General features: G+C 41.6%; 1 long non-coding RNA gene across 2 annotated transcripts; it reads right to left on the minus strand.

The window, feature by feature from the left end:
* Nucleotides 1-14,108: 14,108 nt before the first annotated feature.
* On the minus strand, nucleotides 14,109-48,625 carry LOC140737245 (uncharacterized). 2 transcript variants are annotated; one of them, XR_012101087.1, is made up of 3 exons: nucleotides 48,477-48,625; nucleotides 22,928-23,178; nucleotides 14,109-14,211 (listed from the first exon to the last, which is right to left on the minus strand). It is a non-coding gene; the product is annotated as an uncharacterized lncRNA (long non-coding RNA). The 2 variants fall into 2 exon arrangements; XR_012101086.1 differs by lacking the exon at nucleotides 22,928-23,178.
* Nucleotides 48,626-72,089: the final 23,464 nt, after the last annotated feature.

Genomic DNA, 72,089 nt, shown 5'->3' on the forward strand with positions numbered 1-72,089 from the left:
CTATCATGCAGGACATTCCCTCTTATTGTTATTGTCAGGAAAGAGGTACAGGAGCACTCAGAAACTCAGGAGCAGCTTCTTCCCCTCTGCCATCCAATTCCTAAATGGACATTGAGTCCATGAACACTACCTCTCTCTTTTTTAATATATTACCTCTGTTTTGCAATATTTTTATCTGCCTATTTAATTTGCAAATTTTACTTAATGTAATTGATTCACTTATTTATTTTTTTCTTTCTGTGTTATCATGTATTGCATTGAACTGCTGCTGCTGACTTAACTCATTTCATGACACATGCCAGTGTTAATGAAGCTGATTCTGATTCTGAAATGTCCTTCAGGGATGAAAATCTGCCATCCTTACTTAGTCTCGCCTATGTGCTGCCATAGACCCATTGCAATAAGGTTTACTCAACTGTCTGCTAAGTTACTTGATTGGGAGGAAGCAGGGCATAGACTGTAAATACTGGCCAACATCCACATCCCACTGACAAGAAAAACAAAAGCCATTCCTTACAGAATTTTGAAAATGAATGCAATTATTGAAAGCACCAGAACCTTTATTCAGTTGTTGGAACAGCAGAGCAAATAAATGAACAACAAAACTGGAAATTATTGATAATCCCTTTAAATAACACATGGTGTGTCTTTCATTCTGCTTAAGGTGCACATATTGGTATCTCATCTGTGACTATTTCCTTACGTTGCACTCCGCTCATCTGCTCGTGCAGTTCTACTCCTCTCTGTATCTTCACACTGTACAAAGCTTCCTCCCCGTTCACTTACATATCCTCTTTAATGTATTAATGGGACAGTCTTTGGCCCTCCGTTCACCAGCAGACATACTCAACCAGCTGCCTTTCTTTACCCTCAACACAACTAAAATTATTACGCAAACGCGAGAAAATCTGCAGATACTGGAAATCGAAAGCAACATGCATGAAATGCTGGGGGAGCTCAGCAGGTCAGGCAGCCTCTGTGGAAAAGAGTAAACAATTGACGTTTCGGGATGAGACCCTTCTCCAGGACTGAGAGGGAAAGGGTGAGATGCCTGAATTGGGGGGGAGGGGAATGAAGGTAGTTGGAAGGTGTTAGGTGAAGCCAGTTGGGTGGGAAATTTAAGGGCTTGAGAAGAAAGGATCTGATAGGAGGGAAGTGTGAACCATAGGAGAAAGGAAAGGGGAAGGATAGACAGGTGAGAAAAAATAAAAGGTCAGAGTGGGGAATGGGGTGGGGGGCCTATTTTTGTTCATCGGAAGGAGAAATTAATATTCATCCAATCAGGTTGGAGGGTACCCAGCCAAATATAAGGTGTTACTCTTCCACACTGAGGCACAAGAGGAAGCCATGGATTGACACGTCCGAATGGGAATGGTATTAAATGTTTGGCCACCGGGAAGTCCCACTTGTGGCGGGTGGTGAGGAGGTGCTTGATGAAGCAGTCCCTCAGTTTATTACGGGTCTCACCAATGTAGAGGAGGCTGCATTGGGAGTTCCGGACACAATAGATGTCCCCAGCTGGTTTGCAGGTGAAGCGCTGCCTCACCTGGAAGGACTATTTGGGGCCCTGAATGGAGGTGAGGGGGTAGGTGTATGGGGCAGATGTAGCACTTAGGCTGCTTGCAGGGATAAGTGCTTGGAGGGAGATTAGTGGGGAGGGACGATGGACAAGGGATTGCCAAGGGGTGGGGTGGTCCCTGTGGAAAGTGGAGGGTGGGAGGTAAAGATATGATTAGTGGGTCTTTTGGTAATGGTGAAAGATGCAGAGGATAATGTGTTGGATGCAGAGGCTGAAGGGGTGGTAGGTAAGGACAAGAAAGACTCTATCACTATTATGATGGTGGGAAGATAGGGTGAGCACAAATATACAATCTCTTACAATCTCATCTCATACAATCTCTTCTCCCTCCTGCCGTCTGGGAAAAGGCTCCGAAGCATTCGGGATCTCACGAACAGACTATGTAACAGTTTCTTCCCCCAAGCTATCAGACTCCTCAATACCCAGAGCCTGGACTGACACCTTGCCCTATTGTCCTGTTTATTATTTATTGTAATGCCTGCACTGTTTTTGTGCACTTTATGCAGTCCTGTGTAGGTCTGTAGTCTAGTGTAGCTTTCTCTGTGTTTTTTTTTACGTAGTCCAGTTTAGTTTTTGTACTGTGTCATGTAACACCATGGTCCTGAAAAACATTGTCTCATTTTTACTATGTACTGTACCAGCAGTTATGGTTGAAATGACAATAAAAGTGACTTGACTTACTAGAGGAAATGGAGGAGATGTGCACGAGGGCAGCATCAATAGTAGAGGGAAGGAAACCCAGTCCTTTAAACAAGGAGGACATTCCAGATGTCTTGGAATGGATTCACCTATCACCTTCCAGCGAGCCTCTTTCCCCTCACCCCACTTCTAATTCAGCAATCTCGCCCCTTCCCTTCCCATCCTAAAGAAGGGTCTCAACCCAAAACATTGACTGTTTGCTCTTTTCCATAGATGCTGCCTGACCTGCTGAGTTCCTCCAGCATTTTGTGCGTGTTGCTTAAAATTATTATGCCTTTTTATTATGGCTGACTATTGATAATGATAGATTCCTACATGAATTATGATGCAGTTGATCCATCCCTCCTTGTTCCCCTTGGCAATCTGTAGCCTTTAGTATCTCCCTTTTCCAACCCTTGCCCACCACGATCTCCTCCAGGATGGACCATGTCACCCTGGTTCCTTTGTTAACCAAACAGTTGCTACCTGACATTCATCAGCAGTTGTGTCTCTTCGCACAATCTCCAAGTCTCTGGTGTTCCCCAAAGGATTTATTCTCAGCCTCAGTAATGTTATCCAGTGCCAGCTACTTCATGCTTGCTAGAGTCATCATCCAAATTTATTTCACCATAACTTATATGTTGTCATACTGTCAACAAGTTTCACGTCACATTCCGGTGATAAAAACCTGCTTCTGATTCTGACTCACATCAACAACTAGATGAGCATAATTTTATTTTTAATGCCAATCTCTTGGTCTTCTTCGCAGCTCCCTTCTCTATCTATAAAATCCTTTTGTCACTCAAGTAACTGTATGAAACGGAACTAGCTGTTCACACTCTTATGTTATGTTTGATGCCAAGCTGAGCCTTGGATCGTGGGTTTATGCCATCAACAAATGTGCCTATTTCCACTTCCATAACATCTTCACTGCCTCATTTTATCTGCTGCTGAAAATCCACCTATGCTTAGATTTGACTTGAATAGATCAGGGGTTCCCGACCTGGGGTAGGTCTGTGGTAGTAGGACCTGGTTAGTGGTAGGGGTCCATGGCATAAAAAAGATTGGGAATCCCTGTTCTATATGATTTCCCTTATTCTACATCCAAGGTGATATGTATGGGGTGTCCAAAAAGGGGTAGCACCTCTTGTGAAGGGGCTTGTCATGTCCATTCTGGGGCAGTTCACTCACCTTTGGTCCCCACCGCACACTCAGCTCTCACCTGTGCTGTCTGCATGTGATAACGGCCACTCTCTGGTGCACCACTTTGATAGATGTACCACCTTGACCATGTGAAGATAGTTGGTAGGTCTCATACCCTGGTGAAATAGGGACAAGCCTGTCCCAGCAGGTGAAGTCAGCTCTGGCAGACTGGGCAGACCAGATCAGATAGATAGATAGATAGATAGATACTTTATTCATCCCCATGGGGAAATTCAACATTTTTTCCAATGTCCCATACACTTATTGTAGTAAAACTAATTACATACAATACTTAACTCAGTAAAAATATGATATGCATCTAAAATCACCCTCTCAAAAAGCATTAATAATAGCTTTTAAAAAGTTCTTAAGTAGTTTACTTAAATACATTAAGTCCTAACCCCGGCACTTTAACATATCTTACTCCTGGCGGTTGAATTGTAAAGCCGAATGGCATTGGGGAGTATTGATCTCTTCATCCTGTCTGAGGAGCATTGCATCGATAGCAACCTGTCGCTGAAACTGCTTCTCTGTCTCTGGATGGTGCTATGTAGAGGATGTTCAGGGTTTTCCATAATTGACCGTAGCCTACTCAGTGCCCTTCGCTCTGCTACCAATGTTATACTCTCCAGTACTTTGCCCACAACAGAGCCCGCCTTCCTTACCAGCTTATTAAGATGTGAGGCGTCCCTCTTCTTAATGCTGCCTCCCCAACACGCCACCACAAAGAAGAGGGCGCTCTCCACAACTGACCTATAGAACATCTTCAGCATCTCACTACAAACATTGAATGACGCCAACCTTCTAAGGAAGTACAGTCGACTCTGTGCCTTCCAGCACAAGGCATCTGTGTTGGCAGTCCAGTCTAGCTTCTCGTCTAACTCTACTCCCAGATACTTGTAGGTCTTAACCTGCTCCACACATTCTCCATCAATGATCACTGGCTCCATATGAGGCCTAGATCTCCTAAAGTCCACCACCATCTCCTTGGTCTTGGTGATATTGAGACGCAGGTAGTTTGAGTTGCACCATATCACAAAGTCCTGTATCAGTTTCCTATACTCTTCCTCCTGTCCATTCCTGACACACCCCACTATGGCCGTGTCATCAGCGAACTTCTGCACATGGCAGGACTCCGAGTTATATTGGAAGTCTGATGTGTACAGGGTGAACAGGACCGGAGAGAGCACAGTCCCCTGCGGCGCTCCTGTGCTGCTGACCACCGTGTCAGACCTACAGTCTCCCAGCCGCACATACTGATGTCTATCTGTCAAGTAGTCCACTATCCAATCCACCATGTGAGAGTCTACTCCCATCTCCGTTAGTTTGTGCCTTAAGATCTTGGGCTGGATGGTGTTAAAGGCACTAGAGAAGTCCAGGAATGTAATCCTCACAGCATCACTGACCCCATCCAGGTGAGAGAGGGATTTGAGATCAACAGTGAGATTCAATGGCCGGAAAAGCGGTTGTGCAAAGCTTTGTGGAGAGCAAAGGGCACAGCAAGGCACGGAAGTCATGGTCATCTACCACAAGCAAAGAGAACACCAGTTTGTGATGTTTGCTCGTATCACTGGAACTGGATTTCTGAGGTTGAGAGATTAGAACTGCCCCAGTGCAAGGACTTTTCCACTTTAAAACCTCTTTCACACAGATCTCCTGTCACTGTTAGATATGTCGGCCAACCAACATTCTGAAGTAATCCAAATCTCCAGTTCTTGTCTGTGTTCAAAACTCATATCAAGTCTGGGCATCAATGATTGGCGTATAACCATATCTATATCTTTGTCCCTATGATTGGTAATCTATATTGCTCCTGGAGAAGTACATCATAGATTTTTAAAGAGGGCACAGCCTCAGTATAGAAGGACTTTCCTTTAGAACAGAGATGAGGATGAATTTATTTAGCCAGAGAGTGGTGAATTTATGGAATTCATTGCCATAGATGACTGTGGAGGCCAAGTCACTGGGTATATTTAAAGCAGAACATAAAAATACAACTGCAGATGCTGTGGATCAAAGAAAACCTACACAACGCTGAAAGAACTCGGCAGGTCAGGCAGCATCCGTGAGAAAAGAGTAGCCAACGTTTCGGGCCAAGACCCTTCATCAGGAATGAAGACCCTTCCTGATGAAGGGTCTCGGCCTGAAACGTTGGCTATTCTTTTCTCACGGATGCTGCCTGACCTGCTGAGTTCTTTCAGCGTTGTGTACGTATAGTTAAAGTGGAGTTTGATAGGATTAGTAAGGATATCAAAAAGGTTATGGAGAAGGCAGGAGAATGGGGTTGAGAAGGAAAATAAATCAACCATGATGGAATAACGAAACAGACTTGATGGGCCAATTGATCTAATTCCACTTCTATCTCTTATGGTCTTTTATTCTTGTTTCCAAGCCCCAAGCTCCTTATCCCTCTGATATAACTAAGCATCTCTTTCAGCCTCCTACCCATTCACAATTTAAATCACCCCAGAATTGGAATATCTTACCAAGGTCTCAAATATCTGGAATTCCTGAACTAAATCTGTCCATCTTCCTTCCCCTCTTTGGTGTTCCCTAAAATCTACATCTTTTGATCATTTGCTTAATGTTTCTTTATCTGGCTTTAAAACTTTTAAAAATTATCTGATAACTTCCCGTGAAGTGCCTTATTGTTATGTAAGGTTCAGCAAGTATGTAGGGAATCTTCATAAAGATGTCCAGTAAAAGTATTGAGTTGATTAGTATTAAGATATATCTGCTCTGCATATTAATGCCAAGTGTTCACTGCACATCATCTAACCTTTTTCTCATAAGGCACATTCCTCTTCATCTCTGTTCTGAAAGGACATCCTATTCTGAGGCTGTGCCCTTATTAATGTGCCTGGCACATTTTGCTTCAGTAATGTGTGAGTAGAATAGACTTACTTTTGGGACCAATCAAAGTTAAAAGTAAATTTATTATCAAAGTATGGATATGTTGTCATAAACTACTTGAGATTCATTCTCTTGCAAATATTTACAGGGAAAAAAGAAATACAATGGAAGTTTATGAAAATCTACATATAAACAGAGATTGACAAACAACCAATGTGCAAAATAGGACAAATAGTTTAAATAAAATCAATTCTGTAAACTTAATTTGTAAAGAGTTTTTGTAACATCCAAAACAGATAATTTCAAAAAAGTTCTATTTCACTTCCCCACAATTTTCTTAAAACTTGTATAAGATATTCTGTTTATATGCGCAGCTACCTGGTGTATTTCATGGATCTGATGGAAATGAACAAGTACTGGGTGTTCGATGGGTTTTAGACAGGTACATGTCAACAGGTTTTAGACAGGTACACGTCAACGGGTTTTGGACAGATACATGTCAATGGAGTTTAGACACGTACAGGCTAGTATTATGTCATTGCTCATTTCATTTGACAGTTACTGTTGAAGGACATTTAGCTAAAGATCTGTCAGTCAACTACAAACGTACAATACACATGTGCTTGTGATATACAGTACTTTGACATATTATAACATCTGAAAATTTTATTCAAAAGGAGAACTAGGTGGCCTCCTTATCCAAAGTTTCAGAACCAGGTTTATTATCACTGTGTTATATGACATGAAATTTGTTGTTTTGCAGCAGCAGTGCAGTACAAAGACATACAGTAGTATGCATAAATCTTAGGCACATATACAGTATATTACTAGGGTGCCTAAGACTTCTTTACAGTACTGTAGTACATTTATATATTACACTGTACAGCTGCTGCAAAAACAGCTAATTTCATGTCATACTTGAGTGATTATAAACCTGATTCTGATCTGGGTCTCTCAAGTGGATTGAGAATGGGAAGAGGCCAGGGAGAGGGGAATCATGGTTGGGAAAAGGGGAAGGGATAGTGAAGGGAATGGGAAGCAGCAGGAAGACATTCTATAATGATCAATAAACCAATTGGAATCAAATGGCCTTGCCTGTTGTCTCAGGGCTGGGTGTGTCTGCACCTGTGCAAACTCCCATCCTGGCACTCTGTCTCTGCCACTTTCCACAAACCCCTCCCACCGTGCTCCACCCTCACCATTCCCACCATCCTTTGCTCTCACCAGATTTACAAACTCACTTTCCAGTCCACTTTGACAACTACAGTACCATGCAAATGTTTTAGGTATCCTAGCTAGATATATATATATCAAGTCAAGCCACTTTTATTGTCATTTCGACTATAACTGCTGGTACAGTACATAGTAAAAATGAGACGTTTTCAGGACCATGGTGTTACATGACACAGTACAAAAACTAGACAGAACTACGTAAAAAAAACAACCCAGAGAAAATATATATATATGCCTAAAACTTTTGCATTGTACTGTAAAATTACTAGAGAACATAGATCATTACAGCACAGTACAAGTACTATGGCCCATGTTGTTATGCTGGTATTTTAGCCTACTCTAAGATTAATCTATCCCTTCCCTTCTACACAGCCCTTCATTTTACTATAAATGTTCTACGAGTTAGATAATAAATAAATAAATAGTACAAAAGAAAAGGATGATGAGGGTTTATAGGTCATGGACAGTTCAGAAACCTGATGACATTTAAGTGACATTTAAGGTTTTTAATTCTGTTGTGGTAAAAGGTTAGAACCCTGAAGTTACAGTTGTTTTTTTTTAAGTGCTGTGCAATTTAAAAGCTATTTTACCTGGAGTAAATCACACTGAAATTGATTGTAAGTGATTGATCCAAATGACCATTTCAAGGTGGACAGAAGAGCAGAAGTAATAAAGTTTCAGTGATAGAAGCATTGCATTTCACTCATCTTAAAGCAATTGGATCTGTTCAACGTGATGAGACGTTTTAGTGCACAAGACAGCTCTTTTCACTAATGCTCTCACAAATTCCATTGCTTTCAGTCTGTGACATAGAAGGAACAACACAATGCAGTTTATCTACTCATGCAAAGAACCCAGGCCAGTGTTCTTCCTTGACATAGTCATTTTGATCAATAATTTGTAAGGAACCAGTTGAGATCTCCAGGAGGGATTTCCTATTGTAGGATGATTGTGGACCAATGGTTTGAAATGGTAGTTTCTCCAATGCACTTCCCACCAACTGAATGCAGAATTGCCAAATGTTATAATGTGGTTTACTCCTGTAGAGTCTGGTTGACTGTACAGTGAGATGCTGAATACTACGGGCCGACAGAGATTGCCCATGAAGGCTTTTCAATAACATTGACAAGAACAATTGGCAAGGTATCTAAAGATGCAACGCACACAGAATACTGGAGAAACTTAGTAGCGTCTATGGAAAAGAATAAACAGTCGACGTTTTAGACCAGGTTCCTTCATCTGGACTGGAAAACAAGGGAGAAGGTGTCAGATTAAGAAGGTTGGGGAGGTGAGGAAGAAGTACTATACAAGATGGCAGGATATAGGTGAAACAAGGAGAGGAGGAAGTTAAAGAGCTGGGAAATTAATCGGTGAAAGAGATAAAGAGCTGGAGAAGGGGGAATTTGATAGGAGAGGACAGAAGACCGTGGAAGAAAGGAAAGGGGGAGGAGCAGCGGGGGGAGGTGATGGACAGGTAAGGGTATAAGGTGAGAGAGGAAAACAGGAATGGGAAATAGTAAAGCGGGGTGTAATTTCCAGAAATTCAAGAAATCAATGTTCATGCCATCAGGTTGGAGGCTTCTCAGATGGAAAGAAGGTGTTGCTCCTCCAACCTGAGGGCAGTAGAGGGGGCCATGGACTGATAGGATGGAATGGGAATGGGAAGAAGAATTGAAATTGGTGGCCGCCGGGAGCTCCTGCTTTTTGTGACTTTTTTTCCAAGCTCGATGAAGTGGTCTCAAAAGGTGCTCAATGATGTGGTCTCCCAATCGATGTTGTGTCTCACTGATATACAGGGGGCCACACCAGGAGCACCATTTACAGCAGATGACCCTAACAGGCTCGCAGGTGAAGTGTTGCCTAAAGAGGCAGCAGTCTTAACACAACAGGAGTGAACAGCAAATTTGAAGACATGGCAGAGATCTTCTGCTGGCCAGTCGTATGTTCTTAAGGCAAAGAAGTTAAATTTCTATGAGACTTTATCCGCATGTAGAGAGCAGTCAAGGTATAAGACCGTAAGGAATAGGAGTGTGCTCATTTATCCCCTGTAACTTCCTCCACCATTCAGCAAAATTGCAGTTGATCCTCTACAATAGGGGTTCCTAGCTTTTTTATGCAATGGACCTCTACCAAGGGTCCATGGACCCCAGGATATGAATGTCTTCTCTACCTCAAAGGCAATTTTATTGCCTTTCCCCATAGCCCTTCCCTCTTTTATTATCTAACAATCTTCAATCTTTGTTTGACTGATGTCCCTCCAGTGTGGAGAATTCCAGAGGTTCACCCAATCCTTAGTGAAAAAAAATTAAAGGTGTAAAGATTTATCGCATGTCCATCGAAACATTAAACATTCAGTGAAAAGTGTCATTTGGACCAACACAGGAAACAACCACAGCAACAAACCAAAGCAACCAGAGCAAAATAAGCCCCTTTCCCATCCTTGTTGCACACACACACACACACACACACACACACACACACACACACACACACACACACACACACACACACACACACACACACACACACACACACACACACACACACACACACACACACACACACACACACACACACACACATCCATGGCCCCAGATGCCCTGAGAAGGCTCAGTAACTGATGCCGGCTCTTCAGAAAGCACAGGGAGAGACAGCACCAAGTCATTCTGCTATTATACAGGGTCCACCACAAGAACATGAAATAGAAGCAGGACCAGGCCCTTTGTGTAGTGAGGAGAGGCTGTTGATGGGGAAAAATTGCAGTCAACAGGATGAGTCGCAATGTAAAAGATGGACAAAATTGAGAAGAGTGAATGCAGGACTGAAGGTATATTTGAATACGCGCAGTATACGGTATGAGGTAGATGAACTTGCAGCACCGTTGCAGATTGGCAGGTATGATGTTGTAAGCATCACTAAACCATGGCTGAAAGAAGATTATAGCTGGGAGCTTAATGTCCATGAGACACATAATGTACATATAATGTTTTGATACAAATTATATCAAAAGGACAGGCAAGAAGGCAGAGAAGGCGGCATTGTACTGTTGGTAAAAAATTAAATCAAATCATTAGAAAGAGGTGACATAGGGTTGGAAGTTGTTGAATAATTGTGGATAGAGTTAATGAACTACAAGGGTTAAAAGACCCTGATGGGAGCTGAATACAGTCCCCCAAATGGTTGTAAGGATATGGTCTACAAATTACAGTGGGAGATAGAAAATGCATACCAAAAAGGCAATATTACAATAGTCAAGGGGGATTTCAATATGCAGGTATATTGGGGAAATCAGGTTGGTACTGGATTCCAGGAGGTGGAATTTTAAGAGTGCCGACAAGATGTTTTTTTGGAGCAGCTAGTGGTTGAGCCCACTTGGATCAGCTACTCTGGATTGTGTGTTGTGCAATGAACCAGAACTGGTTAGAAAGCTTAAAGTAGAAGTACACTTAGGGGCAAGGGATCAGAATATGGATGAATTCACTCTGAAATCTTGTGAAGGAGAAGCTGAAATCAGATGAATCATTATTACAGTGGAGTAAAGGAAATTACAGAGGTATGAGAGAAGAGTTGACCAGAATTGATTGGAGAAGAATGCTGGCATGGGATGACGACAGAACAGCAATGGCTGGAGTTTCTGGAAGCAATTTGGAAGGCACAGGATATAAACATTCCAAAAATGCAGAAGTATTCTAAAGGCAAGATGACACGACCGTGGCTAATAAGAATAGTCAAAACCAACTTCAAAGCCAAAGGGAAGGCAGAGCAAAAATTAGCTTCTCATTGGCAAATTCTGAAAATACAATGACTACTTGTTACAGGGAGAATAAACTGAGGATTCCTGGAATGGCAAGTCTATCATGTAAAGAAAATTGACTAAGATAGGCCTTCGTTCCCCATGATTTAGAAGAAGATGAAATGTTCTTATTGAAATATACAAAATTCAAATAGGCCTCTGTAATTCTTGGAGGAGCACCATAAGTTACTTCTTCCTGATCACTGGAAGCTTAACTTTACTGTGGGAGTAAATGGCAGGGAGAGGGTGGGAGATGGGGTAGGAGATATCTGGGGTGTATAGATGTGGATGAATGTTGTGTGTGTGTGGGGGGGGGAGGGTGGGGAGAGACAGAGGCCAACATAATGTCAGATCATTAAATTTCTTTTGATGTTTCATTTGGGGTTCCTGGAGAAGACAACTAGTCATCTCTTGTACTAACTCTTGTAAAAGTCCATCACAGAGGAATTTGATCCTAGCATGCATTTCATGAATAACATTTCTATTAGTCATTTCATAAACACTTTGAAGATCTCTTGCCCTGTTCCAAACCTTGCAAATATAATGTTGTTTCTCTCTGACGGCATTGAGGAATGTACCTTTATGAGCTGGTGCCTTCCTGTGATTGCTGCACAGCTGCTTTAGGAATATAAACCAGCTCAATATTGCTTTCAACATTTTGATCAAGTTTGCACTTTATTGACAGGAGATAAGTTGTCGGTGCTATAAAAACAACAATACTTTAGCAGACTAAACAAAGGTGAAATCCAATTTCTAGGCGTGGAACCTTAATATCAGACGATATTCTATTTGTCCTCAATAAGACTAATTCTATTTGTTCTCAATTCAGCACCCTACAGCATCCCTGAGAGAAATGAAAGCAACTGTGAGGATGCCTGCTGGCTCTGTAGAATCAGAATCAGGTTCAGTATCACTGGCATATGTTGTGAAATTTGTTGTTTTGTGTCAGCAGTACAATGCAATACATAATAATAAAAGAAAAACTATAAATTACAATAAGAACTATATATATGTATATAAAAGTAGTGTACTTGGGTTCATTGTCCATTCAGAAATCCGATGCTGGCGGCCAGAGGGAAGAAGCTGTTCCTAAAGAGTGTGTCTTCTGGCTCATGTCCCTCCTCCTTGATGGTAGCAATGTGAAGAGAGCATGCCCTGGGTGATACGGGTCTTTAATGACAGATGCCCATGATGAAATATTTTTGTTGATAGTTTAAATTACCAACTATTTCCAGTTTCTTAGAGAGTGAATAGTGGGGATACTGAGATAATCACGTTCAAAACTGTAGTGACATTCCTGGCACCGACTTGTAGATATACAGATGTTATGTGTAGTGTGTCAGATCTAACTTTTGACCTCACATAGGACCTTGACAAAATGGCACCGGAAGCTACAGTGGATTCCCATATTTATTTCTAAGTAGTTGTATTTGCACGACATGACAGAAAGAAGGCCGAAGGTCAAAGTTCAGAGCTTGGCCAGTCCTGAGGTTGGAAGTCTGTAGGTCGAAGACCAAAGTTGATAATTGCCGAGGTGGAGACCTAAAGGTCGAGCCTGAGAATTCAGGTCAGGTCAGGGACTGGAGATTCTATGTCTGTGAGTCTGAGAGTCTGGGACCTAGGAGTGAAGGCCTGGAGGTGACCTGTCGTGGGGTTAGAGGGTGGATGGATGGGAGGATGAAGAAGGGGTTTGTTTGGTTGTTGTTGGCTTGCTTTGATCAGTTATTGCTACTGCTGCTGATAGTGTTGTTCTGCTGAACATTGTGAGCATGCTAAGTTGGTGCTGGAATGTGTGGTGACACTTGCTGGCTGCCCCCAGCATATCCTTGGGTGTGTTGGATATTAAGGTAAACAATACATTTCTCTGTATATTTTGATGTACATGTGAAAAATAAATCTGAATCTGAAACTTGCCAAGGTGGTACTTCCCTGCGGAGTTACAATATTGTCTGTGTTAATTTTGTCTAACATTCTGCAAAAAATTTCAGCCTCCGGCTTTGAAAACTTACTTTTTGTTTTTCCCGTTGTTTGTTTGATGACTGACAGAGTGCTTTGTTGCTGTGAAGAACTGCTGGCAGTGTTCACCACAAATAGCTGAAACCATTCCATCTGTGTGGTTTCTCACTCAGTGTCAGACAAACAACTTCAAAAGCAGATCTAACTCTGCATTTCATTTAAAAGCTGTGCAAAGACTGTAAATCGGCATTGCAGTCCAAAGGCACCCAACTTCACTGCAGAGAACCTTTCAATGGAAGTGCCACTCAAATGTTTATTCATTCTATGTGAAATCCATGCACGTTTCACACTCTTTATTCTAGTGATCCAGGTTTGAAACTGGCCTGGAATGAAATCTCTAAGCACCTTCTCGGTTAACTATGCTTGGAACGAGCTTGACCAGTTGATATAAATATTCTCACTTTGAAAGACAATGGAAATAAATAAATTATACATCGTAAGTGACTATTGCATGACTGGACACAGGAGAAGCATTGTTGGAACAATGAGCAATGCTGTTGGCTTCTGTCAGTGCTTGGTATTATGATGATATGAACAAACACTACATCTCCATCACTGATTCAGATTCAGACCCACATTTACTTATCACTTGTACTCTACATCAAACCATACAGTGAAAGCATTGTTTGCACTCACAGAATATGAGGCTTTCTATACACCAAGAGCACACGATAATGGATATATTTTGGATCAATATTTTAATTTCAATCTGCATTTGATTGTGAGAGATTTAATAAACAATGACAATATCTATTTTTATTTTTATTTTGAATAATCTCCACGGTCATTAAGGATCAAACCGAAACTTCAGTGATGTATTTCGGGGCAGTCCGATGTGGCCTGGAGGTGCTCCGTTCTAGGATAAAAGGAAAGACATCAAGTTTAAATTCAAGTTCAGCTTTATTACTATTCAGCCATATACATGTACACCGACAAGCGAAACAATGTTCCTCCGGACCAAGGCACATATAACTCACACACAAGACATAAAGTAATATTACCACAAATAGTGAAATATATTCTGTAAGATTAACATTTAGTATGTTCATTTATGAAGCAAGTTAAAAAGTAATTAGTATATCACTACTGGCACTTCATAAGTGAGGAGACCTGGGTGGTGGTGGGGAGTTCAGTAGTCTCATGGCTTGGGGGAAGAAGCTGTTTCCCAACTTATTGTTATAGTATGCCCTGACTAATGGCAGGGTATCAAGATGTTTGGGTTGGATAGGAGGAATACTTGACAATGCTAATGGCCCTGATAAATATCTCAGATGGGTGAAAGAGAGACCCCAATGATCCTCTAAGCAGTCCTTGCAATCCTTTGTAGGGCCTTGCAGTCAGATGCCTTGCAATTTCCATACCAGACAGTGATCAAGTCAAGTCAAGTCACTTTTTATTGCCATTTCGACCATAACTGCTGGTACAGTACACAGTAAAAATGAGACAATGTTTTCAGGACCATGGTGTTACATGAAACAGTACAAGAACTACACTGAACTATGGAAAAACAACACAGAAAAAAAACTACACTAGACTACAGACCTACCCAGGACAGCATAAAGTGCACAAAACAGTGCAGGCATTACAATAAATAATAAACAAGGCAATAGGCACAGTAGAGGGCAATAAGTTGCTGTCAGTCCAGGCTCTGGGTATTGAGGAGTCTGATGGCTTGAGGGAAGAAACTGTTACATAGTCTGGTCGTGAGAGCTCCAATGCTTCGGTGCCTTTTCCCAGATGGCAGGAGGGTGATGCAGCTGGTCAGGGCTTTCTCAAAGGTGCTCCTGTAAAAATTGGTTAGAATTGGGGGTGTCCTTGCTCACCTCTGTCCCCTCAGAAAGAGGAGACACTGCTGTGCCTTCTTGACTAAAAAGGTGGTATTGAGGGACCAGGTGAGATCATCCATTATGTGCACTCCCAAAAACTTGGTTCCCCTAACTCACTCCATGGAGGAGCCATTTATTTGTTTTATTTATTGTGATTCAGCAAAGAATAAGCCCTTCTGGTCCTTCAAGCTGTGCTGCCCAGAAACCCCTGATTTAACCTTAGCCTAATCACGGGATTGTTTACAATGACCAATTGACTTATCAACTATTATGGCTTTGGACTGGGGAAAGAAACCAGAGCACCTGGAGGAAACGCATGCTGTCACAAGGGAGAACGTACTAAAGTCCACGATCATCTCTTTAGTCTTGTTCACGTTGAGAGTCAAGTTGTGCTTGCACCATTCTACAAGTCTTTCTACCTCCTCTCTGAAAGTTGCCTCATCATCGTTGTTGTTGAGGCCAACCCCTACCTATTATGTCATCAATTACCTTAATGCACGAGGCCTGATCCTTTATAGTTCTTCAGGAATTTCAAGCTCTTCCTATATACATGAACTGTGGAGTAATTGTATGTTATGTGCAAAATGAACAACTACACATAGGGGCACCAACAAAGCTTGAGTCTGACTTTGTGCTTGACATACTGCGATCTCAGGATGTAGAAAATGAAGCCAGTGAGGCCAGCAGGGACAAAAAGTAGGGCCAGTAGGGAGTTTGGGAGAAATCTTGTCATCCAGATACAAAAGTAGAAAAATACTGGGAAAACTCAGCTGGTCAGTCAGCATCTGTGGAAAAGGAAAATGCTAACTCTCAGGTCCAAAACTTTAATGAAGAGCACTGGATCTCTAGGAAGAATGTGGTAGCATTCGAGAATGTGCAGGAGAAATTGAATAGATAGATAGATAGATAGATAGATACTTTATTCATCCCCATGGGGAAATTCAACTTTTTTCCAATGTCCCATACACTTGTTGTAGCAAAACTAATTACATACAATACTTAACTCAGTAAAAAATATGATATGCATCTAAATCACTATCTCAAAAAGCATTAATAATAGCTTTTAAAAAGTTCTTAAGTCCTGGCAGTAGAATTGTAAAGCCTAATGGCATTGGGGAGTATTGACCTCTTCATCCTGTCTGAGGCTAGTTTATTCTCATTGGTAGGATGCTGAAGGTAATCTTAATGATATTTATAAAATTATGAGATGGATTATAGATTATCAGAATCTTTTTCCCAGAGCAGCAGGGTCTAGAACTGAAGGACACAGTTTGAAGGTGAGAGGCAGAATCTTAAAAGAGATCCGAGAGTAAAATATTTTCACAAGCTACTAGAAGACCACAGACATTGGAATAGAATTAGACCACTCAGCCCATTGAGTCTGCTGCATCATTTAGCCATAGTTGATTTATTATACCTCTTCTCCTCCCTCTCTCTGTAACCTTAGATGCTCTCACTGATTAAGAACCTACCAACCTCCACTTTAACTGTACCCAATTACTTGGCCTTGACAGACATCTGTGGCAATGAATTTCAGAGATTCACCACTGCCAGATCATGCTTTCTTCTCACTGTTGCCATGAGAAAGAAGGTATGGGAGCCTCAGGACTCACACCACTAGGTTCAGGAACAGTTATTACCCCTCAACCATCAGGCCCTTGAATCAAAGGGGATAACTTCACTCAAATTTACTTAGCCCATAAATAAAGTGTTTCTATAATCTATAGATTCACTTTCAAGGAATCTCATGTTCTCGATATTTATTGTTTATTTATTATTATATCTCTGTTTTTGTATTAGCACAGGTTTTTGTATTTTGAACACTGGCTGAACACCCAAGTTAGTGCAGTCTTTCATTTATTTTATTATGGATTTATTGAGTATTCCCACAAGAAAATGAATCTCAGGGTTATATATGGCGAAATATTTGTACTTGGATAATAAATTTACTTAAACTTTGAGTCTGGCTAAAGAATTCCTGTTCACCTCTGTTTTGAAGGGATGTCCTGCTCTTCTGAGGCTGTGCCCTCTGATGCTCTACTCCCCCACTATAGGAAACATCCTCTCCACGTCCAACCTATTTAGGCCCTTCAACATTTGGCAGGTTTCAACGAGATCCCAGTGACCAGAGGACAGAGGAGCTGGCAGAGGCAGATGCCACTACAATGTTTTAAAGGGATTTGGGCAGGTATTTTGGAAAAGAGTAGAGGAAAACAAGGCCAATGCAGTGAAATGGGATTGGCATCGTCAGGCATCAGAATTGGCTTGGAGCAGGCGAACAGAAAGGGACTGGTTTTGTGTTACAGTATACTGTTCTATGAATCTATGAATAAAAGTGGAGAAACTCCCTGGGTTACAGAAAGTACTAATGGAAATCCAACTTCGTGTAAATGCTCTTTGACATTTTTAAAGCTAGCAGTAGTAACAATAAAATGTTTCATAATATTCTTGAATGATTGGTTGCAGTATATATTCTATTAGTTTAATTATATGTAGGGTTAGGGTGATTATTCAAAGAAGTGAAAGATTTGTAGCCAGTGTATTTACAACTAGTATGACATGGGTAGAGCTAATGGCATCATATAGTTAAAAAATGGGCATTTCCCACTTGCAAATCAATTGGCTAATGGACAGTTCTCAGGAACAGAACCCTAATATAACCTGGCTGGTTAATGGTAGGTGGAAAGAGGCTCGTGCATATCATAAGCACGGACATGGGCCTATGGAGAAAAAGGGCTCTTTTTTTCAAGGTTAATAAGGATCAAGTAATTCTTCTTAGCAGCCTCGGGGGGCATTTGGTTCTTCGGACCTACTGGCTATTGTGGCAGATACCTATCAGAAACTTTACAGCCACTAGTGTTTCTTTCTATTGGAGCTCCCTGGAGTTAACACTTCTATTTCTGGATGCAAGGGTTTGCAAAGTGGGTAAGTCTAGAAATAAAAATAACCTGGGATGCTATAGAGACATACGGCACTGAAACAGGTCCTTCGTCCCAACAGGTCTATGCTGATCAAGATCACCCATCTAAGCCGGTCTCTTTGTCCACATTTGGCCCACATCCCTCTAAACCAGGGGTTTCCAAATTTCAATGCCATGAACCAATAGCATTAAGCAAGGGGTCCATGGACCCGAGGTTGGGAACCTCTGCTCAAAGCCTTTCTTATTCACGTACCCATTCAAATACCTTTTAAATATTGTTAATGTACCTGCACCAACCACTTCCTTTGGCAGCTCATTCCATATACTGACCACCTTCTGGGTGAAATAATTGCCTCTCAGGTTCCTATTAAATTCCTCCCCTCTCAACTTAAAGCTTGCCCTCTCATTCTAAACACCAACCTCTGGGAAACACCAATAGGCACAGGTCAGATATACAGGCAGATTAAGGAAAGCTGTAACAATAGGGGTGTTGTCATATGGGACTTCAACTTCCTTAATATAAACTAGAACCTTCTTAGTGCAAGAGGTTTAGATGGGGCAGAATTTGTTAGGTGCAAGGGTTTCTTAAATCAATATGTGGATAGTCCAACAAGTGGAAGCACCTGGTGTTGAGTTATCAAACTGGCCAGGTGACTATTGTTCAAGTCGGTGAGCAGTTAGGGAACAGTAACCGCAGCTCCTGAACTTAGAAGGCAGCTACAGATAAACATAAGTATGGACCTTGTGGATGAATATTAAATTGGAACACAGAAAATTGCGAGAGTATTGGGCAGGAACAAAGAGAGTTAATTGAGAGTTTTTGGGCAAGTCCACCTCTGACATGTGGAGGGTGTTTGAAGACCAGCTGCACAGAGTGCAGGACAGAAGGTAGGTTCCAGTCAGAAGGAAGGACAGGGATGGCAAGATAAGAGAATCTTGGATGTCAAAAAGAAAAAGGGAAAGTATGTAAAGCTTAGGAAGCTAGAATCAAACGGAGCTCTTGACGATTATAAAGAAGCCAGAAAATAACTCAAGAAGGGATTTAGGAAAGCTAAAAGGAGCCATGAAATGTTCACGGCAAGTAGGGTTAAAGGGATTCTGTACATACATCAAGAGTGAGGATAATGAGAAAGAGGGTAGGACCACTGAAAGACAAAAGGAGGAACATTTGCTTGGATCGGGGATGTGGGTGAGGTCTTTAATGAGCACTTTCCATCAGTATTTGCCAATGAGAAGGACGTGGAGAATATGGAAATCAGTGCTGAGCATAATGATATGCTGAGGCATTTTGAGGTAAGGGAGGAGGTAATGTTGGGTCTCTTAAAGCACATTAAGGTGGATAAGTCCTCTGGGCCTGATGGGATACACCCCAGGTTTTTCAGAGAGGCAAGTGAAGAGATTGCTGGGCCTTGACCGATACTTTCATGTCCCCTGTAGCCAGAGGCGAGGTCCTGGAAGACTGGCGAGTAGCTAATGTTGTGCCATTATTCAAGAAGGGAACCAGGGATAATCCTGGCAGTCTCAGTCAGTGGTAAATGACTGGCAAAGCATACAGCAAGGTCAGTTGCAGATGTGGGCAGAATATTCTTGGATAATGAGCAGATTTTAAAATATAGATGGGTTGCAATCTTGAAATGAGAGATTTTCATTGTCCTCTTAGCAAAAGAGGAAGAAAAAGTGAAGATAGTAAAGAATAATGGAAGAGAAAATGCTACTTGATACTATTCAGCCTTGGTTACTCTAGAGGCATTTTCTCTGTTTTTCCCAGTTGATCTTCTTTTCTACCCCTTAGGCTAAGCATTGCTACACTCCCTCCTTGTTTAGTTGTTGATCAGAATATTAGAACAATAGATTCTATACTCAGAAAGTACAAACACAAGAGATTGGGTGTATGCTGTACAGGGATATTAAGAAGGGAGTAGCATCTTCCACCCATTGAGTTAGATTAAAAAATCAACTTGGGTTTCAGAGGTACCGTAAATGGATAATGTGGCGATTTCAGATGTGTAAGTAAATGCATAGGTCACCAAGGCTATTAGCATAGAAGTGGCCATGTTACTCTAATTTTGCCTAGACCATTTATACTTCAAAATTGTATCAAGTGCAAGGTTATTACAAGTACAAGGTTATTTGACTTCTGAGCATTATTTGTTCGGAAGTCCTCTGAAAAAGTATTTGAATTATTGAACCAATTAGGTATTTAACTTCTTCACCAGCAGTCTTATCAGAAAGTTAGCTATTTATTGTCATTTTAATTAATTTACTGACAATGTCAGGAGAGATCAACCTATTAGTCAACTTCCAGGCCTTCTCCAGCTCCCTTCTGAGTCGGAAGTGGATAAAAGCTGGCCTTCAACATTCACCCTCACTATAGAGAAGCACTTGAGTTCTGCTTGGCAATTTCCCACGTCACTATGGTTCCGACAAGACCTCAGCAAAACAGGTGATGGAGCTGAATCCCACTGTTTTATGGCACCTTGCCCTCGTTACTTTTCAGCAGTTTTAACTGACTCTTTGACAGATATTGAATAAAATTATTTTCACGCTTGTGGTCTATAGCAGTGTTATCTGCCAGCCATCTGTTCTTGTGCTCAAAATGATTTTTATTTATTTGTGCATTCAGAAAATTAAGTTGTGAGAAAGTTTTTAGGAAGTATTAAAGCATTGCAATTTTTATAAAGGTCTTTCTTTTAAATTTTAACAAAATGTAATCAATCGCAGTCAGTGTCTTAAATAACATTGCCATCAAACTACAGCTTCAAGTGACTTAAGGTTCCAACTTTCTGCTTAAACTTTCAAAAGTGGATTAGCCAAAGGTAATGATACCAAGCTTTAGAAAGCCATTTCCCAAGGGTAAAGCAGTGTGATGTTTGTTTTACTGCTCTAACAGGCAGCGTAATACCATAGCAGTCGCACATTGCTTTATGGTGCCACTGATCACTGATCTGAGTTCAATTCCTGCCTCTGCCTATAAGGAGTTGGTGCGTTCTCCCCATGACTGTATGGGATTTCTCCAGGTGTTCCAATTTCCTCCCATATTCCAAAGATGTACAGCTAGAGTTAGTGAGTTGTGGGGACACTATGGAAGCATGAAAGCACTTGCAGGCTGCCAGCACAATCCGTGCTGATTTGATTTGATGCCAATGATGCAGTTTCGATGTTTCGATGTACAGTACACATGACAAATGAAGCTAATCTTTAGTTCTGGAGCATTTTCACACAGAGGTGGGGATATGGAATGAGCTGCCAGAAGGAGGTAGAGTTGGTATAATTACAATGTTTAAAAGCCATTTGGACAGTACATGGATAGATGGATTTTTAGATGGACATGTGCCAAACACAGGCAAATGAAAATAGTTCAGTTAGACCACCTTGGTCAGCATGGATGAGTTGGGCCAAAGGGCCTGTTTCTGTGCTGTATAACTCTGACTCAGAAACATGACTTTCACTCGCACTGTGATAGCTGAGGAATAGGAATAATAAAATTAAAATCTGGAATTTAATGAGGAGCTATTCTTGGTAATGATAATTGTGAAACTAAGAAATTGCTATAAAAATCCATTCATTTCTTAAACATACTTCAGGTGGGGGGAGGAGAATCTTTCCATCTTTATCCAGTTTGTTTCTACGTGCCCCCAGATTCACCAGTGTGGTTAACACACAACTGTATCTCACCTTAGGGCCAAGTAGTAATGCTCACCTCCATTCCAATTCATTTTAGTCAAACTCAGTCCTGATCTCTTGCATTGAATTGTGAAAACCGCAATTTCTCCCTATGAATGCATGTTTCCCCTTGATGTTCTGGTTTCAACAATGTGTTGAGCAGTAGGTTGATTAGCTACTTTGAGTTACGTTCAGTGTAGTTTGATGGGCATGTGAATGAGAATAGGCTACAGGAATATAAATTGGGGAGGGTTTGCTCTGGATACTGATATAGTACTGGTATTGGTTTATGATCATTTATACCAAGATGCAGAGTCGTGCATCCTGCTTATACAGATCAAGTGATTACACAGAGCAGTGAGCTAGAACAAGGTAAAACAATAACAATGCGGAATAAAGTATAAAACCTACCAAAAAAGTGCAGTGCAGTTAAACAATAAAGTGCAAGATCATAATGATGTAGATTGTGAGGCTAAGAGTCCATTTTAAAATTCAAAAGTTCAAAGTATATTTACTATCATAGTACATATAGATCACCTGAGATTCATTTTCTTGGGGGTATACACAGTAAGTCCAAGAAACTCAATAGAATCAACGAAAGACCATACCCAGTAAGACAAACAAACAACTAATGGTCTTGGTGACATTAAGAGGTTGTTGCTGTGGCACCAGTCAGCCAGATTTTCATGCTGATGTATCACCACCTTTGATACGGCCATTGACAGTGATATCATCACCATTGGAGCTGTGCTTAGTCTCACAGTCATAAGTATAAAGTGAGTAGAGCAGGGGGCTAAGCACACAGCCCTGTGGTGCACCTGTGCTGATGGAGATTGTGGAGGAGGTGTTTTTGCCCATTTGAACTGGATTTGAAATCAAGGATTTCCTCACATGCACAAGGAATTGAGGCCAAGGTCTTAAAGCCTATAGATTTTTTTTTCATGGGATGATAGTATTGAATGCCCAAAGTATCCTGATGTATGCATTTTCATTGTCCAGGTGTTCTAGGGCTAAATAAAGAACCAATGCTGTGGACCTTTTGTGACAGTAGGCAACTGGAGTCGATCCAAGCTGATTCTCAGATAGGAGTTGGTATATTTCATCACCAACCTCACAAAGTACTTTATCAGAGCTACTGGATGATAGTTATTGAGGCAGCTTACCACGTTCTTCTTAGGCACCGGTTTGAAGCCTGCTCGAAGCAGGTAGGTACCTCAATCTGCTGAAGCGAGAGTTTAGAGAAATCAGTGAACACTCCAGCCAGTTGGTCAGCACAGGTCTTCAGAACTCAACGAGGTACCCATTTGCACCTGGTATTTATCATACCATTGCAATAGCACCTTCATGCATTCTTCTGAGTGAGTAAGTTGAAAGAAGATTTGAATTCCATGCTAGAGCTGGGTTTAGGTGCTATCTGAAATCAATGTAATGGCACAAAATTAACAGGCTCAAAGATAGATCTAAAATATATTAAATATACATTTCATTTGCACAAAAAACATACAACTTTATTGACTTCCCATTTTTCAGGCATCAACAAGATCTGTTAAAGCTATTGATATTCTGATGCTGGAGTTCACTGCTTATTTTTTGTAGCACATCTCATTTCAAAAATAACCTCATGCTGAAAACAAGATTGATTTTATTTCCTTGCACCCTGACTTTGCTCACCAACTGCTCTGGAATAGTTTGTAAAGACTTTTTTTAAAAAAAGGTCCAAGACAAAACATTTTAATCATATACTGACAGTTTATTGATATGATTTACTGCGATATTTATTATGTATTTACTTTATTTATTGAGACACAGTGTGGAATAGGCTTTTCCGGCCCATCACGCCATGCTGCCCAGAAATCCTCTGATTTAATCCTAAACTAATCATGGGTCAATTTACAATGACCAATTAACCTATCAACCCCTTTGGACTTTGGGAGGAAACCAGAGCACCCGGAGGAAACCCATGTAGTCACAGAGAGAACGTACGAACTCCTTACAACCAGCAGCAGGAATTAAAGCATTGTGCTAAACACTGAAATACCGTGTCACCCATCAGTCAAGGTCCTTGTCAGGCTGACACATACATATTGTACATTGACTCAATGCAAGTTATCCAGTCAATTATAACTCTCAACCACCTGCAGACAACTTGCATGAGGAGTCAGATAACTTTCTTTGTTTGGTACTATTATTATGTAAGAAACTTTTACAAACTTTCACGTCAATAAATTGGCAAGTTATTAGATATAATTTTCAATTTGTCTTGTAGGATCATTTGAGCTTTGATTTTGACATTGCAGCATCTGTTTTTTCCCCCCATCATTGTCAATTAAAATTTTAAGTCTGCAGTCATTTTATAGATTTGTTTAAGTATAAAGCCAAGATAATCCCAACTGAGTAAATCATTTATCCATGCAAAATAATCATGAACAAGCAAGGAAGATTTATTCTCATTAAAATTTAAACATGTATCTCTTTTCTCACCGAATTCAACAAATGAAGAAGCCTTAAAGTAAGCTGTTACCAAACTCAGCTGCAAGGTCAGTGACCTGAAACCTTAACTCTGTTCCACTATCCACAAATGCTGTCTAACTTGCTCATTAATTGCACTATTTTGTTTTATCTATGTGCCTTTTGATAGCATGTGTAAGTTACCATACAAATGCAAGTGTTTCCTTATCATTCAGAATGATCTTCTTGCGTTTTCACCCTACTATCTAGGGTAAGGTGTTCTGCAATCTAACCAAGTACATATTCATTTGCTGATAAGATTTAAGATCATTATTTTCCATCCAATCTATAATAAGGAGCAATTAAATTATGTGATATGCGTTCCTATAAACTCAAGTGTGTGAAAGTAACATTGGCCAAATGTTTCTGAATAAGTTACAGGTTGACAGTTTAGAAAATAAAAAGTTAAATGTTAAACCAGCCACGGATAAACATTGTGCCATGGAAATATAAATAGGAAAGGAATCCCTCAGAAATTAAAGATTAGCCTTATTTGTCACATGTACATTGAAACACAGTGGACCGTGTTGTTTTGTGTCAGAGGATCCTATCCTATTGCCACAAAAATACAAAACTTCAAGCTAGTGTAGAACTTTTAGAAATTAAAAGAAGTGATATATGATAGCTGAAGACTTGAGATTTAATTTCTACTGGGCTTATCCCACCCCCTGAGAATGTTGATTTTATAGCACAGGATTTACTAGGCTTATCAGCACAATGTTTATGAGGCCCATAAATAACTTTGAGTATGACTTGTAAATGTTGAAAGGCTTGCCGACAGTGATGACTGCCAACAAAAACAATAATGCTTGCCTTTTGCCTAAGAAGGGAAGGTAGCAAGCACCTGGTGTGTACTTCCAGGGACCCAATTGATACCATTATGAATAGATATGAGTCATATTGGATTATCACATTCCTGTGCAGCTATCTACACTCAGAGGCTACTTTAAAAGGTACACCTGTACACCTGCTTGCTAATGCAAATACCTAATCAGCAAATCATGTGGCAACAACTCAATGCATAAAAAAAAGATGCTCACATGGTCAAGAGGTTCAGTTGCTGTTCAGACTGAACATCAGAATGGGGAAGAAATGTGATCTGCTGGAAGTGACAGAACATGGAATGATTGTTGGTGCAAGACAAGATAGTTTGAGTATCCCAGAAACTGCAGATCTCCTGGGATGGAACAAAAAACAAATGCAAAACATGCAATGAGTGGCAGTTCTGTGGGCGAAAACACCTAGTTAATGCGTGAGGTCAGAGGAGAATTGCCAGACTCGCTCAAGCTGACAGAGTTGTAACAGTAACTCAAGGTACCACACTTATTGACAATGGTGTCCAGAGAGCAGCTCAATAGTAAGGAAGGCAAATGCAATGTTTTCACTAAATTCGAGAGGGCTAGAATATAAAAGCAAATGTGTAGTGCTGAGACTTTATAAGGATTTGGTCAGGCAACTTTTGCAATATTGAGTGAGCAGTTCTAGGCTTCATATCTAAGAAGAGATATGCTGGTATTGGAGAGGGTGCAGAGGAAGTTTATGCCAATGATCCTGGGAATGTTAGTGCAGTGTTTGCTGGCTCTGGGCCTGTACGAACTGGGGATTAGAAGAATAAGGTGGGATCTATTTGAAACCTATCAAATACTGAAAGACCTAGACAGAGTGGAATTGGAGAGCAAGTTTCCAATAGCGGGTGAATCTAGGATTAGGGAGAACAGACTCAGAATATAAGAACATCCCTTTAAAACAGAGATGAGGTGGAATTTCTTTATCCAGAGGGTGGTGAATGTACAGAATTATTTGCCACAGACAGCAGTGGTGGTCATATCTGAATATAGTATATCTGAAACAGAGGTTGTTGATTAGTAAGGGTGTCAAAGGTTACAGGAAGAAATTAATGTAGCTCATTCTGGTCCCCTTCAGCCTTGTCTGTACCAAGGTGAGCAAACACTGCTGTACAGTATCTCCTCATAACTGAAATGTTCCATCCCAGACAACATCCTGCTGAATCTTCTCCGCTCCTTCTCCCATTTGGTCATATCCTTCCTAGTGTAGCAAACATTAATGCACATGTTGTCCCAGCTGCAGCCTAACCAATGTTGCATAGAATCTGTACCAAGATCTCCCTGCAGTTATATCCTCAAGCCTAGGTAATGAATGAAGTACTCCATTTTCCCTCTCGGCCAGAGTGCTTCTACCTTCAGGGATTTTTGGACTTGTACATCTAGGTCCCTTAATTCCTTAATTATCTCTCAGGCTCTGCTATTCATGTTATGTGTCCTGCCCTTGTAATACTCCAAGAAAATGTATTACCTTACATTTTTCATGTGTGCACCATGGTGGTGAGCGCAAATCTATTACAGTTCAGGACATTAGAGTTTGGAGTTCAGTCCCCGCGCCCTCTGTAAAATTCCCTGCAGAATGTGTGAGTTTTCTCCAGGCCCTCTGGTTTCCTCCCACAGTCCAAAAATGTACCAGGTAGGTTAATTAGACATTATAAATTGTCCTGGATTAGGTTATATTCGGGGTGATCTGGGTTCCGTTACTGGGCGGTGCAGCTCGAAGGGTCAGAAGGGCCTTACTGTATGTCTGAAGAAATCATGATTAAATTTCACCAGCCATTGCTCTGCCCATAAAACCGATGGGTAGCTGATGACATTAGGCAAAGAATTCGAGGGAGTATACCATCAGTGGTCAATTTACTGGGTACACCTGTACAACTGCTCATTAATGCTAATATAAAATCTGCCAATCACATGATTGCAACTCAATGCAGACATGGTCAAGAGTTTAGTTTTTATTTTTCAGACCAAACTTCAGAATAGGGAAGAAAAAATGATCTAAGTGATTTTAACTGTGAAATGATTGTTGGTACCAGTTAGGGTAGTTTGAGTATCTCAGAAACTGCAGATCTCCTGGGATTTTCGTGCATAATAATCTCTAGAGTATACAGACAATGCTTTAAAAAATTCCAGAGAGTGGCAATTGAGTAGGTGAAGATATTTTGTTAATGAGAGTGGTCAGAGGAGAATGGCTAGATTGGTTCAAGGTGACAATAATTCAAATAGCCACATGGTATACCAGTGGTGTGCAGAAGAGCACCTCTGAACACGCAACACATCGAAGTGGATGGGCTTAAGCAGCAGAAGACCATGAACATACACTCAGTGGTCATTTTATTAGGTGCAGAAGCTACCTAATAAACTGCCCATTGAGTCTACCTCCAAGTTAAGAGAATGAGTGAATGGACAGAGGGCTGTAGGTAATTTTGATTCCAATAGCCCTTGTTCTTTTGTGGAGAGATATGGGAACTGCTGTTAGACTAGTCTTGGCAAGTGAGTGTAGTGCACTATTGTTGATGGTAAAACAAAGAGAATATCTCAGAAAGATTGAGACTAGGGTTGCCCTGGGAATAAGTTGTAGAGCAGACTTAGCAATTTAATGAAGACATAGCATCTTTGCTGTTACTCAAGGGGGAGAGACTTGCTTTGACATCACACCTCCTTGACAACTGAGGAGATTCAGATGGGAAATGTGGAAGCTTAGAGCAACATTTTTTCAAATTTTCTAAGAAATGGCATTTGACCCAGAGGAGAATTGAATTCCAAAAGCAAAAATGAAATTATACTTTAAAAAATACTAGATAGCTGTAGCTAGGAATCCATAATGTTATTTACACATTTGGAAAGACAAGGTTAAAAACAGCATAGGTTTGTTGAAAGAAAACACATCACATCTGACAAATTTAATTAAGTTCTTTGAGAATGTAATGAATAGATTGTTAAAGCAAATAAAATGGGTACACTAGATTCTATAGAAGTCCCAGAAGATTGGAAAACCACAGATGTAACACCACTATTGGGGGGAGGAACTGAAATCAAGAAACGTTGCGCCCATAATGGAACATTGTCTTTGGAGAAAATGCTAGAGTCCATTATTATGGGGATAATAGGAGAGCATGTCAAAAATTATAGACAGTCAAGAAGAATTGATCTGAAAGGGAAATCACTTTTGACAAATTTGCTAAACCTCTTTGAGAATGTTAAAGGTAAAACTAGTAGATGTAGTTTATTTAGATTTCCAGAACACATTCAGTAACTTACCACAGCATTTACAGTTCAAGAGCATACTGGTTTCAGTTACAATACAACAGCAAGTCTGAGGGAGGTAGCTAACTATAAGAAAACAGACAGATAGAATAAATGGGTCCTAATTAGATGAGCAATCAGTAACTAATGTAGTGCTAATAGGCACCTGTAAAGGGGTTTCAGCTAATTATAATCCATATTCCACAAGTACACCATTGTCAAGTTTGCTGATAATACAGAGATAAGTGAGCTGATTAATTCTGAGGATACAAAGAGCCTTTCTTAAGGATTAAGGATGGCTTTCTTTGTCACATGCGCATCAGAACATCAAAACATACAGGTAAAGGCAGCAGTCACATTTGCGTCAATGGCCAATGCAACCTGAATATGTGTTGGGAGTGAGGCCATGCTTCTGGTGCTAACATAGTATTCCCACAACTTACTAACCTTAACCAGTTTGTCTTTTGGAATGTGGAAGGAATGGTTTAATGAAGTGCCTGAGGACCTGGAGGATGGTGCTGCTGACTGTATCACTTGGCAACAGTTATGTAGGGATGGGGTTCGTATTCTGGAGATGGAAAGAACAACCAGAAGACAGCAGAAGAGAGCCAGGAGAAATGCAGCCATGGTTGCCATCACTACCACCACTACCACATAAACATGTCCCACCTGCAATAGAACTTGTGGATCCAGGATAGGACTGTATAGTCATCAAAGATCTCACCGTTAAAGGAGGGGACATCATCATCGGATTCCAATGGACGACTGAAGAAGGAAGGAGACCAAAGCACCGGGTGGAACTCCATGTGGTTGCAGGGAAAACCTACAAACTCTTTACAGAGAGCGGCGGGATTTGAACCCTGATTTCCTAATCACTGGTGCTATAAAGCATTATGCTAACCAGTACCATGACCTTCAGCCTGCAGATCCATAAGCTGGTGATAGAGCCATAGACAGATACAGCATGGAAACAGGTCATTCAGCCCATTGATTCTGTTCTGACTATCAACTATTTAGGCTAGTCCTACAGTTGTTTATTCTTCCCACATTCCCAGCAACTGCCCCCAGATTCTACCACTCACCAGACACTGGCTTAATTTTATTTATTTGTTTGTTTGTTTATTCATTTAGTGATACAGTATGGATCAAACCCTTCTGGCCACACCCCCCGGCAACCCACCTATTTAACTCTAGCCTAATCACAGGACAATTTACAATGACCAGCTAAGCTACTAACCCATGCATCTTTAGAATGTGGGAGGAAAAGTATGTGGTCACAGGGAGAATGTACAAGCCCCTTAAAGACAGTGTCAGAATTGAACCCCAAACTCTGGATCGCCCTGAGCTGTAATAGCATCGCGCTAACTACCATGGTGTCCCAACTAAAGTACCAACCTGCACACCTTTGGGATGTGGGGGGAAGCCAAAGAAAACCACAGGATAGCATGCAAACTCCGCAGAGACAGCACCGAGGTCAGGATCGAACCCAGGTCTCTGCTGTGAGGCAGTGGGTCTACCATTTGCTCCCGTGCTGCACTTACTCTTCATTATAGGTTAAGTGACCGGGCAAGAAATTGGCAATGGAGCATAGCACAGGAAAATATGAAAAATGGAAAAGCAAATTATTGTTTAAACAGATTGAGACTGCAAAATGCCATGGTACAAAAGGAGCCGTGAGTCCTGATTATGAAGCCTCTATCATGCCATTGTAAGATTATTGAGTGGTCCCCTAGTACTGAGAGGGATCCATTTAACATAGAACATCAGGTAAAGTACAGCTCAGGGATCTATATAGACAAATATATAAGATACAGATGATCTATATAATAACATAGATAGGTTGGATAGGAAGTGTGCAGAAAATATGAAGATTGGAGGTGCTGTGGATATCCCGATCCTTCCACATCCTTCTCCTTGGTAAATACTGATGGTAAATATTCATTTTGGGCCTCATCTATGTCTTCTATCTCCAAGCACATGCTCCCTCCATTATCCTTGAAGGGTCCTAACCCCTCCCTATATATTTCTTGCTCTTGAGATATATATACACCTTGAAATTCTCTTTAACCCTCCATGTCATGGACTTTTCCTGCTCCCCATGGCTTTCATAATTCTCTTCTTGAGTTATTTTATGGCTTCTTTATAATCCCCAGAAGCTCCATTTACTTCTAAATCTTACATACATTTCATTTTCTTTTTTCTTGATTAAATTCATCTCATCCCTCAACATCTTTGTCCTTCCACCTTACTGGAACTTTTCCTTATTGTATCTGTGCTGTCGGTCTTTAAAGTCTCTCCATATGTCAGATGTGGGCTGACCCCCCCAAACAGATGTAATGATTAAGTCTTCCTGGATCCTGCCTAATGTTCTCATAAATTGCCCTGCTTCAACTTAATGCTCTCCTGCAAGGTCCATACCTATCCTTGTATGTAGCTATTTTAAAACTTATGGAGTTGTGATCACTGTTCCCTAAATGTTCTCTTAACTGAAATGTCGGTCCCTTGGCCAGGCTCTTAACACCAGGTCCAGTAGGGCCTCTCAAATCTACATATTGATTTAAGAAGCCCGCATGACTGACAAGTTCAACATCACCTAAGCAAATAGGAGGTCTTAGTCTATATTAGGAAAGTTGAAGTCACCCAATACAACCTTGTTTTCACACCTTTCCCTAATCTGCCTGCATATCTGTTCCTTAATGTCCTGGTGATTTTTGGGGTGTCTGTAGTATAATCCCATCAAAGTGATTATAACTTCCTTGTTTTTGAGTTCTACCCATATAGACTCTATGGATGAGTTTTCCATTATATCCCCTCTGAGTACAGCTTGCTTTCATTATCTCCATGCAGCATGATTTCACAATGTATGAACATTGATTTCTCCAGCTTCTGTTACTTTTCACCCTCCCTTTCCCTCTTCTTCCATTCCCCACTCTGGCTTCCCTCTTACCTCACCTCTTCTCTTCACCTACCTATCACCTCCCCCAGTGCCTCTCCTCCTTCCCTTTCTCCCAAGGTGTACTGTTCCTTTCCTATCATTTCCTTCTTCAGCCCTTTATCTTTTCCACCTATCACCTCCCATCGTTTCACTCTATCCCCCCTTCCCATCCATCTACCTTCCTCCCCTGACCTGACTTCACCTATCATCTTCTAGCTCAGGGTTTCTGCGGAACCCTAGGATACCACGAGAGGTCACTAGGGGTTCCACAAGAGATCAACATTGTTTTTGAACTTCGCATGAAGCTAGCGCTTGCGGTAGTGGACAGTGACTGAGCAGTCCCGTTAGAAATCTCGTTAGAGATCTCTCAGCCCAGTTTGGCAGCGTGCAGTAGGACTGTGTTTATTTGGTTGTATCCATTCTCAGTTTCTGACACGAGATAATGGGGACCGTTGATAATTGGTGTGAGCTGTATTGCACTAGAGGGAAGGATGGTAGGCTGATGAGTGTGAAGTGTATTTTACAAGCATTGAATGGACTCACTCAACTTGGGCTATGACGTCAGCCTCTCCCTCCGGAATTACCTCCCTCAACTTTCCCTTACACGCCACCGAATGACTTATGGGAGCAAACAAACTCTACTAGTGTAGGTGAAAATTGGAGGGAAGTTTTCATTCTAAAGAAGGATATTTACATGCCATGACTTAACTGCTGGCCTGCACCTTTTCTGTTGTTGTAAACGTTGCAAAAGTTGGATTGTGTTGGGTAGAAGTAAATTGTATTGTGAATTTTTCTTATTTTTTGTGGTTTTCTCATTTAGTTGTGTATTATGCTGTTCATTTTAAAATTTTTTATTAACTCCTGTGTTTTACAGACTTGTCTGACAGTCCAGTGCTTGACTGTACAATCTTCTGAGTCACTTCACTGCAATAGTGTAACATAGGACACTAAAAAAGTTTGTCTTTACAATGAAATCTGGTGATCCAAGTTGTCTGATTCCATTGTGCCAAGATTGTGGCAAACAACGTACACACGCAGCAATGGCTCCAGCAAAACTGAAAATACACTTAACTACAAATCACAGCTTTATGACACATAAAAGTGCCGATTATTTTACATGGCTACTGGAACCTCAAAACGAACAGAGTAAAGCTTTTGGTAATAAAGTCACAGTCAGTAAAAGGATTCAGGAAGAAAATTATTTAGTAGCAGAACTTATTATCTAGAAGTCAACCACTTAAATCTACCTTTAGAAAAATTAATTCCCATTTTGGCTTAAACCAGTTATTTAAGAGAAATTTATTATGTTTGCCTGATGAGTTTTTAAAATTTATGAAAGGGAAAGAAAGAGATTATTTACAAGAAAGATAAGCTAAGCTTAACTATCTGTTTTTTTCAGGAAAGGTTGGCTAAAACTTCATTCTCTACTCAAAAGAGCATTGACAATTATTTTTGGATTATTATGTCTATAACTTACTGACCACCCTAACATACCATGAGCTGTAGTTATAGTTATTGTGCAGGGGTTCCCTGAGACCTGAAAATTATTTCAAGCATTTCTGAATTGTTCCCCATTCCTTTCCAGATATGATGAAGGGCCTTGGCTTAAAGGTCAACTGTTTATTCCTTTGCATGGATGCCTACTGAATTCCTCCTGAATTTGTGTGTGTTTTTCCAACATCTGCAGAATCTCTTGTTTTTATGACTCCTCAATCTACCTCATTCTGGCCTTGCACTTCATTTGCACTTTTTCTGTAACTGTAATATGTTATTCTGCACTGTGTTCTTGTGTTCATTTTGATGCAACGAAACCATCTATGTGAATGGTATGCAAACAACATTTTTCACTCTAGCTCGGTCAGTACATGTGACAACATAATAATAAACCAAATACAGAACAAGATGGCATGCAGGTACAGCGAGTAATCAGAAAAGCTAATTGATTTCCAGTTTTTAATCCAAGGAGAATGGAAAATAAAATAGTGTAGGTTTTAGTGAGCTGTTACAGTAATGTAGCAGTCAGCACAAGACTTTGCAGTGCCAGGGATCTGCGATCACCACCACTGTCTGCAGAGTTTGTACCTTCTCCAGTTGGCTGTGTGGGCTTCCTCCGGGTACTCCAGTTTATTCCCACAGTCCAAAGACATACGGGTAAGGAGGTTAATCGATCATATGAGTGTAATTATGCGATGGGGTTTGTTGAACCAAAAGGTCTTGTTACCCTTTTGTGTCTTTAAATTAACTTTTAAAAAAATTACTGCATACTGCTTACCATCTTTCCAGAGAATGCAGTATATTTAAATTAATAGGGAGTATTTTCTCTATTTCCTGCTGAAGGGTCTCAGTCTGAAACGTCTACTGTACTTTTTTCCATGGATGCTGCCTGGCCTGCTGAGTTCCTCTACCATCTTGTGTGTGTTGCTCTATTTTTTTCCAGCAATTAGCCGTTGTGATTTTCATTCCGTGAAACCTCAGTAGTGAGACGGTAGGTTTTCACAAATAAAATAGTGGAGGCATTTTATGTTTGGAGAAAACCATAGCATCTCATTTACTGAACACTAAAAACCTGAACACAAAGTGTGGTAAAAGCCCTTTATGTAATTACCTCATCACATCAGACCAGCTTCTTACGGTGAGCCCCAACCCAATGTCGGTGGCTATGAATTCTATACGTTTCCAACAGTTATGTTACCCTACCAGATTACTGACAGCTCTCCTTTACTGCAGTCTCTAATATAGGTCTAGCGATCCTGGTAGGAGGAAGGGATGTTCCCATCAGCAAAGAGCCCACTCCCAGAGAGTCCTCAAAGACACTACCCGAAGCTCTCTGATGAAGAATGTACTCACAGGCTCAGGTTTTCTCAAGACTGTCACTGTGGGAATATATGACCTTCTGTGGGAATACTCTCAGTCACTTTCTCCTGAAAGGGAAGTTCAACAGAGTTGCAGAGAAATGCTTAAGACAAAATGATTAAGGAGGTTAAGATGAGACAGTGAATGGTCAGTAATTTATAACTTTAACTGGGCAGCTTTGATCCTGCCAAGAGGATGAAAGCTGGAAAGATTTCTGCATGTCTGGAGAAGCAATTCAGGAGAATGGGTTTAGGATTTAACTACCACTAGGAACAGAACAGGAAGAAAAGACATTTTTACAAGGTGAAGTTTAAATAAATTTAGCATATGGGTGAAATTGGAAAATAGCAGAGAGAATCGGCAATAAAATAGAAGGCATATTGCATAAACAGTAAAATTAGATCTAACCCAAAAACATTGAAGTTAGCATTAAATTGTGAGAATGGCCTTATTGGTGAACCTAATTTAATTTGAGAGTCACTGGCTCCAATTACTGCATGGGATTATTGTATGATTTTATTGACAGAAAGTATCTGGACAATTTTTAGAATACCCAACTCCTGAAGCTTTTCTATCTTACAGCAGTAGGAAAGTATATCTCCCTAATACTGAGAGCATATACCCAGTGGCTGCTTTAATAGGTACATCTGTACACCTGCTCATTAATGCAAATATCTAATCAGCCAATCATGTGGAACAACTCAATGCATAAAAGCATGCAGAAATGGTCAAGAGATTCAGTTGTTGATCAGATCAAACCACCTTGTACTTCTCATTTTGACTTCTCATCTTTTCCTCCAGTCTTGATGAAGAGTCACATTCCAAAACATTGATCGTTTACTCTTTTCCATAGATGCTGCCTGGCCTGCTGAGTTCCTGCAGCATTTTGTGTCTGTTACTGAGTGTATGTGGTTTATACAGTTTAATGGTTATTTAAGACACAGAAAAAGATTGATATCATTTATTTTTATTTGTTCTTGGGATTTTTACCAATGTTAGAGCCAGCATTTTATGTCTGTCTTTCATCAGACTTGACCTGAATGCCTTTCTAGGTCATTTGGTTGTTAGTGCGTCGTGAATCACATGCAGACAGGAATGAATGGTTTCCTTTCCTAAAGTTATACTGGTGAAACAGAGTGTTTTTAAATGCAACTGCCAGACCCATAATTACCAATACTGATGTTACTTTTCATGTTATTTGAAATAAATTAAAATGTCCTCATTGCTATAATGGAGTTCAACCCCATGTTTCCAGGTCAATTGTCCAAAGTTTGGAATATGAGTAATTTTAACCATCCATGATTGTCAAATTACCATTAGCCTTGGCTTATTTCTTATGGAGATTTGATCATGTGCTCTAAGGTTGTCAATATGTTGGCTTTTGATAGAGAGAAACAAAGCTGTCACAGAGTGTTATGGAGAATGAAAATAGGCCCTTCTGTTCACACCCACAAATCTAATCCCTTTTTTATTTTCTCTACATTTTCCATTAAATCCCCAAGGATTCTATCATAAACTATAGACTAGGAGGAGCTTTTGAAGTGGCCTCCGCGCCGCTTTGGGATGTGGAAGGAAGCTGGCATATCCAGAGGAAACCACATCACAGAAGTGCATGCAAACTCCACAGAGACAGCACTAAATCAGACCTGGTCACTGGAGCTGTTGAGCAGCAACTCTACCCTGCCGTAATGCTATTGCCTATGGTGAAAATCAAAAGGGAAGAATTCATCAGGAAGGGGAAAGATATTATCCGCTTAATTTGTCTTGTGAGTAGAGGACAAATAAGAAAGCTGAAAGGATGGGTTTAACCATATATAACCATATAACAATTACAGCATGGAAACAGGCCATCTCGGCCCTTCTAGTCCGTGTCAAACACTTACTCTCACCTAGTCCCACTGACCCGCACTCAGCCCATAACCCTCCATTCCTTTCCTGTCCATATACCTATCCAGTTTTTTTTTAAATGACAAAATCGAACCTGCCTCTACCACTTCTACCGGAAGCTCGTTCCACACTGCTACCACTCTCTGAGTAAAGAAGTTCCCCTCATGTTACCCCTAAACTTTTGCCCCTTAACTCTCAACTCAAGTCCTCTTGTTTGAATCTCCCCTACTCTCAATGGAAAAAGCCTTTCCACATCAACTCTATCTATCCCCCTCATAATTTTAAATACCTCTATCAAGTCCCCCCTCAACCTTCTATGCTCCAAAGAATAAAGACCTAACTTGTTCAATCTTTCTCTGTAACTTAGGTGCTGAAACCCAGGTAACATTCTAGTAAATCTCCTCTGAACTCTCTCTATTTTGTTGACATCTTTCCTATAATTCAGTGACCAGAACTGTACACAATACTCCAAATTTGGCCTCACCAATGTCTTGTACAATTTTAACATTACATCCCAACTCCTAAACTCAATACTCTGATTTATAAAGGCCACCAGGGTTTAGTCTAGAACTGGGGTTCCCAACCTTTTTTATGCCATGGTCCAACACCTATAAGCAAGGGGTCCATGCATCCCAGGTTGGGAACCCCTGGTCTGGAAGAATGAACTCTGTATTTGCTGTTTGGCATAAGAATAGAAGAGGTGAAAGCGGTTTAAAGAAATAGTTCCTCATAGGACTGCAGTAGGTGTACATTATGAAAGGTTGGAGAAAAGTTTGCGATGAAAAGAATGAAATATCTTATCATTTGATATAGTGAAGCAAATTTGGTTGAATATATAAAGATGCATTCAAGTGTGCTTGCAGCTGGCCAAAATGCCATAAATGCAATAGCCTACAGCAAAAATGCTAATAGCAAAGCCATTGATAATGCTTTCATCCTGGAAAATAGTTTACCACATATCCCACTGGAGTTATTTTCCCAAAATGATGCTCCATCACAAGAGCATATGAGGAAATAAAACGAGGCATATGGGCGTGCTAGGTTCCAGTTGTACCTTTGGGATTACAAATGTGGAAGCAGATGAAGGATAATAAATAACATGGTCGTGAGCTGTACAAGTATAATTCAATCACGCAGTTCCTGTGATGTTGTGAACCACAAAGCGAACTCTAGCCGTTGATGAATGCACTCGAATTCCAATTCACTACCAGCTATTTATTATTTCTTTTACAAAAAGACAAGCATTCTAAATTTTTCATGAATAATAGTCAAGGTCCACAATCCTAGCAAATTAAGGATTACATTGAAGAATGTTGGGCACACGGCATATCTTCTCTGTAATGATACTGATCAAAAGAACCTTGGGGACAAGTGCAGATCTGATTCGAGATTCAAGATTGTCTATTGTCATTCTTCCGGACACAAGTGTAATAGAGGACAAAATAATTGTTACTGCAAATCTGATGCAGTGTGAAAAAACAATAAATGTAAATATAAAGGCAATCCTATAAAGCACAATGTACAAGTAAATATTGAGTGTGGCCATATGTAGATAAGATTAGCTTACATACACAGACTGATTGTATGTACATAAATTGACACTAAATGCTGATGTATTTCGATTGGTTAGCTAGCTGCCAAGTTCACACATGCATCCAATATGTTATTGCATTTTATGGCTCTGCATTCTTGATAAGATAGAGTACGAATTTCCTTAGGGAGGGTAGAATAAGGAACTGAATAGTGTGCTTTCTTTTAACTGCTTTGGACTACACCCAGACCCATACAATGCACTCAGCTTGATGGAAGTTAGTAGCAACCATTAGTGACAACTAGCAATGCTTTGTGAAACTTTGACAGACTTTGATGGAAGGTTTAAGTGAAAGCCAACATGTTCAGGCTCTTTTCTATAAATACAGTTAATTACCAATTAGTGACTTGCAAGGAGTTGAATTGACAGCTGAACGGCTGAATTAAAGATTGTTATTAAGATAAGATGTTAAACAATTAAATTGCTTACAGACGATGTAAACCACATATAAAATACTGAATGAATGACTACGTTTAAAATACGACTAACTTGCAGTAGTGAAATCAACACACTGCACCACTGCTACACTACGATAAGGAATGCCTATCGTTCCTTTTCGAGACCGCATTTTGGCAAGTCAGATCATTTGGCTGTACTCCTACACCCTGCATACAGTCAGAGCCTAAAGAGCAAGGCTCCAGAGATCAAGACTACTGAACGGTGGTCGTGGGAGGCAGAGGAATGGTTACAGGATTGCCTTGAGTCAAGAACTCATCTGAGGGCCTGAATGATTACACCAGGATCATACTGACTTTATTAAAACAGTTGTGGATGAGCTTGGCTGCACAAAATCGTTCAGGGTTTTCTCCAATCAAAAGCCCTGGATAAGCAATCAAATCTGGAATCTGCTGAGGGCCGGATCAGAGGTATTCAAGTCTGGAGATCAGGAATGCTACAAGAGGTGCAGGTATGATCTCTGGAAACCCTTCTCTCGGGCAAAGTGGAGATTCTGGACTAGACTGGAATCAACGAAGGTTACTCGACAGCTGAGGCAGAGTTTGAATGCCATATCCTCTTTCAAAGTTAAGTGCTGCAACATAGGGGACAGCAGAGCTATGCTTCCAGATCAGCTCAATGCCTTCTGTGCTCACTTTGATCACCAGAACAAGGAGGAACCATCGCACAGCCCCATGTCTCCCGATGTCCCTTCAGTCTCGGTATCTGATGTGTGGGCTGCCTTTAAGAGATTGAATACAAGGAAAGCATCCTGTCTGAACGGAGTACCTGGCTAAGTACTGATGACCTGTGCTGACCAACTGGCTGGTGTATTCACAGATATCTTCAGTCTCTCGTTCCGGTAGTGTATGGTACACACCAGCTTCAAGCAAGCTTCAACCATACTGAGCCCAAGAAGAGCGTGGTAACCTGCCTCAATGACTATCACCCTATGGCACTTACATCCACAGTGATGAAGTGTTTTGAGAGGCTGGTGTTGAAGCATATCAGCTTCTGTCTGAGTGGCAACTTGGATCTGCTCCAATTTGCCTACTGAAGCAACAGGTCTACAACAGATGCTATCTCAATGGCTCTTCACACAACCCTGGAACATCTGGACAGCAAAGGTGCATGCATTAGGATACTCTTTATTGATTACAGCTCGGCATTTACCACCATCATCTCCTCTACACTAATTAGTAAACTCCAAGACCTGGGCCTCAATGCCCTCTTGTTCAATTGGATCCTGGATTTCCTCACTTGTAGACCCCAGTCTGCTTGGATTGGCAAAAACATCTCCTCTACAAACTCCATCAGCACAGGAGCATCGTAGGGGTGTGTACTTAGCCCCCTGTTCTACTCGCTTTGCACCTATGACTGTGTGGCTAAGTACAGCTCCAACGTTTGCTGATGACACCACTGTTGAGGGCCATATCAAAGGTGGTGATGAATCAGCGTACAGGAGGGAGACTGAAAATTTGGATGAGTGGTGTTTTAACAACAACTTCTCACGCAATGTCAATAAGACCAAGGAACTGATAGTATACTTCAGGAGATGGAAACCAGAGGATCAGAGGTGGAGAGGGTCAATAACATTAAATTTCTGGGTATCACTATCTCAGAGGACCTGTCCTGGACTCATTATATAAATATAATTGTGAAGAAAGCATGACAGCATCTTTACTTCCACAGGAATCTGTGGAAATTTGGCATGTCATCAAAAACCCTGGAAAAACTTTTATAGATGTGTGGTGGAAAGTGTGCTTACTGGCTGCATTACAGTGTGGTATGGGAAAACCAATGCCTTTTAGTGGACAATCCTACAAAATATATTGGATTCGGCGCAGTACATCACAGTAAGTCCTTCCCAACCATTGAGCACATCTACATGAAATGCTGCCACAGAAAAGCAGCATCCTTCACCAAAAATGCTCACCACCCAGGCCACGCTCTTTTCTCACTGCTGCCGTCAGGTAGAAGATACAAGAGCCTCAGGACTTGCATCACTAGGTTCAAGAACTGTTACTGCCCCTCAACCATGAGGCTTTTGAACAAAAGGGGGTAACAACACTAATTTAAGGACTCATTTATCTTGTTATTTCATGCTCATTATTTATTGCTATTTATATATATTTGCATTTGAGCAGTTTGTTTACAGTTTAAAGTTACTGTACTATAGACTTGCTAAGTATGACAGCAGAAAAAGAATTACAGGTTTAAATGAGGTGACATATATGTTCTCTGATAATAAATTATACTTTGAACTTTAATTTATTACATTCCTCCCTTATCTTTCTCCCCTGGTAATAAACTAGATTCAGATTATTTATCACATGTACATCGAACACACAGTGAACTATGTTGTTTGTGTTAATAGCCAACACACCGAAGGATGTTCTGGGAGCAGCCCGGAAATGTTGCCACATATTCCAGTGCCAACATATCACGCCCACAATGTTCAACAGAACAACAGAATAAAACCAGTACAATGGCAACACTGACCAACAACAACATCATGGTGGGTCTCGGCCCAAAACATCAACTGTTTACTCCTCTCCCTAGATGCTGCCTGACCTGCTGAGCTCCCCCAGCATTTTGTGTGTTTTGCTCTGGATTTTCAACATCGGCAGAATCTCCTGTATTTATAAACAGCAAAAAAATGCCCCTTTCCCACCCACTCACACACAGACCCTTGGCCCCATACTCACAGACATGCAAACGTCAGGTGTCCAACCTCCGGTCTCTGGTCCGAACTCACAGACATTGGCCTCTGACCTCCAGACAAGCCAACCCAGGAGTTTCGACCTTCAGACCTTACCATCTGTACTTCATTCCTCTGGTCCCAGCACCCTAGATACCATACAATTGTACCAGAGAGGCTATTGAGGAAATTTATGGGGATAGTGTCAGGGCTGTAGAATTTTAACTGTTAATAAAAGTGGATTGGGTTGGGATTGTTTTCTTTGGAGTAAAAAAGAGTTCAAAAAATCGAGGTATACATAATTTTAAGAGGCTCAGATAGAAATGTTCTATTTCCATTAGCAGTGAGTTTATTAACTGGATTGCAGGGAGTTGTAATATTTGATACAGGGATCTGAGGAAACATTAGGGAAATTACATTTCAACCAAGGAGTCTCTAACTCGCCAACTGCTGAAAAGGTGGAGCTATAAAGACTCACTGCAATTAAAATGTGGACTATACTTGATGTGTTGTGACTAATGGTGTGCCCCAGGGATCGGTGCTAGGTCCATTGTTGTTTGTCATCTATATCAATGATCTGGATGATAATGTGGTTAACTGGATCAGCAAATTTGCAGTTGACTTCAAGATTGGGGGTGTACTGGACAGCAAGGAAGGCTATCAGAACTTTCAGCCGGATCTAGACCAGTGGTGTGTAGTTCCAGAGGCCCAGGTTTGCTCCTAACCTCTGGTGTTGTGAGTGATATTTGTATGTTCTCCCTGGGGTTGGCCCAGGGACATAGGCTCAGAGTCAACCGGCCCATCATGTCCATGCTAGCTGGTGGGGACTCAAGCAAACTAACCCCAACTTCCAGTGCTTGTCCATAGCCTTCTATCCCTAAGCTCTTAAAGCGCTCATCTAAACACTTTGTAAATGCTGTTGGTTACTCTGCTTCCGCCACTCTCTCAAACAGTATATTCCAGGTACTTGCAAGTCAAGTTGAGGTTGAAGTCAAATTGTCATTCAATCATAAATGAGTACAGCCAAACAAAACAATGAACACAAAAACATAAGAAATAGGAGCAGGAATAGGTCAACACGAGGAAGGGTCCTGACGAAGGGTCTCGGCCCGAAACGTCGACAGCGCTTCTCCCTATAGATGCTGCCTGGCCTGCTGTGTTCCACCAGCATTTTGTGTGTGTTGCAGGAATAGGTCGTCTGGCCTGTCGAGCTTGCTCCGCCATTCAATAAGATCATGGTTGATCTGACCATGGACTCATCTCCATCTTCTAGCCTTTTCCCCATAACCCTTACTTCCTCTGCTATGCAAAAATCTATCCAACTTTGTCTTAAGTGTATTTACCGAGATAGCCTCCACTGCTTCATTGAGCAGGGAATTCCACAGATTCACCACTCTTTGGGAAAAGAAGTTCCTCCTCATCTCCATCCTAAATCTGCTCCCCTGAATCTTGATGCTATGTCCCCTAGTTCTAATCTCACCTACAAGTGAAAAGAACTTTCCTGTTTCTATCTTTTCTCTCCCTTTCACAAATTTATATGTTTCTATAAGATCTCCCTTCATCCTTCTGAATTCCAGCAAGTACAGTCCCAGGCGACTCCATCTCTCCTCATAGTCTAACCCTCTCATCTCTGGAATCAACCTAGTCTCTCTCTCTGGGGGAGAAATGACCCCTTCCAAAAGGACACCTCTGACACTCTTTGAGGGGAGGATGGACCTCTTAAAACTCTTTCAAATCTCTTAACACTTATGCTAAATCTATGTTCTCTACTTTCATCTACCATTCACCTGCAGTCCACCCTATCCACCTCATAATGTTATGAGTGATGCATAGGAACATAGAACACTAAAGCTCAGAGCAGGCCCTTTGGCCCACAGTTTGTCCCAACCTTTTATCCTATTCGAAGATCAACCTAACCCTTCCTTTCTACATAGCATTCTATTTTCTCTTATTCGTGTGCCTACCTAAGAGTTTCTTAAATGCCCCTAATGCAGGAGTTCCCAACCTTTTTCACACCATGGACCCATACTATTAACCGAGGGGTCTGCAGACCCCATGTTGGGAATCCCTGCCTTAATGTATCTGCCTGTACCACCAACCCTGGAGTGAGCTCCACATACTCACCACACTCTAGGTAAAAAAATAATTTTCCTCTTTCATCGCCCCCCCCCCCCACCCCACATACTTCCCTCCAATCACCTTAAAATTATTATGCCCACTGGAATTAGTCAATCTATATCTACTCAATCTATGCCTATTATCATCTTGTACACCTCTATCAAGTCGCCTGTCATCCTCCTTCACTCCAGACAGAAAAGCTCTAACTTGCTCAACCTGTCCTCATTAGACATGCTCTCTAATCCAGAGAGCATCTGGATAAAGCTCCTCAGTTCCCTCTCTAAAGATGCTGTGGTTTATTCCCACTTCCCAAAGATGTAGGTTATCTTGACATTGTAATTTGTCCCTAGTCTAGGTGGGTGGAAGGAGAATCAGAGGGAGTTGAAGAGCTTGTGAGGGAGGATAGGTTGCCGAGGGAAAGACAGAGGAAATACAGTCAGTGGCCACTTTATTAGATATGCCTGTACACCTGCTCATTAATGCAAAAATGTTATCAGCCAATCACGTGGCAGCAACTCAATGCACAAAAGCATGCAGACATGGTCAAGAAGTTCAGTTTTTTTTTTCAGACTAAACATCAGAATGGGAAAGTAATGTGATCTAAGTGACTTTGACTGTGGTGTGATTGTTGGTGTCAGATGGGGTGGTTTGAGTATCTCAGAAACTGCTGATCTCCTGGATTTTCATGCACAACAGTCTGAAGAATTTATAGAGAAATGTGCGAAAAACAAAAAACATCCAGTGAGTGGCAGTTCTGTGGGTGAATCACCTTGTTAATGAGGGAGATAAGAGGAGAATGCCCAGACTGGTTCAAACTTCAAAGTAATATTTTATTATCAGAGTACATATATGTCACCATATTTAAACCTGAGATTCATTTTCCTGTGGGCATACTCAGCAAATCTATAGAATAGTAACTATAACAAGATCAATGAAAGATTAAGTAGACTGCAGAAGACAGCAAACTGTGCAAATGCAAATATAAATAAATAGCAATAAATATTGAGGACATGAAATAACAAGATAGAGAGTCCTTAAAGTGAGACCATTGGTTGTGGGAACATCTCAATGGATGGGCAATTGAGTGTTGTTATCCCCTGAAGGTTGTGGGGCAATAACTGTTCTTCAGCCTGGTGGTATGAGTCCCAATGCTCTTGTACCTTCTACCTGATGGCAGCAGCAAGCAAAGAGCATGGCGCAGGTGGTGAGGATCTCTGATAATGGATGCTGCATTCCGACAACAACATTTCATGTTGATGGGTTCGATGGTTGGGAGGGCTTTACCCGTGATATAATGGGCCAAATCCACTATATTTGTAGGATTTCCCATTCAAAAGCATTGGTGTTTCCATAACAGCCCGTGATACAGTAAGTCAATACAACCTCCACTACACATCCATAGAAGTTCAGCAAAGTATTTGATGTCATTTCGATCCTCCACAGAGTCCCGAGGAAGCAGAGGCACTGCCGTGCTTTCTGTGCAGTTGCATTTACATGCTGGGTCCAGGACAGGTTCCCTGAAATAGTAACACCAAGGAATTTAAAGTTGCTGACACTCTCCACCTCTGATCCTCTGATGACGACTGGCTCATGGACCTCTGGTTTCCCTCTCCTGAATACAATCGATTTCTTGGTCTTGCTGACATTGAGTGAGAGGTTGTTATTATTACACCTCTCAGCTAAATTTTCACTCTCCCTCCTGTATGCTGATTCATCACCATCTTTGTTGCAGCCCATAACAATGGTGTCATCAGCAATCTTGAGTATGGTTTGGAGCTTTGCTTAGCCACACAGTCATGGGTGTAAAGCAAGTAGGGCAGGGGCTAAGCACACAGCCCTGTAGTGCACTTGTCCTGATGGAGATCATGGATGAAATGTTCTTGCCAATCTGAACGGACTGGGGTCTACAAGTGAGGAAATCCAGGATCCAATTGCACAAGGAGGTATTGAGGCCAAGGTTTTGGAGCTAATTGATTAACTTTGAGAGGATGATGGTATTAAATGCTGAGCAGTAATCAATAAATATCATCCTGATGTACACATCTTTGCTATCCAGATGTTCCAGGGACCTGCTGCTCTGGGAGGCAAAATTGAGTGGATCCAAGTTGCCTCTCAGGCAGGAGCTAATATGCTTCATCACCAGACTCTCAGAACACTTTGTCACTATGGATGTAAGTGGCACTGGGCCATAGTCACTGAGGCAGGTCGCCATGCTCCTCTTGGGCACCAGCATCACTGAAGCCTGCTTGAAGCAGGTGGACAGCACACACTCCCAAAGCAAGAGGTTAAAGATATCATTGAACGCACCAGCCAAGTGGTCAGGTACCCTGTCCAGTCCAGATGCTTTCCTTGGATCCACCATGCTGAAGGCAACCCGCACATCAGCTTCAGATACTGAGATCAAAGGATCCACAGGAGAAGTGAGGGTTCACGATGGTTCCTCCACATTCTGACAGCCAAAGTGAGCACAGAAAGCATTGAGCTCATCTGGAAGCAAAGCCCTGCTGTACCCCATGTCACTTGATTCAACTTTGCCTGAAATTATAGCATTCAAACCCTGCCACAGTTGTTCAACATCCCTCATTGATTCTATTTTGGTCTGGAATCTCCAGTTTGCCAGTGAAATGGCTTTCCGGAGATCATACCTGCACCTCTTGTAGCATTCATGGTCTCCAGAGACTTGAATGTATCCAATCTGGCCCTCAACAAATCTCGGATCTTATAGTTCATCCAGGGCTTCTGACTGGGGAAGACTCTGAATGATTTAGTGGGGACAGGAAGCTGTCAGTGACTCAGATAACCACCTGTTACAACATTGAATCAGAATCAGAATCAGGTTTATTATCACCAGCATGTGATGTAAAATTTGTTAACTTAGCAGCAGCAGTTCAACGCAATACATAATATAGAAGAAAAAAATTAAAATAATAATAATAATAATAATGATAATAAATAAATAAGTAAATCAATTACAGTATACGTATATTGAATAGATTAAAAAACATGCAAAACCAGAAATACTGTATATTTTTTTTAAAAGTGAGGTAGTCCAATGGTTCAATATCCATTTAGGAATCAGATGTCAGAGGGGAAGAATCTGTTCCTGAATCACTGAGTCTGTGCCTTCAGGCTTCTGTATCTCCTACCTGATGGTAACAGGGAGAAAAAGGAATGCCCTGGGTGCTGGAGGTCTTTAATAATGAACGCTGCCTTTCTGAGACACCACTCCCTGAAGATGTCCTGGGTACTTTGTGGGTTAGTGCCCAAGATGGAGCTGACTTGATTTACAACCTTCTGCAGCTTCATTCGGTCCTGTGCAGTAACCCCTAACCCCCCCCCCCCCATACCAGACAGTGATGCAGCCTGTCAGAATGCTCTCCAATGTACATCTATAGGAGTTTTTGAGTGTATTTGTTGACATGTCAAATCACTTGAAACTCCTTATGAAGTATAGCCACTGTCTTGCCTTCTTTATAACTACATTGATATGTTGGGACCAGGTTAGATCCTCAGAGATCTTGAAACTGCTCGCTTGAAACTGGTTCTCTCCCCACTTCTGACCCCTCTATGAGGATTGGTATGTGTTCCTTCATCTTACCCTTCCTGAAGTCCACAATCCTCTCTTTCGTCTTACTGAGAAACATGTCACATGTCTAACCTTGATGGACTACCACAAATACAGCAGAAAACCACAAATACACATTTCAGTAGCCACTTTATTAGGTACAGGAGGAACATAATAATGTGGCCACTGAGTGTAAGATTGGTCTGAGAGCCTGCATTGATTCAGTGGGCAGAATGTCCTCCTATGTTGTAACAAAATATGAAACATGTAAAATAAAATTCTCCCACACACTGTTGGGCAGAACATCTGTATTGAATATAACATGTCATTGTATGAATTACTGATCCAATTTTTGAAGAGGCTTTCTTCAGCTTCTCTGTGTTTCTGATGATTGGCAAGTTGCTTAAGTAGCCATGAGCTCCACACAAAGCATCCATTCCTTGAAGCAGCTCCTCCCTGTCAGTCTAAACACTGAGCGGTTTGATTTCTGAATGATATTGTTGGTGGCTGGCCAGCAGTGCTGCCAATGTGATTACACATCATCATGATCAATAAAACCAAGCAGATTCAGATTAGTTCTTGACAGGAAAGTGCCAGAGCTTCCCATTGTCCCATAGAAGCTATGGATTTTTCTGCAAAAGAGAATTGTTTTGGGTCAGCACTAAAGGCACTGGCACCCACTTCACAGAGCGTTAGACCGTGATCCAGCTGGTGATGTTAAAGTATTATAAACCATCTGCTGTTTAGACAGGTTAGTCAGATTGGCAGCCAGTGTGTGAGGGAAATGCAGTGAGGGGCAAATAGCTGAATCCAGTGAAGCCCACTCTCATTCTGTGAGGAGAAATCAGAAATCTTTACTTCAAGGCATTGTACCAAGTGTCCGTATCAAGGTACACAGTGGGGTAGAAGCACGTAGTTACCCAGGATCCAATCCAGTTTCTGTCAGTCACTTCCAGACCTATCCCTGTTACTTCCAATCACTGCACAATGGAAGATTCCTGGAGACAATTGCTGATACTTCATTTCGTCAGCAAACAGCCTCACATTTCCCACTCCTCCTAGAAGCGACAGCCTAAGCCCTGTCTGTTTATGGGAAGCGCAGGGAAAAGAGGCCCCATGAATTTAAGACATTCCAATCATGTTCCTAGGTATAGTAGCCTGACCTGGTCCAACCAGGTTGATGTTACGGCCGAGAAAGTGTACCAGCATTCCCACTTCCACAGGAGCCTAAATAAATTCGACATGTCTTCAACGACTCTTAGCAATTTTTTATTGATGCGCCACAGAAAGCGTTCTGTCTTGATGCAGTTCAGTTTGGTACAGCAACTGCTCTGCACGTGACCGCAAGAAACTGCGGAGGGTTGTGGGCACGGCTCAGCACATCACAGAAACCAGCCTGCTCTCTATGGACTCTGTCTATTCTTCTCACTGCCTCAGTAAAGCAGTCAGCATAATCAAAGACCCCTCCCACCCTGGACACTCTGTCTCCTCCCCTCAGAAGGTACAAAAGCTGGAGAGCACCTACCAGTAGGATCAAGGGCAGCAACTATCACTGATATCAGACTCTTAAATAGACCCTTTCTACAATGAGATGGACACTTGGCCTGGCAATCTACCTCAAAATGATCTTGCAGTGATCCTGCGTTGCACTCTCTCTGAAGCTTTTACATTTTATTTTGCATTGTCATTGTTTTATCTTGTACTACACAATGTACTGTGTAACAATTAGATCTGTATGAACAGTATGACAGCCAAACTTTTCACTGTATTTAGGCACATGTGACAATAATAGACCAATACCAATCCCAAGTCAATAGAGTGTCCAGAGCAATCCCATCAATTCCCCCCCCCCCCACACACACACACACACTTATTTTCCTTTAGTCTAGGAGTTCCCATCTTGGGGTCCACAGACCCCTCGGTTAAAGGTAGGGGTCCATGGCATAAAAAAGGTTGGAACGTTTCACCTATTCTCAGCCACATCCCCTTCAAACCACACTGAAAGTAATCGACAATAGCTGAGCAACCTACCAGTCAGCACATCTTTGGCATGAGAGCAGAAAGCGGGAGAGTTATCTGCACACGTGCAGTATCCCTCTGTTTCCGGAGAAGAGCTAATTAGCCTCCTGAAGCTTCCTTTTCTTCCAGTGGAAAAACAAGCTGTTCGGATTCAGCGTCTCTGTGTTCAATAGGAAGGGAATGTTGGAGACAGGAGGTTTCACACTACCTATTGAAGCTATCAAAGTTCAAGGTGCACTTATTATCAAACTATTAAACTAGCTACACGCTTGAAGTCACAGAAGAAGGAAACAACACGAAAAACCCCACACAACAAAGACTGTGCTAAAAAATGATCAAACCATGCAAAACAATAAAAAAAATAATCAAATTACATACAGAACATGAAACGCAGAGCTCCCAAAGGTGCAACCCTAGCCCTGGAGCCAGTTCAGTGCTGAGGTGAGTGAGGTTGGTCCAGGAGCCTGATGCCTGCAGTGCTCCAAACCTAGCAGAATGGGACCAAGTTCCCACCTGATGGTAACAGCAAAGAGAGGGGGAGATGGGTCAAACGCAGGTAGTCGGGGTTGGCTCAGATGGGGATCCTGGTTGACACAGGTAATGAGCTGAACACCAGTTCTTCCTCAGCCTTCAGCCTCAACACCTTATTGTGTTTAATCTGGCTCAGTGCTTAAATTGGCTAAACATTGGCTCATTTTTGCTCTCGGGCCTGGACCCTGTTGCTTCAATCCAGCTCACTGGTGGCAGAATGTGGCTCCTGAGGGATTCAAGTTCCTCAGATTGATTTATTCATCCCAATGTACAGAACTGTGCAAAAATCTTAGGCACATATACATACATATAAGCAAGGGTGACTGAGACTTGCGCACAGTACTGTAGTAATTTTATATATTGCATCATACTGCTGCCACAAAAATAAAAACAAATTTCTTGACATATGTGACTGATAATAAACCTGATTCTGATATGAGTCTCTGTTGTGGACTGAGAATGGGAAGGAACAGGGAGAGGGGAATCATGACTGGGAAAAGGGGAAGGGAGAGGGGAGGGAGCAGGAAGCACTAGAGAGTCATTCTGTAATGACCAGAGGAATTCTAAGACTAGAGGACACAGCCTCAGAATGGAGGGATGGCCTTTTAGAACAGAGATGAGGAAGAAGTTCTTTAGCCAGAGAGTGGTGAATCTGTGGATTTCTTTGCCAGAGCAAGCTGTGGAGGCCAAGTCTTTATGTATATTTAAGGCAGAGGTTGATAGATTCTTGATTGGTCAAAGTGTGAAGAGATAACGGGGAGATGGCAGAAGATTGAGGTTGAGAGGAAAATTGGATCAGCCATGATGAAATGGCAGAGCAGACTCGATGGGCCAAATGGCCTAATTCTGTTCCTATATCTTATGGTCTTATGGTCTGATAAACCAGTTGTTTGGAATCATGTGACTTTGCCCGGTGTATCAGAGCTGGGTGTGTGTGCACCTGCGCCATACCCCGCCTTTGGCACTCCTTCTCTGCCACCTGTCCAACACCTCTCCCATGATGCTCCTTCCTCGCCATTCTCAACATCCTTTGCTCCCGCCAGATTTACAAACTCACCTAATGCTGTACGTTGACAAACACAGTACTGTGCAACCTAGCTATATATAAGTGCCTAAGTGTTTTGCAAGGTACTATTCATCAAAGCATGCGGTGAAATGTGTCATTTGCATTAACGACTAACATACCTAAGGATGTGTGGCAACAGTCCACAAGTGTCGCCACATATTCTGGCGCCACAGAGCATGCCCACAATGTTCTGCAGAGCAACATGTTAATCGGTCACATGGGTGTAATTGGGCAGTGTGGGGTCATCAGGCCAGAAGGGCCTGTTACTGTGCTGTCTCTCTAAATAAATAAAAGCAAGCTAATCCCCTTTCAGTTTGGGTGAGACTAGAACTCGAGGGCATAGCTTTAAGAGGAAAGGTGAAATATTTAAGGGGAACATGGGGGGGAAATTCTTCACTCAAAGCGTGGCGTAAGTGTGGAATGAATGAAATAGTGGATGCAAGTTCAGTGGCAACACTTGAGAGAAATTTGGATTGGTACTGTTGTGTCTGTAGAACTACACATCAATCAAATAAAAGCACGCACATAGGAGATGGCATTAACTGGTGTATTCACATTGCAGTGAGAGAGAGAGGGAGCGAGAGCAGACAACAGATCAATATGTATGTGTAGACATTTGTCCATATGTAGTGCTAAGGGGAGTCATTGCTCTAAAAGAAATGGATCCATACATCACAGGTACATATATAAGAGGGGTATGGAGAGCTCTGGTCCAGTTGCAGATTGATAGGACTAGGCAGATAAACAGATGGTCACAGACTAGCTGGGCCAAAAGGCTCTGGTCTTAGACTCTCCCACCATAGGAAACATCCTATCCACATCCACTCTATCAAGACCTTTCACCATTTGATAGGTTTCAATGAGATCACCCCTCATTCTTCTGATTTCCAGTGAATACAGGCCCAGAGTCATCAAACGCTCTTCAAATGACAACCCATTTAATTCTAGTTGAACCTCCTTTGAACCTTCTCCAGTTTCAACACATCCTCTCTAGGGGCCCAAAACTACTCATAATTCTCCAAGTGAGGCCTCACCAGTGCTTTATAAAGTCTCAACTTTACATCTTTGCCTTTATATTCTAGTCATCATGAAATGAATGCTAACATTGTATTTGCCTTCCTCACCACAGACTCAAACCTACAAATTAACCTTTAGGGAATCTTGCACAAGCACTCCTGAGTCCCTTTGCACCTCAGCTTTTTGTATTTTCTCTCCATTTAGAAAATAGTCTCATTTCTTCTACCAAAACACATGACCATACACTTTCTGACACTGTATTCCATCTTCTATTTCTGTGCCCATTATCCTAATCTGTCTAAGTTCTTCTGTAGCCCCTCTACTTCCTCAAAACTATCTGACTTCATGGATCTTCATATTGTCCGCAAACTTTGCAACAAAGCAATCAATTCCTTCATCCAAATTATTGATATATAACATAAAAAGAATCTGTCCCAACACTGACCCCTATGGAACACCAGCAGTCACTGGCAGCCAACCTGAAAAAGTTCCCTTTATTCCCACTCTTTGCCTCCTGCCAATTAACCACAGCTTTATCCATGCTAGAATCTTTCCTGTAATACCATGAGCTCACAGCTTGTTAAGTAGCCTCATATGTGACACCTTGTCAAAGCCTTCTGAAAATCCAAATACACAACGTCAAACGATTCTCCTTTGTCTATCCCACTTGTTGTTTCTTTGAAGTATTCCTACAGATTTGTCGGCAAAGATTGTCCCTTGAGCAAACCATGCTGACTACAGCCTATTTTATCATGTGCCTCCAATTATCCTGAGATTTCATCCTTGATAATCAACTCCAACATCTTCTCAACCACTGAGGTCAGACTAACTGGCATATAGTTTCCTTTCTTTGGCCTCTCTCCCTTCTTGAAGAGAGGAGTGGCATTTTCCATTTTCCAGTCTTACAGAAACATTCCAGAATCTCATGATTCTTGAAAGATCATTACTAAAACTAGAACTTCCACAATCTCTTCAGCCACCTCTTTCAGAACCCTGGGGTGTACACCATCTGGTCCAGGTGACCTATCTACCTTCACACCTTTCAGTTTCCCAAGAACCTTCTCTCTAGTAATGGTAACTTCACACACTTCATGCCCCCTGACACCTGGAACTTCCACCTTACTGCGATTGTCTTCCACAGTGAAGAATGACACAATATGATCTTCAGTTCATCTGTCATTTCCTTGTCCCCATTACTACCTCTCCAGCATCATTTTCCTGCAATCCAATATCCACTCTAGGCTCTCTTTTCACCTTATGTATCTGAAGAAACTTTTGGTATCTTCTTTAATATTTTTGGCTATCTTACTTTTGTATTCCATCTTTCTTAATGGCTTTTTCAGTTGCCTTCTGTTGGTTTTTAAAAGCTTCCCGATCCTCTAACTTCTCACTAATTTTTGCTCTATTATTTGTCCTCTTTTTGGCTTTTATGTTAGCTTTGATTTCTGTTGTTAGCCATAGTTGTGTCATCTTTCTTTTAGAATACTTCTTCCACTTTGGAGTGTACAGTATATATCCTATGTCTTTCAAATTGCTTCTAGAAATTTCAGTCATTGCTGCTCTGCTGTCTACCTTGCCAATACTCAATCCAGTATAGCTGGTCCCTTAGTGGGCTCAACCACTGGCACTCCGGAAGTTCCTCTTCCTGAAATCCAGCATTAACTTGATTTTCCCAATCTACCTGCATATTGAAATTCCCCCATGACTACAGTAATATTGCCCTTTTGGCATGCATTTTCTATCTCCTGTTGTAATTTGTAGACCACATCCTTACTGCTGTTTAGGGGCGTGGTCTGTATACAACTTCTATCAGGGTCTTTTTATCCTTGCATTTTATTAGCAGTACCCACAATGATTCAAGACCTTCTGATCCTATGTCATCTCTTCATCATAATTTGATTTCACTTTTTACATGCCTCTACCTCTACCTACCAGCTTGTCCTTTCAATACAATGTGCATCCTTGGACATTCAGCTCCTGGCTGTAATCTTCTTACAGCCATGATTCAGTGATGCCTATAACATCATACCTGCCAATCTGCAACTGTGCTGCAAGTTCATCTACCATATTCCGTATACTGCACGCATTCAAGTATAACACCTTCAGTCCTGTATTCACCATTTTGATTTTTTTCCACCTTTGCATCTCATACTGTTTTCTGCAATTTCCCCCTATCAACAGCCTCTCTTCACTACACATTGCTTCTGTTTGTAAACCAGTTACCTCATCTTCAGCACTATCATCCAACTTTCCTATGATACTTCTTGCATTGAAATATATGCAGCTCAGGACACAAGTCAGATGATGTTCAAACTTTTGATTCCTAACTTTGTCTGAGGTTTAACCAACATCTGCCTGGACAACCTCTCCACTAACTGTTCTTGAAATCTGGAACTCCAGTTTCAACCCCAGCATTAACTAAACTTCCCACTAGGATATTAGTTCCGCTCCAGTTCAGATGCAAACCATCCCTTCTGTATGGGTCTCACCTTGCCTAGAAGAGAGCCCAGAGATCCAAAATCTTATGCCCTCCCTCCTACACCAACTCCTTAGCCATGTGTTAAACTGTATAATCTTCCTGGTTCTGGCCTCACTAGCATGTGGCACGGATAGCAACCCTGAAATCGCAGCCTTGGTGATCCTGCCCTTTAACTTAGCACCTCATTCCCTGAACTCCCTATACAGAACCTCTTCAATCGTCCTACCCATGTCATTGGTACCTACATGGACCACAATTTCTGGCTGTTCATCCTCCCATTTAAGAATGCTGAAGACTCGATCTGGTGACAAATAGGCCTTGTAAAAAATTTGTCTGTAATTGCAGCTAAAGGCTGAATTCCCAAATTAGAAAATATAATGGGGGATATGTTCTTTTGTAACAAAATACTGAAGTTTCATCTGATAGAAATTAATCTGTCATGAAAATATTGATCAGACGTGATATAGAAGAAAAAGATGTGACGGGATGAATACTTCGCAGTCATTACAAAGTTGAAAGTTCAAAAGTTCGAAGTAAATTTATTACCATTAAAGTACAGATACCATTGAAATTCATTTTCTTGTGGGCATTCACAGTAAATACAAAGAAGTACAATAGAATCAATGAAAAACTGCCCACAACAAAGACAAGCAGTGTGGAAAAGACAACAAACTGTGCAAGTATAAGAAAGAAAATAATAATAATAATAATAATAATAAATAAATAAGCAATAAATATCAAGAACTTGAGAACGTACCGTAGCGTCCTTGAAAATGAGTCCATAGTTCATGAAATCACTTCAGTGCAGAACAGAGTAAAGGTGAGTTAAGTTATTCTTGCTTGTTAAGAAGCGTGATGGTTGTGGGGTAATAACTGTTCCTGAGTTTAGTGGTGTGGGTCCTGAGGCTCCTGTACAATACTTCATGCTTCAGAAGATTCATCCAGACTTTTATTTAAGGATTTATTTTGTAAGAAGGTGACAAAGTAATGAGAAATGGATGGACAGAATTAACTTACAAAGATTGAGTTTTGTGTTTTTCTCATTCAAAGCTTTACTGAGTCAGGCAGCTCAGATCAGAGCTGTATTTTTGATCATCATCAAACAGATGACATATCACATCCAGGTCCACTGTTCTAATTGTGGGATGTTTGCAATAATTACTTTGGAAACGACCCAGATTTAGCTTTTGCAATCCAGTTGTGCAGTTGTACTTTGAACATTGGGCAGAAACCCTCGAAGGATGTCATAAAGCACAATACAAGGGCTTTCATGGAAACACGATATCACAAATGATGCATTGTCAAGTAAACGGAACAAGATTTACATTTTGATTTAAATGTGCTACAGATCCTGTTACAGTGCAGATGGGTTAATGCTTGTTCTTTGTTTCCTATTGGAGGCTTCATTGTATTTAATAGTCAATCCTGAGGGGTCATTCTTTCAAATAATATAGATGCAATTTATTTCCGATTGTCTTATACAAAATTCAGTATTAAATTAATAATGTGGGGATACATGTCCTTTTGTTCATTGTGTTACAATATGATCATTCCTTCCACAGTTTCTTTTGATTTCATACACTGAGATGTAATGCTGATTTTTTTTTCATTTTAAAATCTGCAGTGGCATTTAATTACCGTCTGTGGACAGAAACATACTTAATTCTCATTCATAGCCTCCCCTCTTGCTCAACTATTCAATCCATGTCAGATTATAAATGTTTTAAATTCACTTTCCTTGTAAGACACGCTTTGCATCCTCTTCTATCTCTCTGCAATCAATTTTTAAATAAAACGTTATTGGTTTTACAGCAATAAAGAAGATTGCAATAGTTCCTGTGAGATTTAATTTTGCATAAGAATATACAATGGAAGTGATTGTGTTAAGTTAGGAATCTGCAATTTGTGTTCAGTGTATATATTGAACAGAAATAGGATTATGAGGTCGATATTAGATTATCAATAATTCAGTGTGTAGAATGAGTTTAGGATTTCAGATTCTGTATAGGTTTAATAACTTTCTATCAATATATTTCACCAACAATTATACTCACTAATTGCCACAAATAGATTACAAACAATTTAGAACATCAAATAAAAGTAATACTTGACATTTTGGTGTTGCAGTGTTAAATATTAAGGCATTATTTATTGTACAAAAATTAATTCAGAAATAAATCTTTTAAAAGAATGTACTGGAGACTGACAAATAGATGGAGATTATCAATAAGGGATTACAGCATTAGATGAAAAGCAATAGAAAGCGTCCGGTTGCAGCATTATATCAAGATGCTTAGTCTAGCTGATAAATGCTAATGGTCCCTGTGCTTGATTAAGGTGCAATGACTTGATCTACATAATCGCTAGCCTTCTAAAATCTTCAAATGACACCTACAGCTATAGAGTCATAGAAACATACAGCACAGAAACAGGCTCCTTGGCCCATCTAGTCTATACTGAACCATTTAAACTGCCCACTCACATCAACCTGCACCTGTACCATAGCCCTCCATACCCCTACCATTCAAGTACCTATCCAAATTTCTCTTAAACATTGAAAGCAAGCTTGCATGCATCACATGTGCTGGCAGCTCATTTCACACTCTCGTGACCCTCTGAGTGAAGTTTTCCCTCATGTTTCCCTTAAACATTTCACCTTTCACCTTTAACCTATGATCTCAGGTTGAAGTCCCACCAAACCTCAGGGGAAAAAGCCTGTTTGCATTTCCCCTATCCATACCCCTCATAATTTTGTATACCTCCAACAAATCTCCACTTAGTCTTCTTCTTTCCAAGAAGTGAAGTCCTACCCTATTCAATTATTCCTTATAACTCAAGTCCTCCAGACCTGGCAACATCCTTGTAAATGTTCTCAGTATTTTTCCAACCTTATTTACAGCTTTTCTGTAGGTGGGTGACCAAGATTGCATACAATACTCCAAATTAAGACTCTCCAATGTTTTCAACAGCTTCAACATAATGTCCCATATCCTGGACTCAATATTTCGTTTTATGAAGGCCAATGTGCCAAAAACTTACTTTACAACTCCATCTACCTGTGATGCCACTTTCAATGAATTATGCACCTGTATTCCCAGATCCCTTTGTTCTACCACACTCCTCAGTTCCCTACCATTCACTGTGTAAGACCTACCATGATTAGTCCCACTGAAGTGCAAAACCTCACACTCGTCTGCATTCAGTTCCATCTGCCATTTTTTAGCCTATTTTTCCAGCTGATGCAGATCCCACTGCAAGCTTTGCTAGTCTTCCTCACTGTCCATCACACCCGCTCATCTTGGTGTCATCCGCAAATTTGCTGATCCAGTTAACCACATTATCATCCAGAAAGTCGATATAGATAACAAACAACAATGGACCCAGCAATGATCCTCATCGGCCTCCAGTCAGAGAGGCAACCATCTACTACCACTAAGTCATTTTTGAAAAAGGAAGGTTGGCACTTCCAAGATTCAAGTTACAAGTTTACTTATCATGTGTACGTCAAGACATATAGTGAAATGCATCATTTAGGTTAACAACCAACACACCTGAGGGTGTGCTGAGAGAAAGAAGCATGCAAGTGTAGCCACACATTCCAGTGCTAAAACAGCATGCCCACAGTCCTTGGCAGAACAACACAGAACACAACAAACAACAGAACAATAGCAGCAAAAAGAAACCCCCATTCCTCCCTCCCACCCACACACATACACAGTCTTTTAACCCCAGAACAGGACTCTAACATCCACCCTTCAGCGAACTTGGTCTTGACTTGATATTGGGCTTTGACTCCCCAGCAGACTTACAGAGATTCGCAGACTCGGCTCCGGCCAAACAGCCTTGACTCCCTGACTTCTGATACAACCCTCGGGCCACTGATGAAGGGTCTCGACCCAAAATGCCTACTCTTTGTTCCTCTCCATAGATGCTCCCTGACCTGCTGAGTTCCTCCAGCGTTTTGTGTGTGTCACTCTGGATTTCCAGCATCTGCACAATCTCTTGTGTCATCTTAAGATTCTTATTTTTTAAAATTTCATATATTGTTTTACTTAATTTGCTGCAATTAAATTGGTTTTTAATTTTAATTATCTATTATTTTAGTAGATTCTATATATTAATTTAAATTGTTCTTTTATAAATCTCTGAATAAAAGATAATTAAATCAGTGTAAGTGCCAGGGGATGGAGCCTCAGGTCTGCCACCTGACGTCTAGCCCCTCCCCATGGCCCACTCCACCTCACGGAAGGTCATAGTGTGGGGGCCTCCCGTATAAGGGATCATGTTGCAGAAGAGCGTCGCAAGAGGGATTGTGCAGTGTGTTACCTCAGGCATGTTCCAGCCTGATGCTTCATGTTATTTCCTAATTCACCTTTATTTACAATAAAATATGGTACTATGGCAGAAACTGGTAAAATAGCTGTGGTGAACTACATATACCTGTCTGGACTGCTCCTGTGGCTCCTCCCACAGACCCCTGTATAAAGGTGATGGAGGTCTGAGCCCGGCCTCTCTGTCTCCAGGATGTAGTATGGTGGTCACTCACTGCTTGTTCCTTCTTCCAGTCAATAAAAGCCGATATCTCGTCTTTACGTCTCAGAGTGAGTTATTGATGGTGCATCAATAGCCCAATCTTAATTGGGAGTGATCTGTACTGACACAAACTAACCATAACAAAGTATCTACCAATCAGCTTCTTCTGATACCAATGGTGAACTCTCATATTCAGGCTGAGGAGAATGATATAATTTTACTTTAAGTAGTTATTGCCTTAAAAGTCTCCCATAGTTAGCACTTTTTAGAAGTACAAAACTGTTTCTGCCTTCAATATTTGCTTCCATTCTAGGTGTAATTAAACTACCAAAAGAACACAATAGCTGTTCAAAAATATCACCTGGAGAGTGTTAACTATCTGGATTCTGACTTCTGTCCACTTCTTATCTAGTCCTGTCAAAGGATCTCAGCCTGAAACATCAACTGTTTATTCCCTTCCATAGATGCTGCCTGATCTGCTGAGTTCCTCCAGCATTTTGTGTGTGTTGCTCTGGATTTCCAGCATCTGCAGAATCTCTTGTGTTTAAAATCTCTAGACCCTCCTTTCATCCTTTAAGGTTTTTGAGCTGTGCAATAGTTGAAAAAGGAAAAGGCTTACTCCTTTTAAAACATTTATTTGGTTAATTTTGCAATTATTATCAGAAAGATCATGTTAGTAAAAGAAATTCCTCTTAATTCCAGAACACAACTGTTTCAATAGATGATCCAAAATCTTATATAACATGGTAGGCAGTGAATTAAAGCTTCCCTCCACAACGATATGCCTCACTTGGGAATGATATCTATATAATATTTTCATTTAGTATTTAGTGCCTAAGACTTTTGCACAGCTCTGTAGCAATTTTATGTATTGCACTGTACAGCTGCCACAAAAAAAATCATAACATATGTGAGTGATGATAAACCTGATTCTTGATGTGGGTCTCTATTGTGGACTGAGAGTGAGAAGGGAGCAGGGAGAGAGGAATCATGGTCAGGAAAAGAGGAAGGGAGATTGGAGGGAGCAGGAAACGGCAAAGAGACATTCTGTAATGATCGATAAACCAATTGTTTGGAATCAAATTACCTTGCCTGGTGTCTCAGAGCTGGGTGTGTCTGCACCCACAGCACTCCCTACCCCTGGCACTCCTTCTCTGCCATCTGTCCCACACCCCTCCCACAGCACTCCACCTTCACGATTCAAAAATCCTTTGCTCCCGCCAGATTTATAAATTCTCTCTCCACTCCACATTGACAAATACAGTACTAGCAATATACATGTGTCTAAGTCTTTTGCTCAGTACTGTATATTAGCAAACATTGCTAATTAGAAGCATCTTTTTTCTCCTGTGGATTTAGACGTAATTAGAATTAGTTTATTCCTCTATAACATCCTTAAAGGCAACAAGGACTCTTTTATCCTATTTGTTCATGCCAGGTTACCATGGTTTAAGGGCAACAAACTTGCCTATTGTTCTTTTGTTATTTTTCTGATGCTCAAAAAACCTCAAATATTTGAAATAAAATAGGAAATGCTGTGACCTTTCATCAGAAGGTTGAACCATTAACTCTGCTTCTCTCTCCACAGATCTGCCTGATAATGTTGAATATCTCCAGCACTTTCTGTTTTTATTTCAGATATTCAGAAACTTCTTCTTTGATCATCTTAAATATCTGTTATTCAGTGGTCATGTACCTTGTCTCTTCCCAGCATCCTGGAGACTCATTGGTTATGTACCTTGTCTCTTCCCAGCGTTCTGGAGACTCATTGGTCATGATAGGACTACATAGAGTGGATCTGGAGAGGATTTTTGGTGGAGGTATCCAGAACTAGAGGGCACAGCCTCAAAATTGAGGGGTGACCTTTTTAGAACAGAGGTAGGGAGGAATTTTTTTAGCCAGAGAGTAGTGAATCTGTGGAATGCTCTGCCACGGACTATGTTGGGGGTCAAGTCCATGAGTATATTTACGGTGGGAGTTGATCGGTCGGAGTATCAAAGGATACGGCGAGAAGGCAGGTATGTGACGTAGAGTGGGATCCGAGATCAGCCATGATGGAATGGTGCAGCAGACTTGATGGGCTGAATAGCCTAATTCTGTCTTATAGTCTTTCTGTCTTATGTCCTTTCCCAGCATTCTAGAGATTCAAATCATCCTTCCAAACCACCAGTTCCACATTTTTCAATCTAGTCGACTGCATTTGGTGCCCCTCGTATGGTCTCATCACATACTCAATTGGGTGATGACTGGAAGAACACCTCCATTCAGTCCATAAGGGCAATTCTGAGCTTCCAGTCACCTCTGTATTATGATTGTAGTAATATTATGAGTAGGGTGACTCAGTTAGTGTAACACTTGATAACACCAATGAAGGAAAAATCAGGGTTCACTTCCCGTCAGTCTGTAAGGAGTTTGTATGTTCTCCCCGTCAGCACATGGGTTTCCTCTGGGAGCTTGGCTTTCCTCCCACGTTTCAGGAAGATTCAAAGTACCCTTATTATCAAAGTATATATGCAGCATATAACCCTGAGATCTGTCTTCCCACAGACAGCCACGAAACTGAAAAAAACCCAACCCATTCAAAGAGAAACATCAGCCCCATCCCTTTCCAATATGCAAAACCCTGCCCCCCCCTAAAAATTGCACTAACAGCAAAAAAAACAAGCAAAGAACACAGGACATAAAACGCCAACCCACAACATCATCGAAAAGAGTCCAGGCATATTCAGTTCATTAGTGCTGTGCTGTTTGTTATCTGCTGGCTGCCCTGATCAAAATTGCACATAATAGCGACAAAACAAAGGAGTGACCAGAAATCAGAAGCACATCATAACATGAACTACAGAGGACCAATCCACAAACCACGTCGATTAAACATTGCCCAAGACCCAAGGCTCCAATACCATCTTCTGACAACATCGGGTGAGAGAAAGAACATTCAAACGCACTGACAAGGAATGATGAGTGAAAGGGGAGGCGGGATCGTCACATGCAAGCACGTTCCTCTGGCAGCAGTGAGTGAGAGGCTGGTAGACAGCACTGAACTTCGGTTCTCGCCTCGATGATTTCAATCTTCCTTGAGGCTTTAATTAGCAAGATCGGCAGGAATTGGACTTGATCAGGGGCGTGCACCACATCTCCAGGCTTCTGGGCCTTGAGGCTGCATGCTTCACTCAAAACCTCACTGAATACCCTTGGATGCAGCAAAGCGCCAGCTTGCTCAATCAGCCTGAAAACAACACCACCAAAATTTACAGTAGGTCACAGGCTCCAACAGCAGCAGAACCACATTTGAAAAAAAAAGATGTAAAATAAGCGAAAGAAGTAGTTTTGTGAACTGTCTGGAGGATGTTGCCCTTGGTCACGTTGTTCGCTGGCACCAGGTGAGGAACTTATGGACATGCCAGGTTGGCGCCGGAATCACGGCAAGAATAGTGGGCTGCACCCAGTACGTCACAAACAGTGACGCAAACATGTTTCACAGTATGATTGAATGTACATGTGATAAATAAAGTTAATCTGATCTTTATCCTTATCATATTAATTTTCCATTCCATTCCCACTCTGACCTTCCTATCAGCTCTTCAATGTTGTTCTAATGAAGTTCAGCCTAGGTTCAGGAAACACTACCTCATCTTCAGCCTGCAAACCTCACAACCCCATACTGAGTTCAACAATTCAGAATGTCAGGTTTTTCTGTCTGTGCTACGGATTTTCTTTTTCATGGACTCTGCCTGATTTGGTGGATGTTCCCAGCATTCTCCTTTATTTGGAGTTTCCAGCTACAATTTTTTGCCATACACAATTCCAGCAGCTCTTTGTTCTCGCTGTTTCCATAAGACCATAAACAATAAGACGTAGGAGCAGAATTAGGCCATTTGGCCCATCAAGTCTGCTCTGCTATCTATCATGCCTGAATATTATCCCTCTCGACCATACTGTGATGGCAGGGTGGATTTACATCTCTTCTAAAGGAGGTGTAAAGGTGTCCCTTCACTCTGTTAGCCTGCAGGTCACCCTTGGGAGAGGTGTAGCACCTGCTTAGCAACCCCCCCCCCCCCCACCCAATCATGGTCACATGAAGCCACGGGAGAAGGTGGTGCATAACACAAATCTTGGTTATGCGACCACTGAAGCCAGGCAGAAAATGGGTATTTGTAATGCCTGGGGTCACCCATCTTGTAAAAACTCTGCCCAGAAGAAGGCAATGGAAAACTTTGCCTAGAACAATTATGTCCATGGAAAGACCATGATCGCCCATCTCATAAGACATGGTACATAATGAATGAACAAACAACCACATTCTCCTTCCTTCTCCTCATAAACTTTAATGCCCTTACTAATTAGGAACCTATCAACCTCCATTTTAAATATATCCAATGACTTGGACTCCACAGGTGTCTGTGGCAATGAATTACACAGATTCACTATGCTCTAACTGAAGAAATTCCTCCTCATCTCTGACTATAATCATCTCCTCTGTTTGCCTTCCTTCAGACAGATCAGCTGTGATTCACATGCATTTGTCATTCTGTCTTAGGTTGCATCAACACCATTTGTGCCACCTATCACAGATATTCCTTTTGTGCTGTCCAACCCTTCACTTTACAGCTTGTTTTTCTCGCTTTTTCAGTTCAGCGAATAGGTCATCGAATTGAAACGTTAATTCTACATCTCTCTCCATGGATGCTGCCTGGTCCGTGAATTATCACCAGCATTTTCTATTTTCATAGCAGTTTTCCAGCACCCTCAGACATTTCTATCTCAAAGATTTGTTACTTCATTGGTCATGGGTACAGAAGTGAAGTGAAACATTTTTGGCTGCATAATACGGCCAACTATCCATAGCTTTATCATCCATGTGGAAAATATGTCAAGGACATTTGAAAATATTCTAAGCTGACTTTCTGGATGAATGGCTTTAGTAAATATTTGATCAGGGGCATTGTACAAAGTGATTTGGCTGTGCTGTGGGAAAGGGTTTAAGGGCTTTGTAAGTACTATCCGTCTTGTACAACATACTGCTGACTGTCTGATTATTTCTAATTAACTTCTTCACGTATGACTGCCAGTAAGTTCAGACTTTGGGACATAAATTTCAATGATGTGCAGTGTGCAGGAATGTGGGAGGACACTGGACATGTTCACGGGTAGGAATGCAGTCAATGTCAGCTGTATTCATGCGAAAGAGAAACAATCAAGTTCATTAAAATAACTTGCTTAAACTTATGCCATCAATTCCAATACTTTTATGACTAAAACACGTATGATGGAAAAGCAGCCAGAGGAAGCTTGAAGCCAAATTCCCAGTTACGTTAGTTTCAGGTGAGCAATAATCTTAGAAATTATTTTATAGGATAAACGTCAGCTAAACCCACTCCTTATTCAATGCTTTTTATCCAGCAGTCTGGGGTAAGAACCTTGCCAGAGGTGTCTTCTCTTTGGCTCAGTGATAAAAATAAATTGCATTTCAGTTGAATACTACAGCTACCCTGGCTGAAATTCTCCAGTTCTATTTCCAGAAGACCTTTGATGAAGCCTCACACAAAGCACTAGTGTGCAAAATTAAAGCATGTGGTATTTGGACGAGATACAGATACAGTTTGAAAATTGGTTGCCAGACAAGAAATTATTAGAAATAAAGGGGACTTTCCTGGGATTGTGGAGACAGTGATGGTGAAGAAATCAGTACATGGGCCCCAGCGATTTATATTATACCAATAATCTGGATGACAGAACTGTATGTACCTTTCCTACCCACCTGGCTTCACTTATCACTTTCTAGCTATCCCCCTTCCCCTTCCCCCCCTCCCCACCTTTTCATTCTGCTGTCTTCTCCCTTCCTTTCCTGTGCTGAAGAATGATATTGGCCTGAATCGTCGACTGTTTATTCATTTCCCTAGGAAATGTATAAGTTTCAAGCCGAAACACTGCATCAGATTTCTTGTTACTCCATTTATTGTTAAACAGCAGCTGACATGGTGTGCTATTTAAAAATTGTAGTAAAGGCTAACAGGGCAGCTTTGCCTGATTAGCTTGATTAGTGTACTAATCCTTATATTCCATCTGGGTAGTTTCCAACCTAATAACATGAATATTGATTTCTCCTTCCAGCAAAAAAAAATTCCCTCCCCTTCCCCTCTTCTTCTATTCCCCACTCTGGCCTCTTTCCTTTTCTCACCTATCTACCACCTCCCCCTCGGTCCCCTCCTCCTTCACTTCCTTCTAAGGTCCACTCTCTTCTCCTATCCTCTCAGTTATCTTCCTCTCCAGCCCTTTACTTTTCCTACCCATCTGTCTTCATCTATCACCTTCTAGATGTCCTCCTTCCCCTTCCCTCAGCTTTTTATTCTGGCGTCTTCCCCCTTCCTTTCCAATCCAGAGGAAATGTCGATCGTTTATCCATTTTCATATGCTGTCTGACCTGCTGAGTTCCTTCAGCATTTTGTGTGTGTTGCTTTTTATGTTTGTGTCTTTCTCCTTCCTTTCCAGTCCTGAAGAACTGTCTTGGCCCAAAACATTGACTGCTTATTCATTTCTTTGTTTGCTGCCTGATCTACTGAGCTTCTCCAGCAGGTATGTGTGTGTGGTGGTTATGAGTTTTGAGGGTGACAGCCACAAAATATAGGGATGTCCCTTTAGATTAGAGATGAGGAGTAATTTCTTTAGCCAGTGGGTGGTGAATCTGTGGAATTTATTGCCACGTGAAGTGGTAAATACGGGCTCACTTTAATCATTTAAGAAAAACTTAGATAGGTACATGGATGAGAGGTGTATGGAGGGATATGGGCCAGGTGCAGGTCAGTGGGACTAGGCAGAAAAATGGCCCAAAAGGCCTTTTTCTGTGCTGTAATGTTCTATGGTGCTATGGTTCTATACTGCTCTGGATGCCAAGTCATTGGGTATATTGAAAGCGGAGGTTGATTGGCTCTTGATTAATAAGGATGTCGAAGGTTATGGGGAGAAGGCAGGAGAATGTGGTTGAGATGGATAATAAATCAGCCATGATGGAATGGCAGAGCAGACTCGAAAGGCCAAATGTCCTATTTCTGCTTGTCTGTGTTATGATCTTATGGACTTATTGTAATGCAATGAGGCATCAACTGGTCTCAGAGAATTTGAGGAGGCAAATACACGGCAGATGCAATATAACATGAATAGGTGTGACATTATCTGCTTTGGTAGGAAATTTATCATTGTTATTATTAGAAATACACTCAGTAGTTACTTTATTAGGTACCTCCTGTATGTAAGAAAGTGGACACAGAGTGTATGTTTGTGATTTTCTGCTGCCGTTAGCCCATCCATTTCAAGGTTTGCCATGTTGTCCATTCAGGGATGCTTTTCTGCACACTACTGTTGTAACATGAGGTTACCTGAGTTACTGTCTCCTTCCTGTCAGCTTGGACCAGTCTGGCCATTCTCCTCTGACTTCTCTCATTTACGAGACATTTTTGCCCACAGAACTGCTGCACCCTGGATGCTTTTTTGTTTATTGCTCCATTCTCTGTAAACTCTCGAGGCTGTTATGCATGAAAATCCATGAAGATGAGCAGTTCTGAGATACTCAAACCTCCTTGTCTGGCGACAACAATCATTCCATGGTCAAAGTCACTTAGATCACATTTCTTTCCAATTCTCATGTTTGGTCTGAACAACAACGGAACCTCTTGACCATGTCTGCATGCTTTATGCATTGAGTTGCTGCCAGATGATTGGCTGATTAGATATTGACATTAATGAGCTGGTGTACTGGTGTAACTAATAAAGTGGCTGCTAAGTGTAAGTGGAATCATGAGCAATAAAAATTAATTATTATTATTATTATTAGTAGTAGTAGCAGTAGTAGAATTAAGTTTATTGGTTCCTTACATTTTTAATAGCCAAGGGAGTTAGTGGGGAGTTAAGTCTCCCAGTGGCGTGTGTCTCAAATAGGCTTCAACAGCCAGGTCCAGCTCTTGGCCTTCATTTGTGGTTTAGTTACTAAGTCCAGCGAAACAGTTTCTACTGAAAGGAGAAGGGCCAAAGGTGCACCTTGTGACACATGGTTCGGCAGCCTTGCCATTTCTTTAGCATTTTTCTGTTTTTTATGAGGCCGAGTTGCCATCTCAGCATGGATGGAAAGCTGGGTGGGTTTGAAACCAGGACCATTAACCTTGAAGTCTGGTGCGAATGCTACTACACCACCAGCTGGCAAAGGTGGGTTACTGGCGCCTTAAAACCAGTCAATTTGGGCAGGTGGGGCTCGTCAGCTCTGTTTGGCAGCTTATCTAGGGGAAGGAATATTCTGATCTCAAACCTCCATTGCCTTGCAGCTAGACCCACTCATGGGGAACGCTACGAGAGTAAACTTCAAGGAAAATTCCAGAGCTGGAGCCCCATAGCAGTCCTACTTTGAGTTCAATACTGACTGGTAACTCCTGTGGTACCAAACTGATTCAGTCTCTGCTGTTCCTTTGGATTCATCAGCTGCATGGAGAGGAGGAACCTGCTACTTGGGCAACCGCTTACTCTCCATATCGTACTGCCCAGGACTGCGTACCATGCAGACAGCTGGAATGCGACGTAGTAGTGCCGCCAATATCGCAGCCTCTCCCAGATGAGCTCAATCTCTCTTACGCTCGGTTCGATGTCGCTAACTCTGAGCCTCCGAGGAAAGTCACCACTTCAACCTGCACCCTGGTCATCTCTGAGGCTGAGGTACGCAGATGTTTCCAACGTGCAGACAGTCACAAAGCTACGGGACCAGACGGCATCCCAGGGCGAGTACTCAGGATGTGCGCAGCACAACTAGCAGTGGCATTTTTAATCTCTCCCTCTCCCAGTGTAGAGTGGCCTCCTGCTTGAAATTATCCACCATTGTCCTTGTACCAAAAAAGACCAAGGTAACATAAATGAACGACTGGCGTCCTGTTGCACTCACCTCAATAATGAACAAATGCTTTGAGAGACTGATCAAGGATTACATCTGCAGCTTGCTACCACACAAACTAGACCCCCTATAATTCACCTACCGACACAACAGATCAACAGATGACTCAATAGCCACTGCTCTACATTCTGTCCTTACACAACTGGAGAAGAGGGATGCTTATGTGAGAATGCTGTTCTTGGACTACTGTTCAGCATTCAACACCATAGTTCCCTCCAGGCTTGACAAGAAGCTCACAGACTTCAGCCTTCACCCTGCCTTGTGTAGCTAGATACTGAACTTCCTGTCAGATCACTGTCAGGTAGTAAGAGTGGGCTGCCTCACCTCCACCCCTCTGACCCTCAATACAGAAGCCCCTCAGGGCTGTGTACTGTCCCCTCCTTTACTCCCTGTATACCCATGACTGTGTCACCCCCCACAGCTCTAATCTGCTAATTAAATTTGCTGACAACACTACATTGATTTTCCAATCTAAAACAATAGCAAGGTGGCCTACAGGGAAGAAGTCATCTCTCTGACACAGTAGTGTCAAGAAAACAACCTCTCCCTCAATGTCACAAAACAAAGGAGCTGGTTGTGAACTACAGGAGGAATGGAGACAGGCTAACCCCTACTGACATCAATAGATCTGGGGTTGAGAGGGTAAACAGCTTTAAGTTCCTCAGCATCCACATCACCAAGGACCTCATGTGGTCTGAACACACCAGCTGTGTGGTGAAAAAGGCACAGCAGTGCCTCTTTCACCTCAGACGGTAGAGGAAGTTCGGTATGGGCTCCAAATTTTAAGAACTTACTACAGGGGCACAATTGAGAGCATCCTGGCTGGCTGCATCACTGCCTGGTATGGGAATTGTACCTCCCTCAATCGCAGGACTCTGTAGAGAGTGGTACGGGAGCCCAGCGCATCTGTAGTTGTGAACTTCCCATGATTCAAGACATTTACAAGGATGGGTGTGTAAAAAGGGCCTGAAGGATCATTGGGGACCCGAGTCACTCCAACCACAATCTATTCCAGCTGCTACCATCTGGGAAACGGTACCGCAGCATAAAAGCCAGGACCAACAGGCCCCAGGACAGCTTCTTCCACCAGGCCATCAGACTGATTAACCCACACTGATCTGAGTGTATTTCTATGTTACATTGACTTATTTTATTTATTACAAATTACTATGACTGCACATTGCACATTTATATGGAGACATAATGTAAAGATTTTTACTCCTTATGTATGTGAAGGATGTAAGAAATAAAGTCAATTCAATTCAGTTCAATTCAACATCCAGGATTGACCCCAAACCACGGAGGTGTCTCTTCTGATAATGCATGATAGACTTTGGAAAGAACTTAGCTCACCCTTCAGAAAATATCCAAGCTCTGTGTCTGTGAAGACAAGTAATTACTAACTGACATCAGGGTTACTACAGAAGTTCTCTGCAGGGAAATCAAATTCAATCTTCCCACAATTTGGACGACTTACTTTGACAACTAGTAGCAACATCCATGGCCGACTTCGGCCAATGGTGGGCATCAGTAGAATTAATTATAATAATTATTATTATATTGTTTTGTTTATGGTGATGGATTGGGAAATGTTCAAGTCAAGTTTATTGTTAGGATAAAATCTACCATTGAATTATGCATAAATAAACAAAGTAAAGTGCATAAATTAAATATTGTCAGGTACAGTGCAGATTAACTGGTGGCACTTCAAATGCAATGCCACAGAGAGTTCAGAAGCCTAATGGCTTAAGGGAAGAAAGTTTCCCATCCTGACCTTCCTAGTTTTTTATGTGTTGGAGTCTCCTGTCTGATGGTAGAAAGTTAAAGAGGGTGCTGGATGCTGGTTGGATCCTTGATAATACTAAGGGCTCTACACACGCAGCGCTCCTGGTAAATGTCTCCATTGGATGGTAGAAGACCAATAAGATCCACTCAGCCACTCTCGTGGTCCTTTATAGGTACTTCTGGTCCAACGCTCTGCTGCTCCCATACCAGATGGAGGTCCAACTTGTCAGGATGCTCTCAATGGTGCTCCTATAAAATTCAGTTAAGATGGTGGGGTGGGGGTGGGGGGGAGAGCCTTGTTTCCCTGAATCTTCTTAGGAAGTGGAGGCACTGCTGTGCCCTCTCGTTCAGGGAGGTGACATTAAGGGACCAGGTGAGATAATCCATGATATGAACTCCCAGGAACCTGATGTACTTAACTCTTTCTATGGAGGAACCATGTATTCGCAGAAGGGGATTGTTCATCTGCATTTCCCTGAAGTCCACAATGATTTCCTTGGTCTTCTCTACATTCAGACTTACGTTGTTCTCCACACAACAACCTTCCAGCTGCCGTAATTCCTCTCTGTACTCCGACTCATCATCGTTGTTGATAAGGTCGACCACTATCGTGTCATCCACAAACTTAATGACATGGTTTGGACTGAATCCTGCGACTCAGCCTGTTGAGGATTGAGGCATCCTGGCCACTGATGCGCAGGGTAGACATGTAGTCTGTAATCCTCTGAGTTCCCTGCCACATGAGCCCTGCGGGTCTGGGATCACAGAAGTGGATGTATATTCTCTGAGAACGTTCCCATTTTGCCTTCCGGATGGAACAGGAAAGCACAATTTTTGCTTCCCTGAGAGCAGCACATCCCCCTATCTAAAGGCAGCATCACAGTCCCTCAGCAGTTGATCTTCTAAAAGGACCTGGGAACCTTGTCCAATGAACAACACAAAAATAAATCTGCTGGAAGAAAGTGCATCTGTGGAGGCAAATGTTTGATCAACACTTCAGACTGAGATCCTGCGTCTGGACCGATGCACAGTCTCCACTAAAAATGCCAACATCTCTTTGACTCCATAGACGCTGCTTGACCTGCAGAGTTCTTCCAACAGTTACACACACAGAAGGCTGGAGGAACTCAGCAGGTCAGACAGCATCTAGGAAAGTGAATAAACAGTCAACGTTTCAGGCCGAGACCCTTCTTCAGGACTGAGAAGGAAGGGGGAAGATGCCAGAATAAAAAGGTGCGGGGAGGGGGAAGGATGCTAGCTGAAAGGTGATTGGTGGAGCCAGGTGTGTGGGAAAGGTCAAGGGCTAGAGAAGAAAGAATCTGATAGGAGAGGAGAGTGGACCATAGGAGAAAGGGAAGGAGGAGGGGACCCAGGGGGAAGTAATAGGCAGTTGAGAAGAAGTGAAAGGTCAGAGTGGAGAAAAGGGGGGGGGGAGGAATTTGTTCGCTGGAAGGAGAAACCATCAGGTTAGAGGGTACCAAGATGGAATATGAGGTGTTGTTCATCCACCTGAGGATGACCTCATCTTGGTACAAGAAGAGGCCACAGACTGACACATCGGAATGGGGCTAGGAATCGGAATTAAAATGTTTGGCCACCAGGAAGTCCCGTCAGTGGCGGATGGGGCAAAGGTGCTCAACAAGTGATCCCCCAATTTACAATGAGTATCACCAATGTAGAAGAGCACCGGACACAATCATCTTCCAACATTCACAAAATGCTGGAGGAACTCTGCAGGCCAGGCAGTATGTATGGAAAAAGGCACAGTCAACATTTACTCATGCTGCCAGGCCTGATGAGTTCCTCCAGCATTTTGTGTGTGTTGCTTGGATTTCCAGCATCTGCAGATTTCCTCTTGTTTGTAGTCATCCAACAGTTTATGGTTTGCTTCACTCCCTTGTGGCCCCAATGAATGCAAACTTTAAATATGGGAAATAATATTGCCAAATTGGTTTATTTACTGGCACAGTTACTGAAGTATGGTGCAAACTTGACGTGCAAACTGTTCATACAGATCAATTCATTGTAACAGTGCATTGAGGTGGAACAAAGTAAAATGATGACAGAGAGAAAAACAAAGCATTACAGTTACTGAGATAGTGCAGTGCAGGTAGACAATAAGGTGCAAGATCATAACAAGGTAGATGAGAGGTCAAGAGTCCATCTCATCCTACTAGGGAACTGTTCAATAGTATAACAGTGGGATGGAAACTGACCTTGAGCTTCATGGTATGAATATATAGTATTTAGTATTTTATTTCCAAGGGGAATGGGGAGAAGAGAGAATGTGCAGGGTAGATAGGGTCTTTGACATGTTGGCTGCTTTATAGAGGTAGCAAGAACTGTAGACAGAATCTGTACAGGGAAAGATGGCTTCCATCATGTGCTGAAGAATATCCAGAAACTCTGCAGTTTCCCACATTCTTGGGCAATACCAATCCATGATACATCCAAATAGGATGTTGTCTATGGTGCGTTGATAAAGTTGGTGAGGGTCAAAGAGGACATGCCTGTTTTCTTCAGACTTCTGAGGGAGTTGAGGCACTAACGAGCTTTCAGTGTGGTTGGACCAGGACAGGTTATTGGTGATGTTCACTCCTCGATGTTTAAAATTCTCAACTCTCTCAACCTCGACCGTATTGATATTATCAGCAGCTTGTTGGCATAAGTGGTTAAATGGCCAAGCGGAATGGTGGCCTTCATTGGACGAACATTTGAGTGTAAGATCAAGAATATCTTGCTGGAATATTTTGTGCAGTTTGGATTTTCTTACCTAAGAAAAGATATATTTATCATAAAAGAACAGGTCCCATTCCTGCAGAGAACCAAAGTCAGAATGTAACTCCAGGTCTGCAAAAGAACCTTGAAAAGTTATCAAAGATAGAAATAGAGATGCAGGAGGTACTTAATAAAGTGGCCACTGAGTGTGTGTTCATGGTCCTCTACTGCTGTAGCCCATCCACTTCAAGGTTCAATGTGTTATGTGCTCAGAGATGCTCTTCTGCTCACTACTGTTGTAACATGTGGTTATTTGAGTTACTGTCATGTTCCTGTCAGCTTGAATTAGTCTTGCCATTCTCCTCTGATCTTCTCTCATTAACAAGGCATTACTGGGTCTTTTTTTGTTTTTCACACCATTCTTTGTAAACTCCAGAGACTGCTGTGCATGAAAATCCCAGGAGATCAGCAGTTTCTCAGATACTCAAACCACCCCATCTGGCACCAACAATCATTCCAGTGTCAAAGTTACTTGTATCCATTTTCTTCTCCATTTTGACATTT

Source organism: Hemitrygon akajei, chromosome 2 (genome assembly GCF_048418815.1).
Source record: "Hemitrygon akajei chromosome 2, sHemAka1.3, whole genome shotgun sequence".
NCBI lineage: Eukaryota > Metazoa > Chordata > Chondrichthyes > Myliobatiformes > Dasyatidae > Hemitrygon > Hemitrygon akajei.